Here is a 72,089-nt window from a genome sequence, read left to right on the forward strand (position 1 = left end):
TAAGGCCTGGGTCTGTAAGGCCAAGAACCAGAGAAGCCAGGAGAGACCTTCAAAAAGGGGCTAGCTGCAGAGAAGACAGGCAGAGAGTTAAAGAGGGGTCCAGGTGAGATCCACAACAACCAGCCAGGAAGGAGCTGGAACACCAGTGTCACAACACAGCTCCTAATAGTTTTATGAGTAACTGCTACTTTTGCAATGATCTAGATGCTGTGCTAAGCACATGATGTACATGAATCTCACCCAATTGCCCCAACAACCGTGACAAATAGCATTAAGAACTCTTGCCCAAGATTACCCAGTTGGTAAAGAAACAGCTCACTTGCCTCTTGAAGCAACAAACCCTCAGTGCCTCCCTGTGCCCCATTAAAGCTGATCCAGGGCTTGGGAAGATCTGACCCTGAAAGAGAAGAATAGAACTGTGGCTGGGGTGAGGATGGCATGGGTTAAGGACCAGATCACTCTGGTGGTCTTTTCCATTCCTTCTTAAGGATGATGGAAGAGACAAACAGACCTGACTCAAAGTACAGTTGGTTTTCATTATTCACAGTAATAATGTTCCCTAAAGTCACCACCAACAGTGAATCAGTGAATACTGAACCACTGTTCCTAGCAGAAGTGCAGCGTTAGGTTCCTGCAAGCCTCTGATCACATTTACATCAATCAATCAATATACAACCTTGTTTACATGGGTTTCCGTAGAACAATACATATCTATTATTCATATCTATTATTGATTCATAATGTTAAATTCACAGCCAACAGCACTATAATTCATGCCTGAATGAAGCTTATGTAATACATGTATTTTCTCCATAAGACATGTCACAAAACCTTCTGCTTAGGGACACCAGAGAGGTCTTCAGCACGACGTTTGGGTGGTGCATTTTAAACAGCAAAATAACCAGTAAAAGCCCAAAAAATGGGAAAATGTGGCACGAAGATCACAGAAAAGATGCTTATTTACAGAATGAGCTGGAATAAAGAGGCAGAGTCACCTTCTTTGGCCTCAGCTGGGCATGTGTCCTTCGGGCAACTCAATATTTTCAAAGTTCTGTGCCTGTCTGAGAATGACCATGAAAGAGCTGCAGGATTTGAGGGTTACAAATAAAGTTTATGGAGTAAGGAAATCCACAAGATCAAAATTCCTGAATGGCAAGGAGTGACTGTAGCTTCTTCATTAGCTGTATAGCCTCTGATGAGACGAACACCCAAGTCTGTTCCCTCACCTGTAAAATGAGGATAATACCAGCCTGTTCTCAGGGTTGCAGTGGCTGTAATGGTGACACTGCAAAAAACCAGGCAGTGGTAGTTTTATGAAATGGGCTCAGACAGCATTCCTTTCCTTCTCTCTTTACCCAGGCACATGCATTACTTAACTATCTCAAGTCAGGAATGGTGGGCCATTCCTGTAATCCCAATGCTTTGGGAGGTCGAGGTGGGAGGTTCCCTTGAGGGCAGGAATTTGAGACCAGCCTGGACAATGTAGCAAGACCCCATCTCTACAAAAAATTTTAAAAATAGCCATGCTTGGTGGCATGCACCTGGGAAGGCTGAAGTGGGAGGATCCTTTGAGTCCAGGAGTTTAAGGCTGCAGTGTGCTATTATTGTGCCATTGCACTCCAGCCAGGGGTACAGAGAAATACCTTGTCTCTATAAACAATAATAATAATAAATTATCTCAAATCCCAACAACTCTTAAGGAGCCTCTGCAAGGCTAAGTGAGTGCTCAAAGTCCCACAACTAATTTCCAAAAAAATTAGGAAAAAGGACTGGGCATGGTGGCTCATGCCTGTAATCCCAGCACTTTGGGAGGCTGAGGTGGGCAGATCACAAGGTCAGGAGTTCGAGACCATCCTGGCCAACATGGTGAAACCCCATCTCTACAAAAAATACAAAAATTAGCTGGACATGATGGTGCTTGCCTGTAGTCCTGGCTACTTGGGAGGTTGAGGCAGGAGAATATCTTGATCCTCCTGGGAGGCAGAGGTTGCAGTGAGCTGAGATCACGCCACTGCACTCCAGCCTGGGTGACTGAGTGAGATTCCGTCTCAAAAAAAAAAAAATTAGGAAAAATAACCCATTTTAATTCCTGTCAACCCACTGCTAAAATAACTGCTATATGCATAGACTTGGCTGTTCATATTCTTTTTCTTTTCTTTTTTTTCCCTCAATTCCTCTTCTCTCAGCCCAGGGAGACTGGCTTCATGAAGGAAGCAAAGGAGACGATTAGTCTAGACCTGGCCAACACCGTCACACGGCGAGCCTGCCTGTGGCAAGTTCATGAGTCAAGCACAGGCATTGAATCTCACCATGTCAGAGCGTCCACGGCATCTTCATCTTTCAGCTTCTCCCAGGCCATTCACTCACCACATAGACAAATATCTGCATTTTTTACAGATAAAATGAATGCAGGAGGAGCTATTTCCAAAGACGGATGACTGTCCTTTTTCCTTCAGCAAAGTTTAAAAGGTAAAAATTATCATATTATGGGCACGGTGGTCATGGAGAGAAAATGAGGCCACTGCTCAACAGGGGGAATTGCTCTCCTTGCACGGGAATGTTTTAGCATTAAATTAACTCTCCGATCTCCCGCCTGCTAATAAGAAAGCCTTCACCTCCTGGTTTGGCAGAGGATCTGAAATTTGCATTTAGATGGAGCTGTTGTAAAGATGGCCAGGCACAGGAGCCTCCCTCCCTTATTTACAATAGCAGCTGTGTGATAAAATTATTATCACATAAGTGGTTGTTTTGCTGGTTTTAATAGGGCTGGAAGCAGAATGGAAAAGGCTGTCATGTGAATTAGTCAGTGAAAGGAAAGGATCATTTCTCCGCATGGTGAGAGAGCTCTGTGGCCTCCTTGACAACAGTGAGGTATGCTATCTCCCTCCGGTCCCCCAGAGCAAGACAAGCAGGAGAGCTGGATGCTGGCAGAAAAGGCAGTGGTGGAGCCTGCTGTTGCTTTCCGGATTTCATGTTACAGTTTGCAGATCATTGGAAGTAGACAGAACATGAGTTATTGCTCCCATTTTTCAGATGAGGAAACTGAGACCTGTGAGGGGAGAGTACAGTGGTTCTCCCTTGGCCATGCCTAGAAAATGGCCAGAATTTGGATGAAACGCTAAACCCAATATAATACACTGTTATCTACAGCCAACGTCTACCCTTATCCTTACCCTCCATTTACCGTTGCAAATGCATGTTGAGTACTTAGGATAAAAAAAAAATTAACAGTGAAGCGGCAAACGAAAGAGCTAACATTGATTCCGATTTCTGCAACCAACTATGTGACCTTAGGTTTGTCCCTCTTCCTGTTTTTTCCTTTAGCCTCACAGCTTTTACCCATGAAAGTTAAGGATTTGGACAAATGTATTGAGAAGAAAAGCTTGCCTCTCTTGTCTGAGCATTCCAGCTCATTTTAACATCGCATATGTGCCTCTTGTGTGAGCTGTCTGAGCAAATGTGCTGCAGCTGTTGCAGGTGTCAAGAAAATTAGTCTGTTTCCAGCGCTAGCTCAGTGATTTTCAGACTTTAGCTACCTTCACAACCACCTGGAGGGCTTGTTAAAACAGAGTTTGCGGGGCCCCATCCCCCGAGATTCTGATTCAGTAAGTTCACGGTGTGGCCCAAGAATTTGCATTTTTAGTATGTGCTCAGGCGACACTGCTGCTATCAGTCCAGAGATGACACTTGGAGAACCACTTCCCTAAAGATAAGAAAACTCATCCAATGCAAGACTCTGACCCCTCCTTTTTTGTGCCATAACTAGAGCTTTGTCCTTTCCCACTTTTTTTTTTTTTTATTTGTTTAGAGACTAGGTCTCGCTCTGTAACCCAAAGTGGAGTGCAGTGGCGTGATCACGGCTCACTGCAGCCTGGACCTCCTAAGCTCAAGCGATCCTTCCTCCTCAGCCTCCCAAGTAGTTGGTACTACAGGTGTGCACCATCACTCCTGGCTCCTTTTCCTTCTGTGTGTGTGTTTTGTGTGTTTGTGTGTGTGTGTGTGTGTGTGTGTGTGTGTGTGTACATGGAGTCTCACTATGTTGCCCAGCCTGGTCTGGAACTCCTTCTGGCTTCAAGTGATCTTCCCATCTCAGCCTTCCAAAGCACTGGATCTGGCCCCTTTCCCAACTGTGTCTGCCCACCTGCGATGACATCAAATGGTACAAGCCCAACAAATGAGGTATCTCTCCATCCAAGTGCTTTCATTGACTGGGGAAACAATAACCACCATAATTGACCAAACTAACCTCCGACCAAGAGGGTGTGATCTTGAAATAAGCCAATGGAAAAAATCCCTATTTTGCAGGAGCTATAAAACCAAGTCACACAAGGTCTTTGGATGGTTAGTCCAGTGATATGCATTGGTTGTATGTCCTGTAATCAACAGACGTGTAACTTCCCCTTAACTAGGGATAGATACAAAGGTAGACAGAGAGATAGACATCAACTAAAGGAATCTAGAAGAGGTGCACCCAAGGAGACCCAGAAAGCCAGATAAGGGAGGCCCTGCCTTCACCACATACTATGTTGTCCCTGTAGGCCTAGAAGGTGGCCATCATAGTTGCTTTCTGTCTCATTTCTTGCAGACTGGGATCCATCTGCTCATCCCAGACTGTGAGGGGGTTATTGGAAAGCAAATTCCATGTACCTGTGGCTGGGCCCCAGGAACTTCCAACAGGTTAAGATAATAAAATTGTCTCCAAGGCTTCTTACAGGAATTAAAATTCCTGTGACCGAGTGTTGCAGCATTTAAGGCAGGTTATCCATCATGTCGCAGATGACAAAGTTATCATCAGTAAAAGTTAGTTGCTTGACAAAAAAAGCCAGAAAACATGGTTGGCTTAAGGAGACTGTAGTTCCAACCATGAACCCCAGAAAAAAACAAGGACAAGAGGAATGAGGTGTGTGGCCGCATCAGCTCTTTTATTTATTTTATTTTATTTTATTTTTTTGAAATGGAGTCTTGCTTTGTCGCCCAGGCTGGAGTACAGTGGCATGATCTCAGCTCACTGCAACCTCCATCTCCCAGGTTTAAGCAATTCTCTTGCCTCAGCCTCCTGAGTAGCTGGGACTACAAGCATGCACCACCATGCCCGGCTAATTGTTTTTTATATTTTTAGTAGAGAGGAGGTTTCACCATGTGGACCAGGCTGGTCTTGAACTCCTGCCTGTCAGCTCTTTTAGAAGCTAGTTTTTCCTAGCCAGGGACAGATGCTTATACCGGAGCAGTAAAGCCGGAAAAACTCGCTATCATCCACACTAAAAAACAGACAGAGAGAAAAGAAGACCAGAATGTTTGAAACAAATTCTCCCTAATCTGTATTCTTTGATCTGAGAGTGGTATGCACCCATTCTGTGAACACACACACACACACACACACACACAGAGGATCCTTCAACTCACTGTACATCTACCTCCATGCCCCGTTGCTGCCCAAAAACTCAGGAGGGCAAGAGTCCTCCTTATTGGTGAAAGAAGAAAGAGAAGCCGGGCGCGGTGGCTCAAGCCTGTAATCCCAGCACTTTGGGAGGCTGAGACGGGCGGATCACGAGGTCAGGAGATCGAGACCATCCTGGCTAACACGGTGAAACCCCGTCTCTACTAAAAATACAAAAAAAACACTAGCCGGGCGAGGTGGTGGGCGCCTGTAGTCCCAGCTACTCCGGAGGCTGAGGCAGGAGAATGGGAGGCGGAGCTTGCAGTAAGCTGAGATCCAGCGACTGCACTCCAGCCCGGGCGACAGAGCAAGACTCCGTCTCAACCAAAAAAAAAAAAAAAAGAAAGAAGAAAGAGAAAGAAGAATGGCAACTCATGGACCACGTGAGTGTCCCTGGGCGACCTTGCTTTACTTGTTGTTCTCTATATTCTTTTTTGTTTTTTTTTTTTTTTATTTATTGAGACAGGGTCTCACTCTGTCACCCAGGCTGGAGTCTAGTGGTAGACTGCAGAATCGAACTCCTGGGCTCAAGCGATCCTCCCTTCTCAGCCTCCTGAGGAGTAGCTGGGACCACAGATGAGTGCCACCACGCCCGACTAATTTTTAAAAATTTTTGTAGAGATAGAGTCTCACTATGTTGTCCAAGCTGGTCTTGAACTCCTTATCTGAAGTGATCCTCCTGTTTTGGCCCCTTGAGTTGCTGGGATCACAGGCATGAGCCATCAAACCCAGTCACAGGCAACGTATAATCCTTTCTGTCGATTTTTTTCTGGGTCCATTTGGCTACAGTGAAATTACGTTTCCAAGAATTCCCTTCCGTGCATAGTTCTGGGTTAGCATGGACCCAGGAGATATTCTACATGAGATTCAGAAGGTGGACCTAAAGCAGCAGCCATGTTTCTTATTTGCTTAGGTGATTGGCACTGGGTACCAGGCACAGTGTCTGCTCAGGTACACTGTCCCTCATCTCTGGCACACCCGGCTGGCATGGTGATGGAACTTGCCAGTCACATGGCTTGTGAATGATGAAACTGGAATCCTGATACAGCTTGGATCTGTGTCTCCACCAAATCACATGTCAAACTGTAATCCCCAGTGTTGGATATGGAGCCTGGTGGGAGGTGAAGGAATCATGGAGGTGAATTTCTGATGAATAGTTTTGCACCATATCCTTGGTACTGTTCTTGTGATAGTGAGTGAGTTGTCATGAGACCTGGTTGTTTAAAAGTGTGTGACACGTCCCCCCGCCTGCCCCTGCCACCACCTTCCTGCTTCTGTCATGTAAGATTCCTCACTCCTCCTTTTCCTTCTGCCATGATTGGAAGCTTCCTGAGGACTCCCCAGATGCAGAAGCCACTATGCTTTCTGTACAGCCTGCAGAACCATGAGCCAATTAAACCTCTTTTCTTTATAAATTACCCAGTTTCAGGTGTTTCTTTATAGCAATGTGAGACTAGACTAATACAAGTCTCAACCTTGGGATGCAACTAACCAGGAAGCCTGGTAATCCAAACTCAAATAGGGGCAGGGGTGGAAATGAACCATCCTTAACCTGAAAAGACAACTTTTCCTCTGTATTGTGTCTTTTTAAATAAAATAGACATTCAGAAAACATGTATGAGAACTTTAATTCATCATCGACTATGTATAAAGAATTGCTTCTCCTGGCCGGGTGCAGTGGCTCATGCCTATAATCCCAGCACTTTGGCAGGCCAAGGCAGGAAGATCGCTGCAGGCCAGGAGTTTGAGACCAGCCTTGGCAACATAGAGAGACACCATCTTTAAAAGAAAAAAAATTAGCCAGGTGTATGTCTGTTCTTGCATTGCTATAAAGAAATACCTGCGGCTGAGCAATTTATAAAGAAAAGAGGTTTAATTGGCTCACAATTCTGTAGGCTGTATAGGAAGCATAGTGGCTTCTGGGGAGACCTCAGGAAACTTTCAGTCATGACGGAAGGGGAGGGGGAAGCAGGCACGTCTTACACGGCTGGAGCAGGAGGAAGAGAAGAGAGGGGGAGGTGTTACACAGTTTTAAACAACCAGATTTCATGAGAATTCACTTACTATACAGTACCAAGGGGGGATGGTGATAAACTACTCATGAGAACTCTGCCCCTAGGATCCAATCACCTCCCACTAGGCCCCAAGTCCAACACTGGGGATTACAATTTGACATGAGATTTGGGCAGAGACACATATCCAAACCAAATTGCCAGCCATGGTGGCTCAGATCTGTATTCTCAGCGACTCCAGAGGCTGAGACAGGAGAGTTGCTTGAGCCCAGGAGTTCAAGACCAGTCAGAGTAACAAAGCAAGACCCTGTCTCTAAAAAAAATTTTAAAAATTAGTTAGGTGTGGTGGTGCGCACCTGTAGTCCCAGCCACTCAGCAGGCTGAGGTTGGAGGATCTCTTAATCCCAGGAGTTAGAGGCTACAGTGAGCTATGATTGCATCGCTGCATACTTCAGCCTCGGCAACAGAGTGAGACTCTGCCTCTCAAAAAGAAAAGAAAAATAAAAAAATAAGAATTGCTGCTCCTTCTCCTTCAGCTGAGTCTTTGGCATTCATTAAAACATCCAACCTCACCAGCACCCAGAAAACACAAGAGGTCAGCAGAGGTCCCTGGGCAAATGAGTGAAGCCAAATGCCTGGGTTCTGATGGAAGAAGCAAGGGTTGAAAGATTGCCACCTGCTTCTGTTGCTTCACTTCTAGTCCCTGCTGTGGGGTAATGACCCCTGAGAGAGAAGAGGGAAGGCTGGATAGAGTGCAGAGGGGGAAATGTAGATGAAAAGAAATCAGAAGGCTTTTTCTTTCATGTTTCAAGTACCAAATTATGCTTGACATTTGAATTTTCCCCAAGGCTCACTTCCATAAAATCATGCCAAATTACCCTGAAAGGGTTAGAGCTTCCCAGAGAGACTTCTGACTGTAATCAGACAGGTTTCCTTCATGGTTTCCTTCATGAATGTAGACATTCTGAAAGGGTCTGGGGGAGAAGAGGGCAGAAGGACCAGTGAGGGAAAGCTAGCGGAAGAACGGCAGGTGTGGAAGGTGCATTTCTGAGCGGAGACTCATCGTGAACCAGAGCATAGGAACGGCTCTTTCAATTGCAGACATCCCAATGAGCTAGAAGGCTATGGAGAGGCCGGGACATTCTGGCGCACAGGGACGTGTAATAATACTCATATTGGCTAACATTTATGGAGGTTTATTGCAAGCCGGGCGCTGTGCTGAGAACATTACTCATTTGAACTTCACAACAACCATAGAAAAGCAGGTGCTATTATTATTATCCTCGGTTTGCAGATGTGAAAGCTGAGACCAGGAAAGATGAAGTCATTTATCCAGGTCTTTTAAATGCCAAAGCCCAAGCTGCAGTCAACTATGGTGGTGCCTGAATGAACAGGTACAATGTCATTGCAATGGGAAGAGGAAAGCTAAGACATGATGCCAAAATATCACTGGATATTTTTATGAATTGTTTGATTGAATCAACCAAATCACCTAGTTCCTTTTTTTTTTTTTAAAAAAACAAACCCCTTTTTTTTTTTTTTTTTTTTTTTTAATTGTTTTGTGGGTCCTTTTTTTTTTTTTTTTTTTTTTTTTTTGAGCGGAATCTTGTTCTGTTGCTAGAGAGTAGTGGCAAAATCTCAGCTCACTGCAACCTCCACCTCCCAGGTTCAGGTGATTCTCCTGCCTCAGCCTCCTGAGTAGCTGGGACCACAGGCCTACACCACCATGCCCAGCTAATGTTTGTATTTTTAGTAGAGACAGGGTTTCACCATCTTGGCCAGGATGGTCTTGATCTCGTGGCCTTGTAATCCACCTGCCTCGGCCTCCCAAAGTGCTGGGATTACATACGTGAGCCACCACACCCGGTTCTGCTGGCATTTTTAAAAAATTTTTCAGCTTTTATTTTAGATTCAGGGGTACCTGTGCAGGTTTGTTACATTGGGTATATTGCATGATGCTGAGATTTGGGGCATGAATGATTCCATCACTCAGGTAGCGAGTATAGTACCAAATAGGTAGTTTTTCAGCCTTTTCCCCTCTTCCTCTCTCTCTCTCCTCTACTAGTCCCCAATGTCTATTGTTCCCATTTTTATGTCCATGTGTACCCAATGTTTAACTTCCTGCTTATAAGTGAGAACATGCAATATTTGATTTTCCACTTTGCATTAATTCACCTAGGATAATAGCTTTCAGCTTCATCCATCTTGCTGCAAAAGACATGATTTCGTCCTTTTTTATGGCTGTGTAGTATTCCATGGAAATCATCCAGTTTCAAGGGCCTCATCTAGACTAGCTTATATTCACTAGATAATCAGAAAACACTAATTTCACATGGCATTCACCTTCTGGACATGCCAATATCAATGCTTGATAGGAGTGGATGCCAAGTTGGAAAAGAATCTCCAAGACAAATATGAGTTCCCTGTTGCAAGAAGCCTTGGCCTTTCCAAAAAGATCCCATCACTTCCTCAAAAAATCAAAAGTAGAACTACTATAGGATCCAACGATATTTCTTCTGGGTATGCATATGAAGGAAAAGAAGTTAGTATCTCAAAGAGATATCTGCACCTACCTGTTTATTGTTGCATTATTTACAATAGACAAGATATGGAAGTAACCTAAGTGTCCGTCAATGGATGAATGGATACAATCATGGTCTTAGATACACAATGGAATACCATTCATCCATGAGTGAAATCTGCCATTTGTGACATGATGAGTCTGGAGGGCATTATACGAAGTGAAATAAACCAGACACAAAAAGACAAATACTGCCTGATCACACTGATACGTGGAATGCAAAAAAGTCAAACTCACAGAAGCCAAGAAGTGGAATGGTGGTTGCCAGGGGCTAGGGTGTGGGGGAAAATGGGAAGATGTTGGTCAAAGAGTACAAACTTTCAGTTAAAAGATGAACAAGTTCTGAGGACCTAATATATAGCTTGGGTGGTGATGAATGTGTTCATTAATTTGATTGTAGTATTCATAACACAATTTATGCATATAAGAAATCATTGGCCAGGTGTGGTGGCTCATGCCTCTAATTCCAGCACTTTGGGAAGCCAAGGCGGGCAGATCACCTGGGGTTGAGAGTTCCAGACCAGCCTGACCAACATGGAGAAACCCCATCTCTACTAAAAATATAAAATTAGCAGGGCGTGGTGGCACGTGCCTGTAATTCCAGCTACTGGGGAGGTTGAGGCAGGAGAATTGCTTGAACCCAGGAGGTGGAGGTTGCAGTGAGCCAAGATCGCGCTGTTGCACTCCAGCCTGAGCAACAAGAGCGAAATTCTGTCTTTAAAAAATGAAAAGAAAATCATCACATTGTACATCTCGAATATATTCTGTAAGGGAAGATGGAAAGCTTCTCTCTCAGCCTTGGACGGTTCACTGAAAAATCAACTCACAATTAGGCAGACTAATAAGAAAAAAAAAGCATATAAATTTATTTAACCATGCGCGTGAGTCACAGGATGATAATCCAGTTTCCCAATGGGGCTCAAACACTTACAGAACTGAAACCACTTTTGAAAAATTATGACTGAGACAGTAAAAGACATCTAACCTAACCAACTCCATCTTGCCTCTAGCGTCCAAGCTGTCCTTGTTCACTCTTGGGTGTAGTCAGAACTAATTTTGAAAGGAACTTAGTTTACAGTTTAAAACGAAGACAATAACAGCCCTTTCCCAGAAACAAATCTCCTTCTTACCTGGGGACTAGACTGCCTTTGTAGGACTGAGAAATGAGCCACAAGATTAGAAATTATGGTTTAGGAGTCATGCAGCTGGAGGCTACAGGATTCTGACCCTTCATAAACTGCTCCTAAGATCGGCGCTTGAGATATTCTGCAGACCCTGGGTCTGATGGATCAGCTGGCACCACCCAGATCAATTAACTGGTTCATCTGAAGTTGCGGCCCTCGCCCAGGAACTGACTCAGCGCAAGAAGACAGCTTTGACTCCCTAAGATTTCATCGCTGACCAATCAGCACTCCCGGCTCACTGGCTTCCCCCAATCCACTAAACACTCCTTAAAAACTCTAATCCCCGGAGTTTTTGGGGAGACTGATTTAAGTAATAACAAAACTCTGGTCTCCCACACAGCCGGCTCTGCATGAATTACTCTTCCTCTGTTGCAATTCCTGTCTTTATTATTCGCCTCTGTCTAGGCAGCAGGCAAGGTGAACCCACTGGGCAGTTACAGAACCTCCGTTCAAAAGGGTTATTCTGTTGAGGGGCATTAAATGATTAATTAATCATTAAATATTATAACAGATGAGGAATATAGGTAATTCTGTTGAGCGGCATGAAATGATTACCAAGATAAAAATGAATGAGTATTTGGGAGAATGAATGGAAGTTGGGAAGAGAGATTGACTTGTAAATGGTTCTCTTTGGAAGCTGAATGAACCGGGGAGACAGGCATTATTTTGTAAAATGGTGAGGCCAGGTCTGGCTACATTCTTCCTTTCCTGTCCTGAAATGGATAATGAGATAGCAGAGAAGAGAAGGATAAAGCCATTGTTCTTCTTGGTGGGCCCATCTGATCTTTATGAAGATAAGGGAAAAGTCTTTTCCAAGTCCTGTGGATTTCGAAGGATTTTTCAAAATTTTCATTATACCAGAAAGCCATGTTTGGGGGTGAAATTCTCAATGCTCCTTCAATTCGATCCTTGCCAATTGGATATTTGAAAAGAAATTTTTTAAAGAGATTCTATCACAACAGGTCGTTGGGGGTCTCAGTCTCGGAAGCTGAGCCTGTTTCCTTGCAAACTCCTTGCTGACTTTGCCCATAGCTGTGATTCACACTCTTGTTCCTACCGTATTTTGTTTCTCTGCTCTCAAAACAGTGAACTTGCCTCCCCGTCCAGGGACACCACCTTAATTGAGGTCACCATCCTTCTCTCACCTGGATTATTTCTAAAACCCTCTAACAGTTTTTCACTCCAACTCTCGGCCTCTCCATGTTTCTGCCAGTGATCTTTCTACAAGCAAAGCTGATGGTGTCATTGCCTGCTTAAAGCCCTGCAGAACTTCCCATTCTTCCCAAGCCTGAGCCCAGGCTCCTCACCGGCTGGACAAAGACCTCCTGGCTTTGTTCATTCCGGGTATGTGTCTCCCCAAGCCTTGTGCTCCATCCACTGTGAATCATTCTCATTTCTACAAATGCACTGTAATTTCTTCAGCCACTGGACCTTGTGTATTCCATCCTCCTATCTTCTGCCAGATCAAAGTGCCGCGATGGGAGGAAACGAGTTCTAAGTGTAAAAAGCAACGTAGAGGTTGCTCTTCAAAGACTTTCCTCCCCATCTAACTAGGAATAACTAGTAACTTCTCTTAGCGAAATTTATTCGAAGACCTGTGCTAACATTCTTAAATATCTGCTAGCCATTATAAAGAAATCAATGTATTTTATATTCTTAGCTCTCACAATTTAGCCCTAAATATTTGCCCTGGCAGGCTTATACTGGTCCAAGTAAACATTAGGTCATATAGCCTGTTCCTCTTCCTTATTTGAAGGTGTTTTTACCTTTCTTAGCATTCCACAAGTTACTTCCTCTTTCCTTTGTTCTCCTCTGCCTTTGCCTGTTTTAAAAAGTTCTAAGTTGCTAGCCAATCAGGACAAATACAGAACGTGAGGTCCCATTCCAACCAATGGAAACTGGTAACAGCAGTAGGGTGGACGCGTCAGGTTATAAATGACTGTCTCCTTTGTTCGATGTCCTCACGTTGCAAAACTGCTGGTGAGTGTACCTTTTCTGCAGAAAGCAAAAATGGCCTTGCTGAGGAAATTCAATTTGGGTTCAAGTGCTATTTCTTTATGGCACCAAGGAGCAATCATTTCCAACATAAGCAAACTCATGTTCGTTCTCCAGCTCCCAAATCTGCATGTAGACACGAGACCAACTTATTTATTTATTTATTTATTTATTTATCTATCTGCAGATAGATAAACTATTGCAGAACCTAAGATTGGCCTTTTGAGATATCTTCTCAGATTTTTTGCATTTCTGACTATAGATGGCCCCACCTGGACCCACCAACCCCAACCACTCCTGTGTTCCCTCCAAGAAGTGACTCCATATGCAGGAGGACCATTTCCTACACCCCTATGATGACACCTCCAACCAATCAACAGCAAGCACCCATTGCCTAGTCACCCCCAACCTTTCCCCCAAACTACCTTGAAAAAACCATAGCCCGCAAATGCTCAGAAAGATGGATTTTAGTAATAACTCGATTTTTGACATGGAGTAGCTGGGCTTGTGTCAATAAACGCTTTCTTTCCTGCAATGCTATTGTCAGAGGCGTTTGAACCAGAGCAACTCCATCTTGAATAGAAGCTGGGTAACATGAGGCTGTGACCTACTGGGCTGCATTCCCAGACAACTAAGGCATTCTAGGTCACAGGATGAGACAGGAGGTCGGCACAAGATACAGGTCACAAAGACCTTGCTGATAAAACAGGTTGCAGTAAAGAAGCCAGCTAAAACCCACCGAAACCAAGATGGCCACAAGAGTAACCTCTGGTCGTTTTTGCTGCTACACTCCCATCAGAGTCATGACAGCTTACAAATGCCATGGCAACATCAGTAAGTTACCGCATATGGTCTAAAAGGGGGAGGCATGAATAATCCACCCCTTGCTTAGCATATTATCAAGAAATAACCATACAAATGGGCAACCAGCAGCCCTCAGGACTGCTCTGTCTATGGAGTAGCCATTCTTTTATTCCTTTGCTTTCCTAATAAACTTGCTTTCACTCTACAGACTTGCCCTGAATTCTTTCTTGCATGAGATCCAAGAACCCTCTCTTGGTGTCTGGATTGGTACCCCTTTGCTGTAGCATTTTGGCTCAGGGATCACACAGCCTCTTCCTAAACCCCATCTTCAAAAGCACCAGCTTAAAAAAAAATGAAAGCAAGATGTGTTTTCTTACATCTAATTTCCTAAAACCTAAATGGCGAGTCAGGAAACAGTGAGGATCTTAAGACGTCCTCGACTGTTGGACCTGGAAAGAAGCCCAGAGAGGATTGACGAGGCGGGTGTGAGGCCCTTCCTGGGAAGTGAGAAGCACCCACTTGCCAGCTTCTCTCTGGAGCTCCAGCTTCTCCTCAGGTGGCAGGCAGCTCAGAACTCACTCTCCATCTGTGTGTGTCCAGAGCTTTCCTGGGTCTCGTCATGGGTCTCTGACTTTGCCAACTCATAGTGACATAGTGGCACATAGGCCCGGGGCACCAACCCTGGTGAAATGCATCCAGATGTTCAGGGGAAGCATGTCTTAGCTTCAAGGAAACACAGAGAGTTCTTTATGCTCATGCTTGAAATGTTCACACAATTAAAATGTTTGTGAAGAGATACATGCAGCTTGCATTGAAACATTAGAGATGGCTTTACCCTGGTTCTTTTCTTTTTTCTTTTTTAAATTTACATATATTTTTTATTTTTTCTAGAGATCTGGTCTCCCTACATTGCCCAGGCTGGTCTCAAACTGCTGGGCTCAAGGGATCCTCCTGCCTTAGCCTCCCAAAGTGCTAGGATTACAGGCGTGAGCCACCACACCTGGTCCTACCCTGGTTCTTTTCTTTTCTTTCTTTATTTTTATTTTTAATTTGAGACAGAGTCTTGCTCTGTCACTCAGGCTAGAGTGCAGTGTTGTAATCATAGCTCACTGCAGCCTTAGACTACTGGGCTCAAAGGATCCTCCTGCCTTGGCCTCCCAAAGTGCTAGGATTACAGGTATGAGCCACTGCACCTGCCCCCCCCACCCCAGTCCTTTTTAATTCTTTTCTTTTCTTTTCTTTTCTTTTCTTTTCCCTTCTTTCTTTTTTTTTTTTTTTTTTTTTTTTTTTTTTTTTTTTTTTTTTTGAGATGGGGTCTTGCTCTGTTGCCTAGGATGGAGTGCAGTGCTGTGATCATAGCTCACTGCACCCTCAAACTCCTGGGCTCAAGATATCCTCCCTCTTCAGCTTCCCAAATAGAAGGACTAAAGACAGCCATCACCATGCTGGGCTAATTTTTATTTTTTGTAGAGATGTGTTGGTTATGTTGCCCATGATGGTCTCAAACTCCTGGTCTCAAGCCATCCTCCCTCCTTGACTTCCTAAAGTGCTGGTTTTATAGATGTGAGCCACCATGCCCAGCCATGGCTCTTCATTAAAAAAAAAGAAAAGAAGCCATGCAGATATGCCTCTCAGATCTCTTTCCAAGAATGAATTTGGGCCAGGCACAGTGGCTCACACTTGTAATCCCAGCACTTTGGGAGGCCGAGGCAGGCAGATCACGAGGCCAAGAGATGGAGACCATCCTGGCCAGCATGGCGAAACCCCGTCTGTACTAAAAATACAGAAATTAGCTGGGAGTGGTGGTTCATGCCTGTAATCCCAGCTACTCAGGAGACTGAGGCAGGAGAATCACTTGAACCCAGGAGGCGGAGATTGTAGTGAGCCAAGATCACACCACTGCACTCCAGCCTGGCCACGGAGTGAGACTCTGTCTCCAAAATAAAAAGAAAGAATGAATGATTTTGCCATTTAGCTACAAAGAGTGTAGTTAGACATTCTGGCTGCAGCAGTTGAGCTGAGGCCACAGTCTTCCCATACAGTGCCCAGTCAGTGACTGAGCTTGGAAAGGGCACCAGAGCTTGGCCATTCCCACACAACATGGGACACCTCTCTGGGATGTCTCTCTGCCCTAGAGGTCCCCATTCAGCATGCTTAGATTTTCTCATAGTACCACCACTATCTCAGACTCTTGCTACTCCATCCCCCTTCCTTCCCCTTCTCCTTTCACAGGTACCAGGCTTGTACAATGATCTCAGGGCATTCCCCGTCCTGACAAAAACTTTTCTTGGTCAAACCTCAGTTAGGCCTTTGAATCTTCTGCTAGGCCTGTCTCTGCACTTTCTTACACAATCCAGTTTTAGCAAGAACCCTGCTAAGTCAGTTTAGCAAGAACCCCCCTGACGTAGTTTGCATATTTGTCCCCTCCAAATCTCATGTTGAAATGTGATACCCAGTATTGAAGGTGAGGCCTAATGGGAGGTGTTTTCGTCATGGGGGTTGGATCCCTGATGAATGTCTTGGTGCTGTCCCAGCAGTAATGAGGGAGTTCTCACTCTGCCAGTTCCTGTGAGTTCTGTTTGTTAAAAAGAACCTGGCACCTCCTCTCCTCTCTCTTCCTTTCTCTCTCACCATGTACTGCTAGGGTTGGCTCTCCTTCACCTTCTGCCATGAGTTGAAGATTCCTGAGGCCTCACCAAAAGCAGATGCTGGCTCCATGCTTCTTGTACACTCTTCGATAAGCTATGATGATTGCACCACTGCATTCCAGCCTGGGAAACTCCAGCCTGCAGAACTGTGAGCCAAATAAACCTCTTTTCTTTATAAATTATCCAGCCTCAATATTTCTTTGTAGCAACACAAACAGACTAAGACACCTTCCATCCTTGATATCTGATAATCCTTGATATGTGACCAGGTTTCTTATCCTTCACCATCCCTCAGGTGTGTCTGATCCTCCTGTCCTGTCTTCAGCAAAACTCCTGTTAGATCAGTTTAGCCAAAACTCCCCTTACCCCTGATGTCTTCTCTTAGTGAGTTTCCATCTACTAACTCACACCTTGCTCCATGGCTGTAAATGTCCACCTGCCCCTACTGGATTTGGAGTTGAGCCCAGTCCCTCTCTTCCATTGCAAGTCCCTGTTGTGGTGGTCTTCATTGCAGGGGACACCATGGTGCCAATTGTTCAGAGTTGAATGATAGCCAGGAAACAGGTGAATGTCCAGCCCTATTGCAATGGTCCTAAATAAAGTCTTTCTTATTGTGCTTTAACAAGTAACATGGAATAATTTTTCTTTAACAACCCATACCATAATGGTCTGAAGACTTCACTGCCTCCTTCTCCTACTCCTATTCACCTTTCACATCACAGGTAAAGCCGTTGCATTTCTTTGTTTGATTTTGTCTGTTTGTTTGTTCGTTTGTTTGAGACAGAGTCTCGCTCTTGTCACCCAGGCTAGAGTGCAGTGGTGTGATCTCAGCTCACTGCAAGCTCCGCCTCCCAGGTTCACGCCATTCTCCTGCCTCAGTCTCCCAAGTAGCTGGGATTACAGAGGTGTGCCATCACCTCTGGCTAATTTTTGTATTTTTAGTAGAGATAGGGTTTCTCCATGTTGGTCATTCTGGTCTCGAACTCCCGACCTTGGGTGATCCACCTGCCTCAGCATCCCAAAGTGCTGGGATTATAGGCATGAGCCACCATGCCTGACTCAGGCTCTTGCATTTCTAAATACATCTTGGCACCTGCTTCCCGGAGGACCTGAGCCAATACAGTATCATTCTACAGATTAGGATACTGAGATACAGAGAGACTAAAGAACAATAGCTTGCCATTCAAGATAATAAAGAACAGATAGGATTTATGTCTTGAGAGATGAATATCATGGTCTAACGCACAACAGCTCCCTCCTTGCTACAGGATGAATTCTTTAAGATTCTAGATAAAGATGGTGGATACTGAACCTGGTGTAGTTTGGGCTGAAGAGACATGAAAACCAGAAATATTCAGGCCAGTGCCAGAAATCCACAAGCAGGCAGAAGGCCCAGTCTGTCACCCTGGGATGACAGAGTCAGCACAGGTATTAGGAGATCACTGGGATTCATTAAGGATTGGGCAAGGAATGGTCTGAAAATTCTCATCTGTAGCAACAGTCTACAAATGAGAGGTAGGAAATAGCAAAATAAGAAAACAGTATTCTTCTAACTGGAAATACTGGCCAGAGTCTTTCTCATCTCAGGCTGCTTTTGAGAGGCATCCTGCCTGAGCCAGTTCCTACCCCATGACAAAACAAAGGCAAACCTGACAGATGGGACCTGAGAAAAGCCAATTTTCCTCTACCTTAATCCCTTCCAGTTAGAGCAGCAGGATTCAAAAGCACAATGTAGATTACCATTGCCGGGAAGACACTTCTTGGTCATTTTCCAAGTTGGAGGAATGCTCAGACAAGTGTATCATTTATAGGCTCCTGGACCGTGCAGAGCAGAAAACAGAGACTGGCTTTATTCTTTAAAGAATCTTCAATGTTTCCCAATGTTTCAGAGTATGGTATGCCCTTCTGATATGGTTTGGCTGTGTCCCCACCCAAATCTTATCTTGAATTGTAGCTCCCATAATTCCCACATGTTGTGGGAGGGACCCGGGGGAGGTAATTGAGTCATGGGGGCAGTTACTGCCACACAGTTATCAGTAGTGAATAAGTCTCATGAGATCTGATAGTTTTATAAGGGGTTTCCCCGTTTTGCTTGACTCTCTTTCTCCCTTGCCTGCTGCCATGTAAGATGTGCCTTTCACCTACCACCATGATGGTGAGGCCCCCCCAGCCACGTGGAACTGTGAGTCCATTAAACCTGTTTTTCTTAATAAATTACCCAGTTTCGGTTATGTCTTTATCAGCAGCGTGAAAATGGACTAATACACCTTTCTATCATCAAATGAATCCAAAAGACCTTCTCCCCAAAGTAGTAGCAATTATACTTTTCAATTTATTTTGGAGGAAGTGAATAACAACTGCTATAAAAGATACAATCAATGAGGCAATTCCTTAAAATAAAAATGTATGTTATTAATCTCAACATTTTCAAATATTAGAAAATTAATCATACATAGATGTACAAGATGTCTTACCTATTTGGTTCATAAGGCAGGCCTTTTCTAAATGTAATCTTTACACATGTGGTGTCAAGTCCAATCCTGAGAATCGCCATTTTACAGAAGGGTTCTGATATTCCCCAGCTTCCAAGTTCTTTTCACTCTGCCAGATTGGCACAATGTAATGTTTTTAACACCTTTCTGATCTCATGTGTAGAAAGAAATAGAATTTCTATTGCCTTAAATTATATTCTCTGAATTCCTTTTATTTTCTCTCTTCTTTCTTTCCTTCTTTTTTTTTTTTTTTTTTTTTTGAGACAGGGTTTTACTCTGTCACCTAGGCCGGAGTGCAGTGGCGTCATGGCTCACTGCAGCCTCAATCTCCTGGCCTCAAGGTATCCTCCTATCTTGGCCTCCTGGGTAGCTGGGAATACAGGTGCACATCAGCACACCCAGCTAATCTTTTTGTGTGTGTTTTGTAGAGACGGGGTCTTATTACATTGCCCAGGTGGTCTCAAACTCCTGGCCTCAATCAATCCTCCTAATTTGACCCCCCAAAGTGCCAGGATTGCAGAAGAAAGACACCATGCCTGATCAACATTGTCTAAAGTCTAAATCAGAAAGCGGTCAATTTCCAAAAAGGTAACAATTCCAAACCTCCCCATCAATCTCTCCTACTACCCAAGCTGTGCTGGCCGCCTGCTGCTAAGTGCCTTCCTCTGTCTGTGTTTCCACACAGCTCAGACTTCTGTGTAAGCCCCAGTGTGAGCTCCCAAAGGCTAGCAACAGTGACCTGTTTCGCTCCATACCCTTAGTGTCTAGCGCAGAATAAGAACTCAATAAATGCATCTCGACTGTGGAATAAATAAGTCTGAAGAATAAAGTCAAGAGAAACTTTCCATGGAAGGGGACAAACATACAGCGTTCCAAGGGGACACACATGTGGGGTAAATCTTAGACATTAATTAAAGAAACCAAGGCAGAAACTCCTGCATTTTGCTAAGACAGAAACCAGGAGACCAAGCAAAAGAATCCAGTACCGGCCAGGCGCTGTGGCTCATGCCTGTAACTCCAGCACTTTGGGAGGCCGAGATGGGAGGATCACCTGAGGTTGAGAGTTCAAGACCAGCCTGACCAACATGGAGAAACCCCATCTCTACTAAAAATACAAAATTAGCCGGGCGTGGTGGCACATGCCTAAAATCCCAGCTACTCAGGAAGCTGAGGCAGGAGAATCACTTGAACCTGGGAGGCGGAGGTTGCCGTCAGCCGAGATCACGCCATTGCGTGAGACAAGACTGAAATTCCGTCTCAAAAAAAAAAAAAAAAATTCCAGTCCCTGGCTCTGTGAATTGATCAAGTGACAGTAAGACAATGAGAACCCGATCTCACTGTGGTCAAAACCACAGTAGATTTTGTTCTGCATACAACAGCGGCACCAATTTTTAAAAAATGATTTCCAAACCCCCTGCAATACTGGGCTATGCCTACCAAATGCCAAGCAAATAAATAACAGAATAGAGGGGGAGAAACATCAAACAAATGGGTGTTTGAGCACCATAGAGAAAAAGTAATTAGATCCAGCCATATCCATCCGTGCATCGAGACACACCAACCTGTCCTGTGCTTTCATTCTGAGCAGAGGATGCTGATAAATTGCCAGGTTCTCAAGCTCTTTAAAGTCTGTTTTTAAACTCAAAGGTCTGACATTTTAAAACGTGACTGTTGTGGGTTTTACGCATCATGGCCTGGTGTGTTTGTCATGCACCAATTCCAGACACATCAGCAATCCCCCACAAAAGGTAAAAGTGGAAGGGATGGCTTTCTAGCCAAATGATTCCGCATTCATGTCCTCGCCTTTGGATTGGATATACTCTTTGCTGGAGGGTTTGGGGAAGGTGAAGCCACATGATCCCCTGTTTAGGAGGACACAGAGGCAGGGCTGCCACCTGGTCCCTGAAAAAACGTGGCCGCTGGGGTTCACTTCTCTTTACATTGTCCTCTTGTCCTCGTGGGAACTGAGTCCTAGGCGGGGGACTCTGGGCTCAGCAAGGCAGAAGCTACAGTTCTCTCAAGACTAGTTGTCATGAGGAAAGATGTTCACTTGTCAATGCCACAAAGAGATTTTCATGGGGATTACAATTGAAAGATTCCGTACAGTGTGGATCTGCTTCCCTTTAGCTGTAAAGCTTCCATGCCCACTCTAACTGACACGCAAATTCGAGTGACTGTAACTTTATAGAAATAGAGCAGCCAGTTACATTGATAATAAAAATAGCTGACATTTATTGGGCACTTACCAACTACTGAATTCCTTCCACGATCTCTCAGCTGCGTGCAGTCCAGAAAACAGAGCCCGTGTCAAGGAGTGCGATCATGGGAATTAAATAAGGGGAAACTAGATATAAAGATGTGGAAACAGGGAGATGAGCTGTCCCAGAGACGAGAGACAGCAAGAATATGCTGCTCCCTCCGACTTTTTCATTCAACCCCTCCAGCCACACTCAGAGTAACTCAGGCCAATGGTGATATTGCCAGCTATGATCTTTTTGCAGTTTGCTGTTCATTACCTTCGTAGTCCTGGCTGCCCCTTCTCTGTCTGGAGAAATTCCACTCATTTGGGTTCCCCATCTCCTGCTTTCTTACATTGACTTATTTTGTTTTCTATCTGTGCTACCAAAATTCCCAGAGAGGCAAAACTAAGTTAAAATTCAGCATGTGGTCTTCCCACCAGAATAGAAGCTCCTTGAAGGTAAGGGCCTTGAATAAGTTATCCCTGGTTCCTTGAAGGGTGCTGCTTTGTTCAAATCAGGTGCTCAATAAATACTACTTGAGTGAATTGATGAACTAACGGCTATGGTGTGTGACTTTACTGTTTATTTTAGATGTAGAAAAAACATTCCTCTGACATTTTTTAAGCTCCAAAGCAATGCATAATTACAGGCTAATAAAAATTTAAATGATTGCAATAATGTCATATTAAATAATTTGCTCTTCTTTGTGCCTTTCATCTATTTATTTTATCTTATTTTATCTTATCTTATTTTATTTTGAGGAGGAGTCTCACTCTGTCACCTAGACTAGAGTGCAGTGGCATGATCTCAGCTCACTGCAACCTCCGCCTCCGGGGTTCAAGCAATTCTACTGCCTCAGCCTCCTGAGTAACTGGGACTACAGATGCACACCGCCACACCCAGCTAATTTTTTGTCTTTTAGTAGAGACAGGATTTCACCATGTTGCCCAGGCTGGTCTCAAACTCCTGAGCTCAGGCAATCTGCCCACCTTGGCCTCCCAGAGTGCTAGGATTACAGGCGTAAGCCACGGCACCCGGCCTCTCTTTCTCTTTAGGGTGTGAGAAGATGCAGCTCAACAACTACTTAATATATCAAATTGCTCCTTGGTATTCTTTTTCTTACCTTTGCTAATATCCTGGTTATTCATCCACATAAATTTATTTGAAAATTCCAGAATTCATTGAAATAGGCTAACAGCAAATAACCAGATAATAATGGCTGTTAGTAGTCATTGAAAAGAAACTATATTTTGGGGGGCAATTTGAAACTACTATTTGGCTTTTTGGGTTGTTTTAAATTTTTTACTTTTTTAGAGAATGGTCTCACTATGTTGCCCAGGCTGGTCTCAAACTCCTGGGCTCAAGTGATCTTTCTGCCTCGGCTTCCCAAAGTGCTGGGATTACAGACATGAGCCACCATGCCCACAAAAGGAAGCCATTGTTAAGCCAGTTTTAGTTCAGATTTTGTTGGGTTTCCTTGTTGTTTGGGGAGGTGGTCTGTACATATGCATGACCTCTATAATTATTCTCAAATGCAATTACATTTCCAAAGGGAAATTCTTCTCTAGCCTCAGCATCTGGACCAGCAAGTTCATGGAACACTGGGTGAGAAGGTCAAGAACTGGTTTCCATCACACTGATGACTGTGCAGTGAACATATGTTCCAAAATGTTAATTGTAGCAGGATTAGAGCTAAGCGTTTTTGTGTTTGTCTAAATTTTCCACTTTGCATGTTGTACTATCTTGATTGCAGATTTGATCATAGATTATACTATAGATACAGTATCCTTTAGTGTATTATAGATACACTAAGTACATAGATTTGGTTACAGATTTTACTATACTATGGGTTATACTACGTATTTTGTAATTTAAAACATTCTTTGTAACCAGGTGCAATGACTCATGCCTGTAATCCCAGCACCTTGGGAGGCCAAGGTGGGAGGATTGCTTGAGACCAGGAGGTAGAGGCTGCAGTGAGTTATGATCATGCCACTGCACTCCAACCTGGGCAACAGAGTGAGACCCTGTCTCCAAAAACAGAAATTAAAATTAAAATTAAATAAAAAATTATTTGTCAAATGAAGAATTACACTTAAAACATCATTTTCTTTTGTCTGAAGCAAGCATTTTCCAAGTGTAGGTAAGAAAGACAAACCAGAGTCAAAACATAAACTAAATCCAGGACTGAATCTTAAACAAACACGCAGACCCCCAGAGACTGTGCATGTGCTCTGAGTAGGCCATATATTTGACTCTAAGGTTTCAGCAGCCAAGTGAAAAAAAGGATACCTGAGTAGTTCCACAGCTCCAACCATCAGACAGAAACAGACCAATTATCCCAGAGAGGTATAGTATTTCTTGACTCTGGGCCCAGACAGAAACTTATCTTATAAACTCTCAGAAGAAGGCAGATTCTGCTAGGAGCAAGTTGCATTGTTCAAATCGGCTGAGCTTACGGGCCAAGTTGCTCAGACATCATCTCACCATTGCGCCTCTTTTGGGTTTGCCAAACCAAGGCATAGCTGCTACGGGGGCCACCTTCTCCATCACTTGTACCCCACCCTGTTTTGCTGCTGTCTTTATGCTGACACTTGATCCTCCTCCTGGCTCTCTCCTGCCCAGTCCTCCCAGTTCCATCCAACATTTAGCTACTTTCCCAGCTCCACGTGGTAGATTTGGTTCTCTGAACTCAGTGGAGCCTTTTCTCATCATAGTAGCAGCTCTGAAAACAACCAGCCTTCAAACTGCTGCACCTGTTTATGGCCTTCATGCCGGTTCACCCCAGGCATGGCCCTGCTTCCTCCGCCCTCTTGGCTTTCTAACCAGTCACCCATGGGTGAAATCAGAGAGAGCAAACAGCTACTGCCCGGCATGAGCAGACGGCATCTAGACCAGTGCCCCTCACAGCTGTTGCCAGTCCACAATTGCTTGTTATTGGCCCTCAAAGCAAAGAGCAGAAACTGATGGCAAGCATGTCAAACTGTGATGGCATTGCCAGCACAGCCCAGTGCAGAAACACCAGACTTGTCTTACTGTGCAAGGTATTGACAATTTCAGGTATGGCTGACTCAAGGTGAGTCACGTGTGGGCTGAGCTACCTACCAGTAGTATCCAGGAGGACCACTTATCAGTGACTGATGGATTGGAGGTCCTTCTCCAAGTTGGCTTGGGAAACGCCACCTAGAGCCCTGCAATCACAGACAATCTCTTGTCTCACCATAATAGCTCTATTAATTATTAACTTCTCATTGCTCTCCAGGCATTGTGCTAGACAAATTGCCTATGTCCTCTCATGTCATTACACCAACTCTCAAAGATAAATGCTGTTGAAAACCCCATTTCATGATTAACACAATGGAGTCCCAGGGAAGTTCCGTAGGTTACCCTAGATCTTGCAGATGGCAATGTTGGTGAATCAGGTATTCAGACCCAAGAGTTTGCTTGAATCCAAAACTCATGCATTTACTGTTGTCCTTCACAGAGAGGCACAGCAGCATCTGCCGAATATATGGAATTGGCAGGAAACCCCAGAGCTGTTTTCTCCTAATGGGGAGGAATTGTGGGGTAGCTGTCGCCCCCACCTTCTCCACCTTAGCTCTTAACAGTTAGAGACTGTTATTCCTGATTTTAAAACAATTGTTCCCATGGCAACACCCTAGCAGTTTCTCTTGGCAACCACGGCTATCTTTCACAATTTTAACAAAGTTGGTTCAAATAGAAAATTGCATTTAAAAAGAATTGGCAGAGGCAAAACTGAAGTGACCAGTTAACCAGCGCTTAACTTTTCATACCTCTTAAGAAATTCATAGCAAAGTTTGAAAACAACTAGAAAGCAGTTCTGCCAACCTGTATGAGGCATGAAAAGGGAAAAGTCCAGGCTTGCAGAGTCCGGGAGAGTTTTGAATCTAAAATGCAATAGTATGGAAGCTTTAAAATGTGAATTGACAAAAGATTCACGAAAAGAGCATTTTTAAGGTAGGTTTGTTCGTTTGTTTGTTTGTTTGTTTTGAAACAAGAGTCTCTCTCTGTCGCCCAGGCTGGAGGGCAGTGGCGTGATCTTGGCTCGCTGCAACCTCTGCCTGCTTGGTTCAAGCCATTCTCCTGCCTCAGTCTCCCAAGTAGCTGGGATTACAGGGCACCTACCAACACGCCAGGCTAATTTTTTGTATTTTTAGTAGAGATGGGGTTTCATTGTGTTGGCCAGGCTGATCTCAAACTCCTGACCTCAGGTGCTCTACCCACCTAGGCCTCCCAAAGTGCTGGGATTACAGGTGTGAACCACCGTGCCCAGCCAATTGTGCTGGTTTTCTATTGTTGTTGTGACAAATTGTCACCAATTTAGTGGCTTAAAAAAATACCAGTTTATCATACAATTCTGTAGATCAAAAGTCTGCCTTGCAACTCACTAGGCTAAGATCAAGGTGTTGGCAGGGTGCAGTGATTTCTGGAAGCTCTCAGAAAGAGTCCTTTTTCTTGTCTTTTCAAGTTTCCAGAAGTAGCCAGCTTTCCTTACCTCATGGCCCCCTCCTCCCTCTTCAAAGCAAGCAATGTTTAGCTGAGTTCTCAAACTGCCACCTCTTTGATATCTCTTCTGATTCCCTCTTCTATTGTTAAGGATAATCTATTTTATTTTATTTTATTTATCTATTTATTTTTATTTATTTATTTTTCTTGAGATGGAGTCTCGCTCTGTTGCCCAGGCTGGAGTGCAGTGGCATGATCTTGGCTCACTGCAGGCTCTGCCTCCCAGGTTCACACCATTCTCCTGCCTCAGCCTCCTGAGTTGCTGGGACTACAGGCACCCGCCACCACGCCTGGCTAATTTTTTTGCATTTTTAGTAGAGACAGGGTTTCACCATGGTTAGCCAGGATGATCTCTATCTCCTGACCTCATGATCCACCTGCCTCCGCCTCCCAAAGTGCTGGGATTACAGGCTTGAGCCACCGCGCCCGGCCTAATCTCTCTATTTTAAAATCAGCTATTGGCAGTCTGAAGCCCATCTGCACTCTTAATTCATCTTGGCCACGTAACCTATCATAGTCCCAAGTTCCAGGAGATGTTAAGATGGGTTTTTTTGTTTGTTTTGTTTTGTTTTGTTTTAGATAGAGTCTTGCTTTGTCACCTAGGCTGCGGTGTAGTGGTGCGAACTCAGATCCCTGCAACCTCTGCCTCATGGGTTCAAGTGATTCTTCTGCCTCAGCCTCCCAAGTAGCTGGGACTACAGGCGCATGCCACCACGCCTGGCTAATTTTTGTACTTTTAGTAGAGATGGGGTTTTTCCTTGTTGGCCAGGCTGGCCTCGAACTCTTGACCTCAGGCAATCCGCCTGCCTTGACCTCCCAAAGTGCTGAGATTACAGGTGTGAGCCACCGTGCCCAGCCAATGTGCAATTACTTTTAATGGCAAAAAGCTTAATTCCTTTTGCACCAACCTAATAGAATATGTCTGTCTTGGTGGAGCTGTTATTCCCCTGACCACAGTAGATACAACAGCATAGGCAGATTTTTCCAGTGAGGAAGATAATAGTGAGGTTTCTCCTGTCATTCCTCCAGCTCGTGTCCAGGAGCATAGCATGTCATCACCCTGAGGTACCACGTCTATTTGGTGTCTTCCTTTTGCGTGTTCTGGCTATTGGCTAAAGTCCATCCTTATGAAGAAAAACAAACAAACATATGACCCGGAATCTTTTTCCCAATCTTTGTCCCAATTTAGTGCAGAGGAGGGTCTGTAGAATAAGGCTCAGCCACGTGAGGGATTGTTACAAGGAGATGGGGGCTTCTGATGTTAGGGAGACTGGCCTAGACAATCACATTCTTGTGGAAGAACAAGGATGAGGTTGTCTGCCAGTGTGGGATGAGCCTGGGTGGGTCACAATGGACTCAGAACTGCTGATGTTTAACTGAAGAAAAGGGAGACGGAGGCCAAACAAAACAAAGGGCGCTTTCTCCAAGAAGTGCCAACCTTCTCTATAACACTGCCCCAATTATTCCACAAAGACATTTATACAGAAGGACAGGAAACAAATCCCCACGGTAATCAATAAAAAGAAACCCAAAGCCATCACTTACCAGGGAAATGGCTTACAATGCTGGTTCCTTAAAGAATGAACAAGCACATCCTTGAATCCTGTGGCCAGCTATCTATGGGAACACCCTGGAGGGCATGATGAGAGAAAGAACCCTTATGAGCCTCACGCCCTAGCTGGAGAGGAGAGAAATGCATTCCCCAACAAAGTGAATTTACAATTGCAGACACACTCTGTCATAGGCCAAATAATTATGAGCTCCTTTCTTTTTCTTTTCTTTTCTTTTCTTTTCTTTTCTTTCTTTCTCTTTCTTTTTTTTTTTTTTTTTTTTTTTTTTTTTTGAGACAGAATCTCCTGCTGCCCAGGCTGGAATGCAGCAGCACCATCTCAGCTCACTGCAACCTCTGCCTCCTGGGTTCTGCCTCAAGCTATTCTGCCTCAGCCTCCTGAGTAGCTGGGATTATAGGCACCTGTCACCACACCCGGCTAATTTTTGTCTTTTTAGTAGAGACCGGTTTCACCATGTTGGCCAGGCTGGTCTTGAACTCCTGACCTCACGTGATCCACTCGCCTTGGCCTCCCAATTTTTTTTTGTTTGTTTTTCATTTTATTATATTTTTGAGACAGAGTTTGCTCTGTCACCCAGGCCAGAGTACAGTAACGTGATCACAGCTCACTGTAGCCTTGAACTCCTGGGCTCAAGCCATCTTCCTACCTTAGACTCCCTGATAGCTGGGACTACAGGCATGTACCATCAACCTGGGTTAATTTTAAATATTTTTGTTAGAGATGGAGATCTCACTGTGTTGCCCATGCTGGAGTGCAGTGGTGCAATCAGAGCTCACTGCAGGCTTAAACTCCTGGGCTCAAGCCATCTTCCTGCCTCAGCCTCCCAAGTAGCTGGGACCAGAGGCATGTGCCATCAAGTTCGGCTAATTTTTAAATATTTTTATTAGAAATGGCAATCTCACTATGTTGCCTATGCTGGAGTGCAATGGTATGATCATAGTTCACTGCAGCCTTGAACTCCTAGGCAGAAGCAATCCTGCCTCAGCCTCCCAGTGTGAAATGCTTTTTAAAAAGCTAGAGGAGTTTGGAAGAAGGCAGGGGTCCCTGTGGCCTGGGGAGAGAGGGAGAGAGGTCAGCAGAGACAGGTGAGAAAGCAGTAACGCATTGGGGATAGGCTTGGCACTCACCAGCTGGGTGACTCTGGACAAGTGACTTAACTTCTCGTACCTCAGTTTCCCTCTCTGTGGAAAGGCAAGGATGTTAGGACTCTTGGGTGATAGCTGTGAAGCAAGCCCTGTGCACAGTACCAGGAACATGTTAAGCATACTCCATGTCAGCTCTTAAGCTGCCGTTGTCACTCTGAGGACACTGAAGTCTTTGTGGAAAGAATGGCCTTGAAGCTAGAACTTAAAGGGTTGGCCAGGCAGGGATGAAAGCAAAGGTCACGACAAGGCATGAGACGCATTTCGGCACAAGAACAGCCCAGCTGGCATATGTGGAAGAGCCTCAGAGCTTCTGTTAAACAAGAAGGCTGGGGTCAGATTATACAGTGGTCCTAACGGCTGCCTAAAAATCCCCCAGAGAGTCTCCAAATGAATGGGATCAAAAGAGAGACCACAGGCCTTTTGCAGCTTGCAGGGATATCCTGGAATGTGCTGTTTTCTAGAAACAGGTCAGAGATCCTGGGTCCAAATCATGCCTTGATGACCCTCTGAGCCTATTTCCTCACTTTTAATAGAAGGGTGACAGTCACCTTCCTCCAAGAGGAGAAGTGAGGAGCAAATAAGGGAATGACTTTGAAGTGCTCAGCACAGTGTCTGGGTACAGTAAGTGCTCAAAAGGTATTGCTATTACTATTCCAAAGAATGCATCTCATCTTGCTAGTGGTTTTCCAAATATGTTTCTAGTGGTTTTAGCAGATAAACATTTTTTTCTTAAAGAAACCTCATATGGTAAAAGAAGCAGGTCTGGTGGACTTGAGGGTTCAAAGCCCAGAATCCTTTTTACTTAGGCCTCTTGCTCCTCTGCGTTAAAAGAAAAAACTTAGCCAAATTAAATGCAACAGAATTTAGTTGAGCAAAGAATGATTCAGGAATCAGGCAGCATCTCAAGCCAGAGTAGGCTAACAGAGGCTGCAATGCAGCCACGTGGTGGGAGATTTATGGACAGAAAAGGGAAAGTGATGTACAGAAAACGGAAGTGAGGTACAGAAACAGCTGGATTGGTTACAGCTTGGCATTTGCCTTATTTGAACACCATTTGAGCCATTGGCTGCATTTGATTGGTCAAAACTCATTGATTGGCACAAGAGGAAGTTACAGTCTGTTTACACCTCCATCTAGGTGATAGTTCACTATGTACAGAGAAACTTTTAGGCGAAGCTTAAAATATGTAAGGAGGCAGCTTTGGGCTAAACTTAACGTCTGTAAACCAAAAACAATATTCTAAACACCCCCTAGCTGACTGAACAGACCCCTTCTGGGCCAAAGGGACTGCAGAGAAACCTGAAAAACTGAATCCCCAGCTTCAGATTGGACACAATTCATTACACCCCCTCCCTTTGGAGTTTAGGTAAAACTGTCCAGCATTAACATTAAAATAGAGATCATAAGACTGACAAAATTGACTCTTTGTGGCAATAAGATACCAAATTCCAACTTGATTCTGGTATAGTATCACAGACCCTGAAGGAAATAAAACTATTTTACCCCAAAATATATTTCTTTGACATATTTTGAAATAGCCATGCAGAGTTGTCGTTGGTGGGGGAAATTTGCATTTGTAGAGAATCTCCATTAATGCAACCAGGTCTTTCCGGGGTCTAGGAGACATTAACTAAGATCCTGACACCTTTTTAAGTCAAAAAAATAGACATTTACCATCCATTCTCTCCAAAGCCTGCTACCTGGAGGCTTCATCTACATAACAAGAACCTTGATCTCCACAACCTCCCTTATCTTAATGCAAACATTTCTTTCTACCGACTTCAAGACTTCAGATAAATCGTAACTCATCAAACAATATCTTGGAATCTACCTATAACCTCAAGCCTCTGCTTAGATGTCCTGCCTTTCCAGGCCTGAACCAATGTAAATCTTCCGTGTATTGATTTATGTATTTTCCTGTAAACCTCTGTCTCCCTAAAATGTATAAAACAAAAGTGTAACCCAACTGCCTTGGGCACGCATTCTCAGGACCTTTTGAGACTGTTCCCTGGAGCCATGGTCACTCATATTGGCTCAGAATAAACCTCTTTAAATATTTCACGGAGTTTAGATTCTTCATCAACACCCTCAAGGAGCCTCCCTGGAGAAGGGTCTTTCAGTGGTCTTCCAACCTGGTCTAGTTCCTCCACTGTGGAGGCTCACAGAAGAAGATGACTTGGCTAGAGCCACATCTTGTGGCCTCTTCACCTGGGACTAAGTCTGGTTTCTGAACCACCAGTTCAACAAACAGCCACTTCACTAAGTCAGTTTGATGAAAATCACTGCACTTTACATTAGTCCACCAAATGCCAAGTCATCAAATGACTGATTTCTGAGTTTTCCAAATCATCAATAACTTGCTATTTAAACTCTTGATTAGGTTTGCCACAATTCATGTTGGACCCATGGGCAGAAATGTGGGGAGCCTGCACTCAATCCAGATACCTATAGTGACCCAATGGGTTCATTTCCCTGCTGCCCAGATAAAGCCAATTTGTCAAGATAGGAGAATTGCAACAGAGAAAGAGTTCAATTCATGCAGAGGGGGCTGAACAGGAGACTGGAGTTTTATTATTACTTAAATCAGTTGCCTTGAAAATTTGGAGACTAGGGTTTCTCAAAGATAGTTTGGTGGGCAGGGGACAAGTGAGTGGGGCATGCTGATTGGTTGGGCAGAGATGAAATCATAGGCAGTCAAAGCTGTCCTCTTGCACTGAATCGATTCCTGGGTGGGAGCCGCAGTACTGGTTGGTGAGTCCAAGTGGAGCCATCAGTCGCCAGAAATGCAAAAACCTGAAAAGTCATATCAAAAGGCCAATCTTAGTTTCTGCAATAGTGATGTTATCTGCAGGAATAATTGGGCAAGTTGTAATATCTTGTGATTTCTGGAGTAATGACTGGTAATCACCTAACTGTACTTACACCTTAGAGAATTGAGGCCCTTCTCATCCTCCTAACTTAGTGGCCTTTCATTAGTTTTACAATGGCAGTTTAGTTTGGGGAAAGGGCTATTTTATAAACTATAAACTAAATTTATCCCAAAGTTAGCTTGGCCCGTGCCCAGGAATGAGCAAAGATGGCCAACCTGTGAGACTAGAAGCAAGATGAAGTCAGCCATGTCGGATTTTGCTTACTGTCATAATTTTGCAAAGATGGTTTCATACCTTCACATCTTCAGCGTATCCCTTGGGTCTCCCTCTCACTGCCCCCAGTTCCCACCCATTCTACCATTAGTGTCCCCCTCCCCCAGTATCTTCCTCTACCCTCAAAGTGCTGGGTTCCTCATTCTATCCTCCACCTCTGTACTCTCCATTTACCCTGCCCTAGCCTATGATACTGTGATATAATCAAAAATAGATATTTGGTCTTTGTCTTTGGTTCTTGGCACAGATCTTCTAAAACCCCTAGGATTTTCTGAGTGATGAGGCTGGGAGGAGCATCTTTTGTTATTCTTAGCAAGCCCTTCAATCATACCTAAGTTTATGCTAATGAGGTGACTGCCAGATCATGGGAGCTGGTTGTCAGAGAAACCACCTATGTGGTTGGAAGATTGGAACTTTTAGCCCCACTCCCCGATATTCCCCCAAATCATCAATAACTTGCTATCAGAAGTGGAGAATGTCTGGAGATTCAATCACCAATGGCCAATAACTTCAGCAATCATGCCCACATAATGAAACTGTTACAGGACCACCAGGTTCCTATGCGCACTGCACAGTAACAGACCAATACACTGAGACAGAAGGGTTTGCAGCAGAGAAAGAGTTTAATGATCACAGGGAAGCCAAATGAGGAGATGGGAGGAACCCTCAAATCCATCTTCCCAAGGAGTTCTGGGCTGGGAATTTTGAGGGGACCATGGCAGGCAAGAGGCTGGAAAATTGGTGTCATTGACTGGTTGAGGAAAGGTGGATGAAATCATCAGGAAGTGGAAACTGCATTCTTTGGTGAGTCATTTCCTTGTGGGATCCTTCAGATTAGCTGATGTCAGTAGTTTCATTGGTATGCAGGATCTGAATGAATATCTCAGAGGGAAAATGCAGTGTTTCAGAATGCTTAAGTTGTTATCTATAGAGCTGTTAAGAGGAACTATAATCTTGTGACAGGGTCTGTGTGATTCTGGGGCAAGAGTCACCAAGCAACTATGAGGAAGTAGGTCAGAGAGCAAGGTGACCTAATGATGAATGCCAAAGGTGCTACAAACTTGGTTTATTTTCACTTGTACCCCTGTCTTCTTTCCTGATTAATGTTATAAAATGTATAAGAATGGTTTCAGAACTTCCATAAAAAACCCCAATGAACAGGATTCAGACAGCTTCTGGGCTGGTGAACTCGTTGTGGTAGTGGAGGGTAGTGTGCCCAGACAGGGAATCGAAGCTCTGCAGATCTTCCCCATACCTTCCTCTGTGCACCTCTGCATCTGCCTGTTTATTGGTATCCTTTATAATCAACCATTATATGTAAGTGAAGTGTTTTCCTAAGGTCCGTGAGCCTTTACAGCAAAGTATCGAAACTGAGGAGCAGACTGTAGGAGCCTCGGTTTGTAGCCAGGTAAGATTGGAGACCCATTACTTGCCATTGGCATCTGAAATAGGGGTAATCTTGTGGGACTGAGCCCTTAACCTATGGGATCTGCACTAACTAAAGGTAGTTAGTGTCAGAATTAAATTAACTATAGGATACCAGTTGGTGTCTGGAGAGTTGGAGGCTTAGTTGGTATGGGAGGGAAAATCTACACATTTGGTGTCAGATGTATGTCCAGAGGTCGGACGTGGTGGCTCACGCCTGTAATCCCAGGACTTTGGGAGGTCGAAACAGGTGGATCACCTGAGGCCAGGAGTTTGAGACCAGCCTGGCCAACATGATGAAACCCCATTTCTACTAAAAATACAAAAATTAGCCAGGCATGGTGGAGCACACCTGTAATCCCAGCTATTTGGGAAGCTGAGGCAGGAGAATCACTTGAACATGGGAGGTGCAGGTGGCAGGAAGCCAAGATCATGCCACTAAACTATAGCCTGGGCAACAGCGTGAGATTCTATCTCAAAAAAAATTAAAAAAGAAAAGAAAAGAAAAAAGAAAAGAAAAAAAGAAAAGGAAAAGAAGAAACATATGCAAAGAAAAAGTTTTCTTTGGAAGCATTGTCTCTGCTTACTCTCTGCTTTCTGCTCTTTACTGGCTTCCTTACTGGATCAGCAGCCAGGTTGTGTTCTCAGCTGACTGTTTTCTCTGTCTTCCTCCATCAGAGGGTCCTCTCTCTGATCCTGGCTCACTAAGCTCCAGCCATGGGGAGGTAGGATGAAGGCAAGATGAATAGTTCTTAAAAGCTTATTCTGAAGGCAAAATGAATGCTGATCACCTAAAATGTCACTGAAATTTTCTAAAGCGTTAGAAACAACAAAAAAAAAACTTTTGCCCAGTCATGGTGGCTCACACCTGTAATCCCAGCACTTTGGGAGGCTGAGGAGGGCAGATCACCTGAGGTTAGGAGTTCGAGACCAACATGGCCAACATGGTGAAACCCCGTTTCTACTAGAAAATACAAAAATTAGCTGGGCTAGGTGGCAGGTGCCTGTAGTCTGAGCTATTCAGGAGGCTGAAGCAGAGAATTGCTTGAACCAGGGAGGTGGAGGTTGCAGTGAACTAAGATCATACCACTGCACTCCAGCCTGGGTGGCAGAGCAAGACTCCGTCTCAAAAAAAAAAAAACAAAAAAACATTATCTAAGGACTGTGAGCCCCTTTAAATGATCAGGCCTAGAGCTGCATTTAAAATATAACAGCAATCACTGCCACATCATACTCCCCTTTGTGCTAAATAATTACTTCTTCAAGCCACTTGCTCTGTGGTCTCTGAACTAACTCATGCCTACTAAGCCGCACAGTGTCGTAAACTAGACACCACAAAACTTACCCTATAGTTCAACAATATATAGCTCATTAGGAATCAATGTTCTTTCTGTAAACCGATGAGAATTCCTGTTAAACAGCATTTGTAATCACCCCCTCTCCTGAATTGTCCTTTTATCTCTAAAGATTTGAATCTCTCTTTTGTTCACTGGAACACTCCTCCAGGCAAATTGGAAGTGTGTCCTGGGCTGCAGTCCCTAACGTTGGCCCAAATAAACTCACTATATTCATTTTCCATTAGCATTAGCATCTTCCTTCAGGTGGATATAATGTCAAAAAAAAAAAATCATTTTGGCCAGGCACAGTGGCTCACACCTGTAATCCCAGCACTTTGGGAGGCCGAGGTGGGCACATCACGAGGTCAGCAGATCGAGACCATCGTGGCTAACACGGTGAAACCACGTCTCTACTAAAAGTACAAAAAATTAGGTGGGCGTGGTGACGGTTGCCTGTAGTCCCAGCTACTCGGGAGGCTGAGGCAGGAGAATGGTGTGAACCCAGGAGGTGGAGCTTGCAGTGAGCCGAGATCGCGCCACTGCACTCCAGCCTGGGCGACAGAGTGAGGCTCTATCTCAAAACACACACACACACACACACACACACACACACACACACACACACATTTTATCCAACAGTTTAAAATAAATATTGCTTTTTGTAAATTTAATAAATACTTTACATTTATTTGGCAAATTGACCATGTAGTGACTCACCTGACAGCAAATTGGTTTATGGAAAACTGACCCAGAACTGGAACTCAGACCCTAGATTTCTAGTCCAACTTACTTTATTTGAAATATTTCTCAGTATTTCATTGTAAGCCAAGTATGCCTTTCATAGGATGGTTACATTTGGTTTCTCTTCTCTCTTTATNGCCGAGGTGGGCACATCACGAGGTCAGCAGATCGAGACCATCGTGGCTAACACGGTGAAACCACGTCTCTACTAAAAGTACAAAAAATTAGGTGGGCGTGGTGACGGTTGCCTGTAGTCCCAGCTACTCGGGAGGCTGAGGCAGGAGAATGGTGTGAACCCAGGAGGTGGAGCTTGCAGTGAGCCGAGATCGCGCCACTGCACTCCAGCCTGGGCGACAGAGTGAGGCTCTATCTCAAAACACACACACACACACACACACACACATTTTATCCAACAGTTTAAAATAAATATTGCTTTTTGTAAATTTAATAAATACTTTACATTTATTTGGCAAATTGACCATGCAGTGACTCACCTGACAGCAAATTGGTTTATGGAAAACTGACCCAGAACTGGAACTCAGACCCTAGATTTCTAGTCCAACTTACTTTATTTGAAATATTTCTCAGTATTTCATTGTAAGCCAAGTATGCCTTTCATAGGATGGTTACATTTGGTTTCTCTTCTCTCTTTATTTTTGGCAACTTTTTTTTCCAAAAATTTAAAAAAAAAAAATTTCACTCTCCCAATTTTTTGCAAATTTGCTTTCTTTTAAAATGCAGTGTATTTAAGATGTTAATGGCCTCATTTTAATTTGCATATATTCTTGTTAACGATGAAATCTACTTAATGTGAGTTGAAACTAAAAGCCTGTCAGGGTAATTCACAAACATTTAAAAACTCTGTAGCAATTCTAGGAGGATTCCCTGTGAATATTCTTAAGGACTTTCAATGGATATATTAAGTAGGCCTTGGTATTAACAGAAACAGCAAACAAATTAAAATTGGACTCTCGGTAACAATCGGGAGAAATGAATATTCACACACTTCAGCATGAAATTGAATCTAGTTGTCCTGGTGCCTCTTGCTCATTCAAGGAGAACATCTTTATTGAAGAACCATCATGTTAAGTGTCACTTAAGACTAGTATGGAGTCACCTGACTTCAGTACATTTCTTTCAGAAATGCACAAGAGGACAACATCTATCAAATTTAAAAGAATGCAGCAGGGCGTGGTGGCTCACTCCTGTAATCCCAGCACTTTGGGAGGCCAAAGCAGGCAGATCACCTGAGGTCAGGAGTTCTAAACTAGCCTGGCCAACACGGTGAAATGCCATCTCTACTAAAAATACAAAAAAATTAGCCAAGTGTGGAGGCGTGCACCTGTAATCCCAGCTACTTGGAGGATGAGGTAGGAGAATCGCTTGAACCCGGGAGGCGGAGGTTGCAGTGAGCCAAGATGGTACCACTGTACTCCAGCCTGGGCGACAGAGCAAGACTCTGTCTCAAAAAAATAAAATAATAAAATAAATAAAATAATACAACCCTCATTTGCCATTGACATTACTAGCAATCTCTATTTGAAGTGTGTAGCACATTTTCATGTGGGCAATGTAATTTACAGGAATATACATTTTATTGTAATTCCAGCACAGGAGACATCTCAAAATCCATTCTCAGGCCTTTGAGACTGTCCTGATGATCCATGAGTAATGTCTAAATGATCCCCCATTTCCACAGTGGATTACAACTTCAAGAACAGTGCCCATCGCTGTAAGGATAAATCCCTCTTCAGGTTTAATCTCTTTGAGAATTCAGTTTGTAGCAAAAGAAAAACACTTCCTTATGTATTTATACATTAAAAAAATAAGACTTAAAGTGGAGCTTTAATAAGTGATCCCATTTAATCTTAACAATCTTTGGCAGTAGGTATCATAATCTCCACTCAGAGATGAGGGACCTGAAAGCTCAGAGAGGAAAAGTGGTATTTCTAAGTCCACACAGCTAATGAAAAAGAGACAGGCATTACATTTGTCTCCAGGCTCTAAGACAATAATCAATAAGCTAAAGCAACAAACATGCATCACTCATCATATACAGAGACTCTTCCTGATTGGAATTTCTGTGGGGAAATGGGAGCTACACTGACTGGCATTGATTTGACACCTCATCTATTACCTGAATCATTTCAAATATTCCCTAATATATCGCCTTCCCTAAACCATCCTATTCACCCCTTGGTGCCACATCAATCTCTATGAAATGTTCATGTCACACCCCTGCCTAAAATCCTTTAAAAGAATCCCAGTCATCCTTAGGAATAAAGTCAGTTGTCCCAACAGGATGTCCAAAGCCATTTGAAATCTACCCCCAGCCTCACACCCTTCCTACTCCTAAACCCCCTAGCGTTCTGCCAGGTCTGGTTTCCTCTACCTCAGGTGGTCTTTCACCCAAGGCCAACTCAACAGTTCTCTCTGCAAAACACCCAAGGCCAACTCACAGCTCTCTCTGCAAAGAACCGAAAGCCAACTCACAACACCCAAGGCCAACTCACAGTTGTTTCTGCAAAGCACCCAAGTCCAACTCAAAACACCCAAGGCTAACTCACGGTTCTGTCCGTGAAGCTTTCCCCGATATCCCACTCATGGTCTCAGGCAGAATGTGTCCTCCCCTTCCTGAGTGACCATCTGTTATAGCATAGTCACATTGCTTTCTAACCAGGTCTGTTGTCCATCTCTCCAACAGCACCCTGAGCTTCCAGCTAAATAAATCAATAATTTAATTCATTTTTAGCATGTATGAGTATGCTGTCTTCCTACCAACCCATAACCCACTTGTTTCTTGGTATACTAGAACAGAGGTCAATAAACTACACTCAATGTGCCAAATCTGGCCTGATGCCTGTTTTTGTAAAGTATTTTGTGTTGGAACACAGCCATGCTTACCTGTTTACATATTGTCTACGGCTGTTTTACACCACAAGCCCAGAATTAGATAATTGCACAGAAACTACAGAGCCTGAAAAACTGAATGTATTTATGATGTAGATCTTTACAGAAAAAGTTTACCAATCCCTGTGATGGAAATAAGGTCAAGAATTAAAGTAAACATGTAGCACTCTTGAGTGGAGAAAAATAAAGACAAGATGGAGGTACTGGAGACTTGAGTTCTAATCTACATTCTGGGACAGGCTTACTCTTTTATATTGGATAAATCATTTCCCCTATCTGGATCTCAGTTTCCCCATCTGTAAGGTAAGAAAGTTAGATGAGACCAGCGGTTTTTAAACTTTGTTTTGTTTTGTTTTTAGCCCAGAACTTTTTCCCCAAAAGTAGACTATGGCAAGCTCTATGCGTAAAGCAGATAAAGAAAGAGCTATTCTGATAAGGGATGGATGGGAGGTGTATTAATCTGTTCTCAAGCTGCTAATAAAGACATACCCAAGACTGGGCAATTTATAAAGGAAAAAGGTTTAATGGACTCACAGTTCCACATGGCTGGGAGGCCTCCCAATCATGGCTGAAGGCGAATTAGGAGCAAAGTCACGTCTTACATGGCAGCAGGCAAAAGAGCTTGTGCAGGGGAATTCCCCTTTATAAAATTATCAGATCTCGTGAGACTTACTCACTATCATGAGAACAGCACAGGAAAAACCTGTCCCTATGATTCAATTACCTCCTGCTGGGTCCCTCGCATGACATGTGGGAACTATGGGAGCTACAATTCAAGATGAGATTTGGGTGGGGACACAGCCAAACCATATCAAGAGGCATGGGCTCTGCCCCACCATCTCTCACTCTTTTCCTTGCCTCACAGGGGATCTTGGAGGAGTCCTTTAGATTCCCTGACAGTTTCAAGTATAAAGGCCACTGATCTAATCCCTTTCTCTAGTTCCTTCCACAACATGGCCCACGTTTCTGTCTAAAGCACCATGTAAACTTCCAAGATTTAAAACCATCCAAAATCAAATCCATCTTTTAGAATGATTGATCTACCTGGAAAAAGTTAAATATTATCAGACATTTCCCCCATGTATTCACAGGAGAGCCTAAAGTATAGCAGAAGGTCGCTGGAATGAACTGGTGCTTTCTGTGATCTATCCTGGGCGTTTTAAAACACAAACACAGAGTGTCAGCTTCTGGGAGATGTACAACATGAGGGACTGTCACTCCAGTGATGGAGCGCTCCTGGGAACAGTGCTGCTTCAAAAAGCATCAGGCAAGCAATGACATTGTGAGTTATTTGTTGCCAGAGCAGGGAATATTTTGAGTGACTCAGGAGTCCATTGGGGCAGCATCAAAGAAGATTTGGGTACCCAGGTGGGAGACTTCCAAAAAAAGACAGCTGGTCAGAGGTCCTCAGCGTTTCGTACTCTGGGCCAGGAGTCATGGCCTTTGGACAGTCTTCCCTCTGACACCCTGTGGGCCTGTGACAAGTTCCCTGGGTTCTCTGGGGCCTGGTTTCCTTGTCTGTAAAATGATTAGGTTGTACTAGATAATGAATGAGCACTTACTGTGCGTCAGGCTCTGTGCCCAGAGGCTTTGCAGACAATAAGTCAGTTGATACTTACACACTCTACACACAGAGTCTCCATTTTATGAAAAATGTAGATGCTAAGTCTCAGAGACATTGAGTTACCCAGAATCACATGGGTAGTTAATGGGATGGCAAGGCTTTAAATTAGCTATAGAAAGAGGCTTTCAAAATGATTAAGGTATGGCTCTTTATTTTATTTTATTTTATTTTATTTTATCTTTTATTTTATTTTATTTTTTTTTTTTGAGACAGAGTCTTGCTCTGTCTCCCAGGCTGGAGTGCAGTGGCTGTGATCTCAGCTCACTGCAAGCTCCACCTCCTGGGTTCATACCATTCTCCTGCCTCAGCCTCCCAAGTAGCTAGGACTACAGGTGCCTGCCACCACACCTGGCTAAATTTTTTTTATTTTTAGTAGAGACGGGGTTTCACCGTATTAGCAAGGATGGTCTCGATCTCCTGACCTCATGATCTGCTCGCCTCAGCCTCCCAAAGTGAGGTATGGCTCTTAAGTCAAATAGCTTCTGTTTATATCTTGGTTCTGCCTCTGATAGGGTATGACACTAGTCAATTTGTTTCAATGCTTTAAGTTCAATTTCTTTATCTATAAAATGGGTATGATGGCACTGCCTCTACTTACTTCATAGAGTTGTTTGCAATCTATCCTCCTCACAGATGAGACAGTTTTCATAAAACACCTGGTAGATTCTGAGTCATAATTAAGGGTAACTATTATTGTCAACTGACTGAATCCAAAACCCATGTTATTAGCCACTCTGTAAAAACCAGGCTTTCCCCCGATCTTTACTCTGTTAGAATTCCTGTCAATGTCAATGATGACCTATATTAGACCAAAGCCAGTGGTTGCCTTTTTTTGCTTTTTGTTTGTTTGTTTGTTTTTTCTTTTTTTGTCTTCATTATATCCCTTAATCCGTCAGTAGCATTTAACAGTGCTAAGCACCTCTCCTTGAAATATTTTCATCTCTAGGCTTTGGGACACCACATTTTCCTGGTTTTTCTCCTATCTGCTCCTTTGCTAGGTTCTTCTCCTTCCCTAGACTCCTAAAAGTAGGCAATCCCAAGGTTCTATTCTCATGGCCTTCTCTTCCCCATCAATACTCTTTCCGTACATCATATGTTTTGCCTTACAACTTCCAATGAACTAACAACTCTCAAATTTCTTTCCCCACCTTGAACTTGCCTCTGAGCTTCAGATGTCCTAATGTGAAAACATGAACGACTCAAAGGTTTTTCCAATGTAACACATCCTGGGCAGAATGACTGGCTTCCTCTCTCTGCATATTGCTCTCTTCTTTCCAACCCTTGTCCATAAATAGCACCACCATTTACCCAGTTACTCAGGCCACAACCTAGGTGTCATCTCCTATTTCACACTCCATTTCAAATTCATCAATAAGTTATTTCTGCTCTGTACTTCCTTTTTTTTTTTTTAAGAGAGGGTTTCACTCTATTGCCCAGGCTGGAGTGCAATGGCGTGATCATAGCAGCCTTGAACTCCCAGGCTTAAGTGATACTCCTGAGTAGCTGGAACTACAGGTATGTGCCATCATGACTGCCTAATTATTTTATATTTTTACAGAAATAGGGTCTCGCCTTGTTGCCCAGGCTACTCTCAAATTTCTGGGCTCAAGCAATCCTCCTACCTAGGCCTCCCAAAGTGCTGGGATTTACAGGCATGAGCCATCACACTCAGCCTGTAAAATATATATTGACTCTAAAATGTGTATTGACTCTGACATTTTTCACCATGCTCACTGCTACAAGCCAAGTACAAGTCACTATCCCCTACTGCCTGGATGACTCTAGCAGTCTACTCCCAACCCAGCTGTGCCTACTTTTAAGTATTTAAATACAATTTTGTTTGTTTCCAAAAAGTATACTGGATTTTAACCTAAGTTTCTTTAAGGGCTCAAGAACTCTTGAGTCAATAGAGTTAAACTGCCACTTTCTTTTTCTTTTTTTTTTCTTTTTCTTTTCTTTTTTTTTTGAGATGGAATCACTCTCTGTTGCCCAGGCTAGAGTACGGTGATGTGATCTCAGTTCACCACAACCTCTGCCTCCTGGGTTCACATGATTCTCCTGCCTCAGCCTCCTGAATAGCTGGGACTATAGGCATGCACCACCATGCCTGGCTAATTTTTGTATTTTTAGTAGAGATGGGGTTTCACTATGTTGGCCAGGCTGGTCTTGAACCCCTGACCTCATGATCCATCCACCTCAGCCTCCCGAAGTGCTGGGATTACAGGCATGAGCCACTGTGCCTGGCCACTTTATTTTTCTATATTAAGAATGGAACAAGTCACGAATGAGGTGACTTTGTCACTTTTTTTTCAAACTAGAGGAGAATTTGAGTTCAGCTGCGATTCCATCTACCTCCTCCTCACTCTGCCTTAACTGCCTGACCTTAATGAACCAAGTTACATGTTGAGCTTTCCTAGATTTGTTGGCATTTGGCTGGTCCTAAATGATGCAGTCGTGATAGGCCATGATAGAGGCTGTGGCCCAGAAAAAAATATGAGTGAATTGTATTTAAGCAAAAAATAAGTCAAGACAAAGAAATGGACCCAAGTGGAAGCAGAGCCAACAAAACATCATGTCCAATGAGGTATGACAAACTCAATTCTTTTTTTTTTTTTCTGAGAGAGAGTCTTGCTCTGTCACCCAGACTGGAGTGCAATGGTGCAATCTCAACTTACTGTAACCTCTGCCTCCTGGGTTCAAGCAACTCTCAGGCCTCAGCCTATGGAATAGCTGGGACTACAGGTGCATGCCAGCACACCCGGCTAATTTTTATATATTTTAGTAGAGACAGGTTTCACTATGTTGGCCAGACTGGTCTTGAACTCCTGGCCTCAAGTGATTCACCTGCCTGGGCCTCCCAAAGTGCTGGTATTACAGGCATGAGCCACTGCTCCCAGCCAACAAACTCAATTCTAAACTAAGAGAATGTGAAGAACCAGGGGTCCTATTAGAAAGGCTGGGAGCATAATGATTCTGGACTTTCAGCAGCTAGTGATCCTCTGTGTTGATGCTCATTCAACAGGTATGTTTAGGATTTACTATGGTTCTTTTGAAATGAAACTGTGAATTTAAAATATCTGAGACAGGTCTCAACCAATTTAGAAAGTTTATTCTGCCAAAGTTAAGGACACATCCATGACACAGCCTCAGGAGCTCCTGATGACACATGCCCAAGGTGGTCTGGGTACAATTTGCTTGTATACATTTTAGGGAGACATGAGACATCAATAAATATGTGTAAGATATATATTTGTTCAGTGTGGTAAGGCAAGACAATTTGAATTGGGGGCTTCCCGGTTATAGGTAGATAAGAGACAAAAGGCTAAATTCTTCTGAGTCCTTGATCAGCCTTTCACTGAATACATACCATTTAATCTGACTCAGTGAATCTACATTTTTACATAAACAATAGGACAGAGGAAGCAATCAGATATGTGCTTGTCCCAGGTGAGCAGAGGGATGACTTTCTGTTCTGCTCCTGTGAAGATAAGCTATTAGTTTACATTGCCCGGATGAAATTCAACAGAACTCTTTTAGGGTAAAGATCTCACCCTAGAGGTAAGATTACATTTCGGGACCCCAAAGAATTTCCTTGTGGGCAAATTGTGAGGGAGGTATGTAGCTCTTCTATCCTTTTAGTTATCTTATTTAAGAATTAAAATGGGAGTCAGGTTTGCCTGATGTAGTTCCCACCTTTGACTTTTCTCTCATCTTAGTGATTTAGGGATCCTGAGATTTGTTTTCCTTTCAAAAAACCGTTTTCATCTCTAGTTGAAACAAGAGCATGTATATTGCAGAATCAGGCCGTATCAGGCTGAAAGAAGATAAGTATCAAACCACATCAAAGATCTCATTTTGAGGCCCAGATCTCTAGTCGATCTGTGAATTATTTTTTAATACATCTCATAAAAACATGGCCAAACCCATGCAATGACTGTTGCAAAAGCTAACAGGTTTAAATTTCTTTACTTTTGTCTGCAATTGCATCAATTCAGTTATATATCACTGATCACATTGGGATCCCCTACTCTATTTCTGAGATTAACAAAAATAAAAGGCAAATATTTACCTATGTTAAAGTATAATTTTCAAAAATGTTAAGTCACAATTCATGCAAATATAAAAGTAAACACTTGTCAATGATTTTCTTTTTCTAGTCACTAATTGCTGAGGGCACCAGTAAGATGTTACAACTGGTTCAAAGAGCATTCATGGAACCAGGTCTTTATAGGTAACTTAATAAAGAGCTGTTAGGATAAAACTTCTGGACTAGATACAAAACCCTTTAATGTCCAGTAGAGCAATAAACTGTAAACTTCAGATTTACATATTCCATCAGACAGAAATTATTTACATCTCTCCTGGACAAAACTCTATAAAAGTTATGTAACTTCACTAAACCTGAGAGATTTAATCAATTGTAAACAGTGAGTTATCAAGATAAAGCCCTCTAAAATGGAATGTGCCTGTGTTTCTGAAGGACAGTAAAAGAGTATGTCATCCCCCTTTTGCCTATTTCAAAATTTTGGATAATTCACCAGTTTCTTTACCACACTTCTGGAATTATAAATAATCAATCATAAAGTCTGGTATCAGTATGTTTGTCCTGATTATGTAGATATGTGTAAAAAGTGTTTATTAACCATGTATGTCTCATTATTTTTGCTCTGAAAATTGATAGTCCTATATAATATTGAGCAAGTTCTGTGCAGACATTTTCATAAAGAATCTTGGATTGGACTTTTGAAAGCCTGTATTATCTGCTCTTCTATCCTAAGGCTAGGAAACCAAGCACAAGACACTGTCCACCAGATTTTACCTGGTGGTATATGTACCTATATTTAAGAATGAATTCTCCTTTTCTTGGGGTCCCCCCAATTTGCAAAGGTCTCTGGCGTAGAAGGAGGTGAGCTTCTCTACCAACTGTGACACTGGAATGCTGCAAGCCAGATACCAAGCTAGTGTCCTTAGGAGGAATTTGTAGGCATTAGCTCCACATAAATGGTCAGTAATTGTATTAGTCAGGTTTCTCCAGAAAAACAGAACCAATAGAATAAATTATAAGGAATCGGCTCACATGATTAAAGAGGCTGAGAAAGCCCACCTTTTGCCATCTGCAAGCTGGAGACCAAGGAAAATGTGGTGTTCTAATTTAGTCTGAGCTCAAAGTCCTGAGAAGTAGGGAAGCTGATGATATAAATCCCAGCAGGCAGAAGAATATCAATGTCCAAGTTCAAGCAGGCAGGCAGGAGCATAAGGTGCAAATTCCTTCTTCCTCCACAGTTTTTTCTACTTAGGCCCTCAAAGGATTGCATGATGTCTACCCACAGTGGGAAGGAACATCCAGTTGAATGGAAGTACCTTCCCAGACACATCTAGAAATAATGTTTAATCTGGGCACTGCCTGGGACAGTCACGTTGACACAAAAAATTAACCTGTACAGTAATTTTCCTTAATAATGGGCTTGTCATACTTAGCTATCAAATGAGAAATCTTCTCAAACATGGCACTTCAGGTCTGGCCTTAATTGCACAATGGACTTGTCCAATTATATTTTGGTTAAAAAAAGAGGACAGATTCTTACGAACCTGTGAAAAACTATATTGAAATAAAAAATGAGACAGTAAAGTTATTTATTTCTGAATTCTGGAGGATCTGGAGAGAATCAGGTACCATTAAAAGTTTTACTACAGTTTAAAAGCAGAAGTTACTATATTGAGGGTTACAGAAGAAGAAAGGGAGAAGACCTCTCACATTTTATATGTCCATGAGAATATAGAGCATTAAAAAAGATTAACAATATTCCAAATGATATAGTTTGGATATTTGTCTCCTTCAAATCTGATGTTGCAATTTGGTTCCCGGTGTTGAAGGTGGTGCCTGATGGGTGGTGCTTGGGTCCTGGGGGTAATTCTCTCATGAATGGGTTGGTTCCATCCTCAAGGTAATGAGAGAGTTCTCACTCTATTAGCTCCCTCAAGAGTTGATTGTTGAAAAGAGCTTGGCACCTCTTAGAGCCCCTCTCTCTCTTGCTTCCTTCCTCTCACCATGTGGTGCCAGCTCTCTTCTGTCTCCTGCCTTCATTGGATACTTCCTGGAGTCCTCACCAGAAGCACATGCTGGCACCATGCTTCTTGTATAGCCTGCAGAACTGTGGGTCAAATAAACTTCTTTTCTTTATAAACTATCCAGCCTCAGAAATCTCTTTATTGCAACACAAATGGACTAATTGACTAATACATCTCTTTATTGCAATACAAACGGACACCAACAAATAACCAGAATTAACTTTCCCTCACCTTCTCCCAGGTGAGCAGAGGGATGGCTTTCTGTTCTGCTCCTGTGAAGATAAGCTATTAGTTTACATTGCCAGGATGAAATTCAGCAGAACTGTTTTAGGGTAAAGATCTTACCCTAAAGGTAAGATTACCCTTGAGGGCCCCAAGGAATTTCCTTGTGGGCAAATTGTGAGGGAGGTATGTAGCTAATCAATTAATCAATTCAGCCCTACGTAATTAATTCTCATTCTGCTGGGTTTGGGGAGCCATCTGATTTCGTGATGTAGACTAAAAAGAATTACTGAAATGCCGACTGTCTACTGATGCAAATTGAAAGTTGTTTAAGCTCTGTCAGCTCAGAAGCCAGTACCCAAGAGTTTATTCTTAGACATAGCAATAGTTTAGAGTAGTTGGTGCTGATGGGATTATAGGAACCATTACCCTAAAATATGCCACTTTGGCATACCGAGTATTGTACGCTGAAGGAAAGATCACTCTGACCTTCTCTTTTTCTGACCTTCTCCCCTGAGGCCATAAAAGTAATTCTCTGACCTACCTCCCCTGAAAGTAAGCCATAAGAACTTTATTCCTGAGGAGTTTTACTCTTTACTCAGGAAGGATGGGATGTCATAAAGTGACACAGAAAAGAATCTGAACAAACAGGCCTTGCTAAGTTCCCTTCCCCCTGCCACCAAGTTTACTACCATTAAATCATACCCCTTTTTGTCTAATCATGCTTCTCCACAGTTATATGCTTCTTTCATCATCCTTAACATAAAAAATACAGTTTCCACTGGGTCTATAGGTCTTTATTTCTGAAGGCTCCCGGGTCATGTAAGACATAGGAAATACATTTGTTATGCTTTTCTCTTACTAATCTGTCTTTTGTTACAGAGTGTCAGCCGTGAACGCTGAGATTGGTGAGAAAAAGACATTACTTTTCCTACCCTTCAGTGCCATCCTTTTCCAAGAGGATCTGAGGCTGACCTTCCTGTTGTAGATGAATTCTAGCCTGTGGGACCTTCGGGCTAACATCAGAAGAAACCGGAAACTTATTTTATTATGAAACTGAATGTCTGTGGTTCATTTGTAAAATAATCAACAATATCAGAAAGAAGAAGAAAATTTTATATTGCAGTAGAGTGCAAGACTACTTCATCAGAGTTTGATCACTGTTCTCCCTGAGGGTAAGAACCCATTATACTAACCTGTGGATAGCATGGTAATGACCAGTCTCCAGAGGCATTTCTGGAACATGTACAATTTCTGAAATATTTAAATTAATAACATTTCAACTATAGAAGCCTAACCTAGGGAAAGCTGAACATCTCTTTTGCTTTGACAATTTTTTCCCGTGAAGCTATTATAATAATGCTGAGTTAATTTAGAGATATGAAGAAAAATGAAAGAAAAAACTAGTTGTTTCTGGCGTATGTGTTTTTATAAGGTGAAACAGCAATCTTTATGATAATCAGGGGACCCCTTGAAAATCTAAAATACTGTTTTAGGTGTATGAAATATTCTGAAAAGTTGTTTTATTTTCTTAATTTAGGATCCAAATTTGGGCAAAATCAAAAGAGTTATCAAAGCCGGTTTGGTCACTTGATTAACAGAGAATCAGGAAGGCCTCAGGAAAACTAATGGTTGTGTAGTTCATTAAAGTAACAATAAAATATTATAAAATGTTTTAAAGGCAACATGACTGTAAGAAATCAGCTTGTTTACAGTGAAGATCTTTTGCTCTTTGTTGTTATTTTTAAATAATCAAAGATATGACAAAGTCAACACAAAGACCAGAAAATTATTTTAGTGAGACACAGACCCTACTATGTAGGCGAGAAGAACTGTAAACACAATTTATCATTTTAACAGAGAGAAAGCCAAATACAAGCAATTCGAGTTTTGAGTTTAAAAAACTGTTAGCAAAAAAGGTTTCATGAGTTTTTTCTTTCTTTTTTTACATAATCTTGTGAAAAAGTCCATCAAATTCAGTAAACTTTGCCAAAATGTTAACACATTTTGTATCTTCTTTTCAGACTCTGGTGTTATGAACCCAAACGAATAAATTTCATTTCCTTCAAATCCTCTGTATCCTGTTGTACATACTTACTAAGCCCTTGTATTCTGGAACAAATACATTTCAGGACAAATCAACTCTACTTTTCTTGAAAAACAAAATCTAATCCCATCATCTCGCATATGTTCTTGTATTTCTTTATCACTATAGCTCCTCATATAGCTTTGAAAACCAATATTATTTTATTGAGGTATAATTTACATATAGTTAAATTCACCCTTTTTTAGTGGACAGTCCTGGAGTTTTGGTACATGCATTCAATCAGATAACCACCACCACAACGAAGGCATAAAACATTCTTTAGGCTACAACTTCAAAATCCCCTAATTCAGCGGTCCCCAACCTTTTTGGCACCAGGAACCAGTTTGTGGAAGACAATTTTTCCACCAACCAGGAGTTGGGGGATGGTTTTGGGATGATTCAAGCACATTCCATTTCTTGTGCACTTTAGTTCTATTATTATTACATTGTAATATGCAAAGAAATAATTATACAACTCACCATCATGTAGAATCAGTAGGACCCCTGAGCTTGTTTTCCTGCAAATAGACCATCCCATCTGGAGATGATGGGAGACAGTGACAGATCATCAGACATTAGATTCTCATAAGAAGTGTGCAACCTAGATCCCTCGCATGCGCAGTTCACAGTAGGGTTCATGGTTCTAAGAGAATCTAATGCCACTGCTGATCTGACAAGAGGCAGAGCTCAGGCAGTAATGTGAGTGATGGGGTACGGCTGTAAATACAGATGAACCTTCACTCTCGCCTGCTGTTCACCTCCTGCTGTGCAGCCAGCCCAGTTCCTAACATGCCACAGACCAACACCAGTCCATAGCCTCAGGTTTGGGGACCCCTCCCCTAATTGCCTTTTTTCAATCACCTCTTTACCCCACTCCCAGGCCTTGCAACCGCTGATCTGTTTTCTACCCCATATTGGTCTGTTCTTGTGTTACTATAAAGAAATGCCTGAGACTGGGTAATTTATAAAGAAAGGGGGTGTTATTTGGCTCACAGTTCTGAAGGCTGCAGGCTGTACAGAAAGCATGGTGCTGGCATTTGGAAGCTACAATTATGGCAGAAGGGAAGGGGAACTGGTGTATCACTTGGTGAGGGCAGGAGCAAGAGAGAGAGGAGAAGTGCCACACACTTTTAAACAACCAGATCTCACCAGAACTCACTCACTATCATGAGGACAGCACCAAGGCATCCATGAGGGATGAGGGATCCACCCCCATGACCAAAACACCTCTCACCAGGTCCCACCTCCAACAATGCAGATTACATTTCATCATAAGATTTGGAGGGAACACACATCCAAACTATATCATTCTGCCCCTGGCCCCTCACATCTCATGTTCTTCTTTCATTTTAAAATGCAATTATCCCTTCTCAATAGTTCCCCAAAGTCTTAACTTGTTCCAGCCCCAACTCAAAAGTCACCAGTCCCAAGTCCAAGGTCTCATAATCAGAGACTTAAGGCAAGTTTCTTCTCCTTGTGAGTCTGTATTTACTCTTAAGTTATAATGAGTTATTTATGCCTAAGACACAAATAGTAGTGCAGGCATTGAGTAAAACATTGCCATTCCAAAAGAAAGAAACTGGCCAAAAAGAAAGGGACAATAAGCATGCAAGTCTGAAACCCAGCAGGGCAGTCGTTCAATCTTAAAGGTCCAAAATAATCTCCTTTGACTCCATGTCTTGCATCCAGGGCAGTGGTGCAAGGAGTGGGCTCCCAAGACCTTGGACAGCTCTGCGCCTGTGGCTTTGAAGAGTATAGCCCCTGTGGCTGCTGTCATGAGTTGAAGCTGAGTGCCTGCAGCTTTTCCAGTTGTAAGGTGCAAGCTGCTGCTGGGTCTACGATTCTGGGGTCTGGAGGGCAGCAGGTCCCTTCCCGCAGCTCCACTAGGCAATGCCCCAGTGAGGATTCTATATGGGGCTCCAACACCACATTTTCCCTTGGCACTACCAGAGCAGAGGTTCTCTGCAAAGACTCCGCCTCTGCAGCAGGCTTCTGCTTCAACACCTAGGCTTTTCCATAAACACTCTGAAATCTAGGTAGATGCTGCCAAGCCTCCTTCGCTCTTGCATTCTCTGAGCCCAAAGGCTTAATACCATGTGGAAGCCACCAAGGCTTATGGCTTATGTCCTCTGGAGCAGCAGCCTGAGTTGTACCTGGGGACATTTGAGCCACAGCTGTACCTGGAGCAGCTGAGATGTGGGAGCAATGGCCTGAGGCTGAGCAGGGCAGCAGCATCCCAGACCTGGCCCCTCAAACAGACTGGCCTGGCTGTCTGTTTCTCAGCTGCATCCCTGAGGCCTGGCCCCTCCAACACTTCTGAAATGCCTATGGGGCCTTTTTCCCATTGGAAATTAGCATTTGGCTCCTTTATAGTCATGCGAGTCTCTCTAGCAAGTGGTTGCTCCACAGCCTGTTTGGATTCTTTCTCTACCGCATGGCCAACCTGCAACTTTTTCAACCTTTGATGTTCTGCTTCCCTTTTAAGTACAAGTTCCAACTTCAAATCATTTCTTTGTTCCCATATCTGATCACAGGCTGTTACAAGAAGTCAAGTCATCTGTTGCATGCTTTGATGCTTAGAAATTTCCTCTGCCAGGTACCTTTTAAGTCATGACCCTGAAATTCAAACTTCTACAGATCCCTAGGGTATGAACTCAATGCAGCCAAGTTCTTTGCTAGAGCATAATAGGGCTGACCTTTATTCCCGTTCCCAATACCTTCTTCATTTCCATCTCAGACCTCAGCAGCCTAGCCTTCACTGTACATATTTCTATTAGTATTTCGGTACCAACCATTTAACCAGTCTCTAAGAGGTTCAAAACGTTCCCTCATCTTCCTGTCTTCTTTTGAGCCTCCAAACTCTTCCAACCTATGCCTGTTTCCTAGTTTCAAAGCCACTTCCACATTTTTGGGCATCTTTATAGCAACACCCTGCTCCCAGTACCAACTTTTTGCTTGTTCATTTTTGCATTGCTATAAAGGAATACCTGAGGCTGGATAATTTATAAAGAAAAGAGGTTGAATTGCCTCATGGTTCTGCAGGCAGTGTAAGCATGGTGCTGGCCTCTGCTCAGCTTCTGGTAAGGCCTCAGGGAGCTTTTACTCATGGCAGAAGGCAAAACAGGAGCAGGCATGTCACATGGTGAGAGTGGGAACAAAAGAGAGTGAGGAGGTGCCATGCCCTTTAAAACAACCAGATCTCATGACAACTCACTTACCACCAGAGGATGGTGTAAAACCATTCATGAGGAATCCATCCCCTTGATCCAATCACCTTCCACCAGGCCCCACTTCCAACAGTGGGAATCACATTTCAAAGTGAGATTTGGAGAGGACAGATATCCAAACCATATTATGTCCCTCTAGTATTGACTATTCTAGAATGTCATCTAAAAAGAATTGTACAATATATAGCCTTTTGAGTCTGGCTCCCATCACTTGGTATCATGCATATGAGATTCTTTTGTCTAGTTGAGTGTCAATAGATGGTTCCTTTCTTTTGCCGAGTAGTATTCCATTGTATGGATGCACATGCTTTTTTATCAATTCGCACATTGAAGAACATTTGGATTGTTTCCATTTTTGAGCAATTATGAATGAAGACTCTGTAGACATTTCTGGATAGGCTTTTGTACAAATATATTTCCATTTCACTTGGGCATATCTAGAAATGAGGTTGCTGTGTCTTATAGTAAGTTACTGTTTTACCGCCAAACTATCTCCAGTGTGATCGTACTAGTTTGCATCATCACTAGCAACATATGAAGGTTCCAGAGGCTTCACATCCTCACAGGCACTTGGTATTGTTAGATATTTGTTAGTGGTGGTAGTGGTGGTGGTGGTGGTGGTGGTTTTTAGCTATTCCGGTAAGTATACAGTGATATCTTATTATGGTTTTAATTTATATTTCCTCAATGAATAATGTGATGAGCATATTTTCATATGCTTATTTGCATTCCTCCCCCTTTAATTTTAGAGGCAGGACCTTGCTCTATAACCCATGCCAGAGTGCAGTTGCACAATCATAGTTCACTATAATCTTGAGCTCCTAAGCTCAAGCAATTCTCCCACCTCAGTCTCCCAAAGTGCTGGAAATACAGGCTTGAGTCACCACACCTGGCCCTTGCACTCCGTATGCCTTCTTTAGTAAAATTTCCTCTCGAATCTTGTAACTGTTTTGTAATTGAGCTGTTTGTTTTCCTTTGTTGAGTTTCGGGAGTTCTTTATGTATTCTAGATGCGAGACCTTTATCTAATATGTGTTTTACAAGCATTTTTTTGCCAATCTGTGGCTTGTCTTTTCATTCTTTTAATAGTGTCTTTTGAAAGCAAGAGTCTTCAATTCTGATAAAGTATAATTTATCTTTTATTTCCTCTTCTAGGCATTGTGGTTTTAGTGTCGTATCTAAGAAATTATTGCCTCACTCAAGATGACAAAATTATTCCATGTTTTCTTCTAGAAGTTTTGTAGTTTGGTCTTTACATGTCGTTTTATAATCTATTTTTGTGTATGGTATAAGGTATGAATTACAATTCATTCTTTTGCATGTGGATATCCAACTGTTCTAGCATTTATTTGAAGTACTATAATTCATTATTGTCCTTGCATCTTTCTTCAAAATCAACCGGTCATATATGTCAGAGTCTACACCTGGACCTGGTATTCGGTTCCATTGATCTGCAGGTCTATTCTTTTGCCAATACCACACTATTTTGATTAGTGGAGACTTATAAGGTGTTGAAATTAGGTAGGGCAAGTTCTCCTACTTGGTTCCTTTTAAAAACTGTTTTAACTATTCTATATTTATTTCCTTTTTCTATATCAATTTTAGAATCAGTGTGACAATTTCTACAGAAATCCCACTGAGATTTGATTGGCATTCCATTGAATTTATAGATCAGCTTGGGAAGAATTAACATCTTGACATATTGAGTCCTCCAATCCATGAATATATCTCCATTTATTTAGAACTTATTTTACTGATCATTTTTGTGCAGTTGTCAGCATACAGATGTTACAAATAATTTAGTAGATTTATATCTAAATAGCTCATGGTTTTGATCCCATTATCAATTTGATCCCATTATCAATTTAAAGTTTTCATTTCCAAATGTTCATTGCATAAATATATGCAATACATACATACAACATGTGTATATATGCAATACATACAACATGTGTGTATATGCAATACATACATACAACATGTGTGTATACGCAATACATACATATAACATATGTGTATATGCAATACACACATATAACATGTGTGTATATGTGATACACATATAACGTGTGTACATGCAACACATACATATAACGTGTGTATACACATACATATAACGTGTGCGTATGCAACACATACATATAACATATATGTGTGTGCAACACATACATATAACATATATGTGTGTGCAACACATACATGTAACATATGTGTATATGCAATACATACATGTAACGTGTGTGTATGCAATACATACATATAACAGTTGATTTTTATACATTGACCTTATATATTCTGTTCTATCTTTCTTTTTTTAAGACATAGTCTTGCTCTGTTGCCCAGTCTGGAGTGCAGTAGCACAATCTTGGCTCACTGCAACCTCCCCATCCTGGATTCATTCAAGCGATTCTCCTGCCTCCGCCTCCCGAGTACCTGGGATTACAGGTGTGTGCCACCACACCTGGCTAATTTTTATATTTTTAGTAGAGACGGGGTTTCACCATATTGGCCAGGCTGGTCTCGAACTCCTGACCTTGTGATCCACCTGCCTCGGCCCCCCAAAGTGCTAGGATCATAGGCATGAGCCATCGTTCCCGGCCTGTATTCCATTATTTCTAAACTTACTTGTCAGTTCTAACACTCTCTTTGCATGTTCTTTGGGATCTTCTAGGTAGACACTCATGCCATCTGAGAGTAGGGATACATTTCTTTCTGATCTACATAGCTTTTGTTTCTTTTTGTTGCTTTTTTTCCTTACTGGGCTGACTAGGACATCCAGGATAATGTCAAATAGAAATGGCAGAACATCCACCCCAGAACTAGTCATAACTTTTAGCCAGAATAAATCACTTCTTTTTCACAAAGAAAACTGGAAGAAAATAGTTGAAAACCCACTGTCAAATACAAACATTTTAGTAGGCTACCAAAATTCATGAATACGCATAACAGAATTTCCTTTTTTAAAAATTTTATTTTACTTTAAGTTCTGGGATACACGTGCAGAATGTGCAGGTTTGTTACCTAGATATACATGTGCCATTGTGGCTTGCTGCACCTGTCAACCCATCATCTAGATTTTAAACCCCACATGCATTAGGTATTTGTCCTAATGCTCTCCGTCCCCTTGCCCCTTGCTCCCCAACAGGCCCTGGTGTGTGATGTTCCCCTCCCTGTGTCCATGTGTTCTCATTGTTCAGCTCCCACTTATGAGTGAGAACATGCAATGTTTGGTTTTCTGTTTCTGTTAGTTTGCTGAGAATGATGGTTTCCAGCTGCATTCATGTCCCTCCAAAGGACAGGAACTCATTCTTTTATGGCTGCATAGTATTCCACATTTTCTTTACCCCGTCTATCATTGATGGGCGTTTGGGTTGGTTCCAAGTCTTTGATATTATAAATAGTGCTGCATTAAACATGTGTGTGCCTGTGTCTTTATAGTAGAATGATTTATAATCTTTTGGGTATATACCCAGTAATGGGATTGCCGGGTCAAATGACACTTCTGGTTGTAGATCCTTGAGGACTCACCACACTGACTTCCACAATGGTTGAACTAATTTACACTCCCACCAACAGCATAAAAGCGTTCTGATTTCTCCACAGCTTCACCAGCATCTTATAACAGAATTTTCTGTAACACCACACTTCTTCTTACCTTCTAATGTAGTAAAATGAACAAGTTTCCTTAATAGTAACAAGTTCCCAAACGTATAGCCACTCCATAGCATAAAAAAAAATAAGTCAAGTATAGTGTTTTAATCAATGTTTCATTATTCATTCTTTTTCAGAAATTACCTGGGTTATCAATAATTATCAATTAATCAACTCAATTTAATATTAACTCAAGGATTCAAATTACCTGAGGATGTTGGAAATTACCTACTAACAAAGCTAACATACTACAAGGCCTACATACTGCTATAAAACATTTTCAGAATTATTCAATTTAGCTGAAATTTACATTTTCATAATCTCTAATGCTATGTAAGAATATTAGTTTATTTGAATGAATATGAAACCAATATGAAAAAGATGGGAATTTTATGAGCAATGAAACCAAAATCTTCACACTAATAAACTCAAATGGAAAGACATACAGCCGTTACTTAGGTTTTAAACCAAAATTATTGACCCAGTTTTTCCAAAGATTTACCTTAACTATGTGAACTTGAATTCTTATGTTAATGTTTCTAAGCTAATATTTTTAGTAAGAGGGTTTTTTTAAACCTTGCATTTTAAAGTGGTGGTTTCCTTATTTTCTGTAAATTTGAGAAATATGAGATTTATATAAGTATCAACTTCTGAAAACTCATCAGATCACTGCTCCTTTAAGATATTTAATAATACAATCTGGAGGTAATAAAACGTTTCATATTTGTACAATGAGATATCAAGGGGGTCTCTGAATTACAGGCACATAGCCCTCCAGACACAGAAAGCTCATAGCTTCAGTCTCAAGTTAAAATAATCCCAGAAACATTAAAAAAAAAAAAAATCACTGGTTTAGATCTCAAAGGGGTGTCCTTCTAGGGAACATAAAATTCGTAATTGATTCGTGCTGACAAATAGACAAACATACAAACAATAAAAAAAGACTATCAAACCAGAATCTCTGTCTCACCCAGCAGAGAACAGACCTGTTTTCCACCTATGGGAGATCACCAAATAGTTAGATCATAAAACCAAATCCCCAATTATTACTAACACTTATTAGATTAACAAACCAAGAACAAAACAAAAATACAAAATCTGTAGACGTGAGAAAAAAAGAATCTGGAGAAATAGAGAACTGGCAAAGTTAGAACTCTTATTACCACCTGGGATTCTCTCTTGGTGTGAGCTTAAGCTGCCCATAAAATGCATTTTCTTCTGTCACCCAGGCTGGAGTGCAGTGGCGCAATCTTGGCTCACTGCAACCTCTGCCTCCTGAGTTCAAGTGATTCTCCTGCCTCAGCCTCCTGAGTAGCTGGGATTACATGTATGTCCCACCATGCCCGGCTAATTTTTGTACCTTTTTTTTTAGTAGGGACTGGGTTTCCTCATGTTGGCCTGGCTGGTCTTGAACTCCTGACCTCAGGTGATCCGCCCACCTCGGCCTCCCAGAGTGCTGGGATTACGGGCAAGTGAGCCACCGAGCTGGCCAAAATGCATTTCTTAAGCAAAACAGTTTAATTGTCCTCTTCAGGTTAGTCCCCTTAGGCATCTCTGTAGAACAAACCACAAAAAGCACATTTCCAAAAAGATAAAATTTTGACTTTCATGTAAATATGAAATAAGCACATGTCAGAAGTTTTATTCAATTCATTTATTAATGAGGGAAACAGTCATACGTTAAGACTGGTTCAAAGAACATTTAAAAAGCTAGGTATTTAAAGACAATTTGTGGCTCACACCTATAATCCCAGCACTTTGGGAGGCTGAAGTGGGAAGAGCTCTTGAGGCCAGGAGTTAGAAATTAGCCTGGGCAACATAGTGAGACCCCATCTCTACAAAAACTAAAACATTAGCTGGGCATGGTGACCTATGCCTATAGTCCCAACTACTGGGGAGGCTCAAGTGGGATAATTTCTTGAACCCAGGAGGTCAAGGCTGCTGTGAGCCATGATCATGCCACTGCACACTAGCCTGGGCAATAGAGCGAGACCCTACCCCAAAACAAATAAATAACAAAGACAATTTACCAAAGAGATATTAGGATGTGATGTATGGATTAGATACAAAACCACTTAAAGTCCAACAGGGTAATAAACTGTAACCTTTGCGGTTATCAGTTCTATCAGAGACAAATTACTTTTATCTCTATTGGGCAAAACTCTTCAAGTTAACATGTCATCTCACATAATATGGACCTGTGACACATAGTAAGCAAACAACTGAATAAAATATATTCCCCTTGTTTCGGTGGGTCTGGGTCAGTTTATGACATTGAAAGGACATGCCACTCACCAATTTGTCTTATTTCCAAGTTCTAGATCATTTTTAAGTTTTTTTTGGGGTTTTGGTTTTTGGTTTTTGGTTCTTTTTGAGATGGTGTTTCACTCTTGTCACCCAGACTGGAGTGCTGTGGCACGATCTTGACTCACTGTAACCTCTGCCCTTCCCAGGTTCAAGTGATTCTCGTGCCTCAGCTTCCTGAGTAGCTGGGACTACAGGTGTGCATCACCACGCCCGGCTAATTTTTGTATTTTTGGTAGAGACGGGGTTTCAGCATGTTGGCAAGGCCAGTCTCGAGCTCCTAACCTCAAGCGATCCACCCACCTCGGCCTCCCAAAGTGCTCGGATTACAAGCGTGAGCCACAACACCTGGCCTTGGATCATTTTTCCTAACAATAAAAAAATAAATAAAGTCGTCCTACATGGGAGATAAAAGCTTCACGCCCTTGTGCCCTTGTGCCCTTGGAGAGCAGAAATAGTAAAATCAGTTGCTCTTGATGCATGAAAAGGCATTCCCCTCCTCGTGCTCAAGACTACAAAGCTATTTCAGGTCAGTGCCAAGACTAGTACCTCAGATTTCAACTCCCGCCATGCTACGGGCGTTCTTTGAAACACCATTTTCTATAAAAGGTCTGGGTTCTTTAAAGACAGTATCAAGGCAGTTCAAATTAATAAAATAGATATAGAGTGTTAACTAACACGCAGGCACCTGTTAGAGAAAACGGACACCTCTGGGGAAGTCAAAGGAGAGTACCACTTTCTGAGAGGGTGGATAGACATTCAACGTTTGACCTTCACAACCGTGAAATGCCCTGTGCAGCTCTCTCTCCCTGATCACCCCCTCCGGTGTCTCTTTTTGAAATGGCTCTTTCCACAGACACTGTGGACCCCTGCCTGAAGGAGTTCTCACCTGGCCAGGTCCCATCCTGTCTGGTGACTCAGGAAGGCCACCAGTGAGGGACAGACTTGGCTATGAAAACAAGACTTATGGATTGATTGACTCTTCATTTCTCCCCACTCCCACTCTGCAGCGTGGCCAGAGGGTTAGCTCTGCTACTTCTGCTTCTTATGGTCCCTCCCAATGACTTGGGGACTTTAATTTAAACTGCTCCCTGCTCAAAAACAAAATAAAGAAGGCCAGGTGTGGTGGCTCATACCTGTAATCCCAGCACTTTGGGAGGCAGAGGCGGGTGGACTGCTTGAGGTCAGGAGTTCAAGGACATCCAGACCAACATGGTGAAACCCTGTCTCTTACTAAAAATACAAAAATTAGTTAGGCATGATGGCAGGCACCTGTAATCCCAGCTACTCAGGAGGCTGAGGCAGGAGAATCACTTGAAGCCAGGAGGCAGAGGCTGCAGTGAGCTGAGATCACACAACTGCACTCCAGCCTGGGCAACAGAGACTACACCTCAGAAAATAATAATAATAAATAAAGAGCCAATTGCGATGACTCATGCCTTAATTCCAGCACTTTGGGAGGCCAAGGCAGGAGAATCACTGGAGCTCAGGAGTTCAAAACCAGCCTGGGCAACATAGCAAGACCTTGTCTGTACTAAAAATAAAAAATATTATATAAGTAAATAAAATAACAAAAAAAAAATAAAGGTGATCAAGAAGCTATGATACAACTCATTTGGGTTTCTACCTCCTAGGACAATATTTTGCAAACTGCTGGAATATATATTGTTTAACATTTATACAGAAAAATAAAGCATAGGTACATGGAATCATCGTACCACTTGGTGACTTCTTACAAGGTGAACATCCTTATAACCCCCACCCAGACCAAGAACTAGAACTTGGCCCAGCTAGTCCAGAAATCCACTTCCTTTCTCCAAAAGTTACCAGCTAAATCACAGTATAAGTGGAGCAGAGTCAAAAATATCAGCAGGCATCAAATGGAGCCAACAATGGTTGTAATCTGGCATTTTTCATCCATATTAACTTTTATGTTAATATGTGCCTGCGTGTGTATTTGTGCATATATTACTGAGTCACAATTTCTCACTGTTGGTCACAATCAAAAAAGTTTAATAGGCCGGGTGCGGTGGCTCATGCCTGTAATCCCAACACTTTGGGAGGCCAAGGCAGGTAGAACATGAGGTAAGGAGTTCAAGACCAGACTGGTCAACATGGCAAAACCCCATCTCTAACTGAAAATACAAAAATTAGCCAGGCATGGTGGCGTGCACCATAGTCCAAGCTACTTGGGGGTTGAGACAGGAGAATTGCTTGAACCTGGGAGGCAGAGGTTGCAGTGAGCTGAGATCACACCACTGCACTCTAGCCTGGGTGACAGAGTGACACTCCATCTTAAGAAAAAAAAAAAAAAAGTTGAATAGCCACTGCACCAAACTGAATTGTGGGGGAGGGGTAATGGGAGAAAACTCCATGATTTTGTTTGTTTCCTAAAAATGGGCAGACACAGGCTCAGTGTCCCATGTTTCCCACTTTGTAATGACTACAGCAGCTTCCCTTCTCACCTATCAGAACATTTTAGAAAACATAAAATATTTTTGAAGAAGATGAAATATCTGTCCATATTATGCAAAAAATGAATATGGAATATTATAAAGAAAGCAATTAATCCACACTTAAAACTAATTGCCTAACCCAGTGGGTCTTTAAATTATTCATTAGTGCTCTTTAAAAATAATTGCAGTTTATGAGGAAAACCCATTATGAATTTCTTTTAAGAACTAAAAGAAAGGGTTTCCATTTTATTATTTACCAACTGCTTATGGCTCTCGAAACCAGACCCATTTTTAGACCAGCTTAATATGCTCATTATCCTGCTGCTCCAGTCAAATCATCTTTAACATTAATCACATCAACATTTCATGAGGTTCCCTGTAATGGATTCTGAACTCACAGAGAGGACAAAGGTATTGTCCAAAAAGAACATAACCAGCTACTCAGGAAGTTGAGACAGGAGGATCACCCGAGCCTGGAAGGTCCAGGCTGCAGTGAACTGCAGTCATGTCACTGCACTCCAACCTGGAAAACACAGCAAGACTCTGTATCAAAAAAAAAAAAAAAAAAAAAAAGAGATGTATGTTGAAAAAGAAAAAAAAAATAAGACTTTCAGAGAACAAAGCAAGAACCCACTACCAAGATGTAAGAATTTCCTTGTTCCTCCATTTCCAACTGAGTAACCTGCGATTTCCTCATGAGTTTTGCTCAAATTAGTTAAGACTTCTGAATTCTCTTGCTGCTGTATTCATTTACTTCATGCCACCAGAAACCAAAACTGAAAAAAAGAAAATAAATAAAAGATACATGGACAAGTTCATGTGAAATAGGACAGAAGGGTTCACAACCAAATTTATCAGAACCAAAGCCTATGTGATTTTATTTTATTTTTTATTTGTTTATTTTTAGAATTGGGGTCTTGCTTTGTTGCCCAAGCTGGAGTGCAGGAACACAATCATACCTTACTGCAGCCTGGAACTCCTGGGCCCAAGTAGTCCTCCTACCTCAGCCTCCCAAATAGTGGGGACTATACGGGGGCACCACCATGCCTGGTAAATTTTTAAATACTTGTAGAGTGGGGGTCTTGCTGTGTTGTCCAGGTATAGTCTTCAACTCATGGGTTCAAGCAATTCTGCTGCCTTGGCCTTCCAAATTGCTGGGACTACAAGTATGCACCAATATGCTGGGCTAATGTAAAGCTAGTGTCGCGTTCTTTGTCTCTCTACCTTTTTTTTTCTTTTTCTGGAGACAGAGTCTCACTTTGTCATTTAGGCTGAAGTGCAGTAGCCTGATCTCAGCTCACTGCAACCTTCACATCCTGGGTTCAAGTGATTCTCCCGCCTCAGCCTCCCAAGTAGCTGGGACTACAGGCGTGTACCACCATGCCCTGCTAATTTTTGTATTTTTATTAGAGACAGGGTTTCACCATGTTGGCCAAGCGGGTCTCGAACTCCTGACCTCAAGGGATCCACCCGCCTTGGCCTCCCAAAGTAATGGGATTATAGGCATGAGCCACCACGCACAGCCACTTTATCTACTTCTTGGTTTCTTCGAAGAATACTCAGAATCGTAGCCGTGAAATGGTAGAACCTAAAAGGACTTCTGTCTAGTTTAGTGGTTTTCTAGTTTAGCGGTTTTCAAACTGTGTCCACAGGCACGCAGGAGCTCCCCAGTGTGACTGAATTGATGAGCTGGCAGGCTCGGAGTCCCCAGCTCCACCTCAATGGTATCCCCAAGTCTCCATCACCAGAGCCTACTTTGAACCTTTTTAAGATTTCATTTGGGCTTGGTGCAGTGGCTCACACCTGTAATCCTAGCTACTCCGGAGGCAGAGGCAGGAGAATCGCTTGAACCAGGGAGGCAGAGGTTGCAGTGAGCCGAGAATGTGCCACTGCACTCCAGCCTGGGTGACAGAGTGAGACTTTGTCTCAAATGAAAAAAAAAAAAAGATTTCATTTGAAAAAGGCATTCTTCCCCTAAAAACAAAATTCAAAATTTACTCTCATGATGTAGATAAGAACACCAAGACTTTACCCTCTAGCTCTAGGGTGGAACCTTATTAGCTAACACCAATAGACTGTATCCCCTACCCCTGACCACAGCAATTGGTTCTGTGATGGGGACCGCACTCAGGTGAGGCCAGGAAAGCAAACAGATGTTTGCTGAAACTACTGAGAAAAGTCATCTGTCTTCAGCTGACTCTGATCTTTCTTTTAAATCTTCCCCTTAACCCTCCCTCACAAATCTTTTCTAAAAATCTTTTCTAATTGATTGATCACAGATTTTTTTGCATCAGTTTTGTTTTTTTACATATAGCATCAAAGTATCATTTATGCTTTTTATTTAATTTTTTAATTTTTAAAATTTCTGTTTATTCATTTTTTGGGGGGTAAGGTGGGGGTAGGGGCAAGAGCTCACTCTGTCATCCAGGCTGGAGTGCAGTGAGTGGAATGATCTTAGCTCACTGCAGCCTCCAGCACCTGGGCTCAAGCAATCTCCCTGCCTCAGCCTCCCCAGTAGCTGGGACTACAGACATGTGCCACCATGCCTAGCTAATTCTTTCAATTTAATTTTTTGTAGAGATGGGGGTCTTGCTACATCTTCAGGTTAATATCAGACTCCTGCCCTCCAGCAATCCACCCATCTCTCCACCTCAGCTTCCCAAAGTGCTGGGATTACAGGCCTGAGTCATCCCACCTGGCCAAAATACTATTTGTCTTGAGGTGTTTTTGGCAGCTCTCCTCTCAAATTTTGCATCTCAGACAAGTGCCTCAATCCCCTAGGCTTAGTCCCTGCCCTGTGCGGATGTGGAGCCTACAGTTGCCACACCTTTTTTTTTTTCACTTTGAGTAGACACTTTGGAGTTGATATGGAGCCACCACATAGAGCTTTCAGAGGAAGTCGTCATTACATGAGACCAAGAGAAACCAGGTCCTAGTTATTTGAGCTACTGGATCAAGCCTTGCCTGAAGCTGCCATACCACTTGACGATTTACAAGAATCAGTGAATTCTCTTTACTCTGTAAGCCAACTTGAATTGTTTTATTTGATCTATAACCAAAATAATGCAAACTGACACAATGGCCAGGTACACGGGGTTAGCCCTTGAATGTAGTGTTGCTTTCAGCCTGTGGTCAATTAAAGAGAGCCAACATATTCTTGATGGCTATGGTCAACTTTCAACAGTTTTCACTGTAGAGTAAAATTTTATTCTATCATTTTTTTAGGGCCCTTTTATGCACCAGGCACTGTGATAAACACTCCATATATATTTTATGAAATATTGAACTCCCATCAAAAAATACATATATCAACTGGGCCAAGCACAGGGGCTCATGCCTGTAATCCTAACACTTTAGGAGGTGGAGGTGGGCTCATGGCTTGAGCTCAGGAGTTACAGACCAGCCTGGACACCATGGGGGAAACCCTGCCTCTACAAACAAACAAACAAACAAACAAACAAACAAAATTAACCAGGTGTGGTGGTGCACACCTGTGGTCCCAGCTACTTGGGAGGCTGAGGTGGGAGAATCACCTGAACCCAGGAGGTTGAGGCTGCAGTAAGCCACAATCACACTACTGCACTTCAGCCTGGGGATTGGAGTTACACCCTGTATCAAGAAAGAGAAAAAAAGATGTCAGCTAGTACTATCATTACCCACATTTTAGAGGAAGGAAATGAATGAAGAAAGAAAATAGCAGCATGTACAAGGTCACTTGAGCAGTTACAGAGCAGGAATTCACAGCCAAAATTGTCTGAACCAAAGCCTGTGTTCTTAATGACTCACACAATCTGCTCTCAAGATTTTAGCTATAGACCAGGTGCAGTGGGTCACACCTGTAATCCCAGCACTTTGGAAGGCCGAGGTGGGTGGATCACTTGAGGTCAGAAGTTCAAGACCAGCCTGGCCTACATGGTGAAACCCCATCTCTACTGAAAAAACAAAAATTAGCTGGGCATGGAGACATGCACCTGTAATCTCAGTTACTTGGGAGGCTGAGGCAGGAGAATCGCTTGAACCTGGGAGGCGGAGGAAGCAGTGAGCTGAGATCACGCCACTGCACTCCAGCCTGGGTGACAAAGTGAGACTCCATCTCAAAAGAAAAAAAAAAGACTGGGCGCAGTGGCTCACACCTGTAATCCCAGCACTTTGGGAGGCCGAGGTGGGTGGATCACGAGGTCAGGAGCTTGAGACCATCCTGGCTAACATGGTGAAACCCCGTCTGTACTCAAAATACAAAAAAATTGGCTGGGTGTGGTGGCGGGAGCCTGTAGTCCCAGCTACTTGGGAGGCCGAGGCAGGAGAATGGCGTGAACCCGGAAGGCAGAGCTTGCAGTGAGCCAAGATGGTGCCACCGCATTCTACCCTGGGCAACAGAGCAAGACTCCATTTCAGAAAAAAAAAAAAAAAAAAAAACAAATTAGCTATCAATAGAAGAGAATACCTGCTATATAATAGATGCTCAATAGGTATCTGAGGAATGAATGAATGAGTGAGTGAGTGAATGAATGAAGTCTATTAATTAATTGAAAGGTGAGGTGTTAGGCATTTTGATATGCATTCATTTCATCTGCATTGACCTCTCTCTATAAATAGGGTGTAAAAACGCAGCCTCTTTAGGTTAAGTTTCAGTTAATACAGGTGTTTCTATTAAAGGACATGGTTCTCAGGGGTGCGCATTACCAACATCGTTGAATATAAATTTTTGGAAAAAAAAAAAAAAAAACACAGATAGAATAATAGCTATCCATCTGAAAAAGTCCCGTGGTAAATCAGGTCTCCTGACTTCAAAGGGCTTGGGAAGGAATCAAACCAGGTCAAGGACTTGAAAATGTTTTGCAAAATAGAAGGCAATACACAACTGATTATTAGTATGCTTTTAGATTTATTGTCTTCATTCAAAGACTTACCATACAAAAAGCCTACACTGAATGCTAAATTTCTTTTACTCTAAGACCTGCAGCGATCACTTGATGAGTATGTCTGTAAGACAAAATCAATACGATGTTAAGCCATAAATTTATCTGACAAAGGTAAATATCACAGTACAGAGTTCTAGGTTTTTAGCATTCTTACCCAAAGCAATAAATAAACAGACTCCTCCCAAAGTAAAGATGGAAATATCATTATTCAGTCTCTTCATGTTAGATTTGCCCAGAAATTGAAATATTGTTAGCAAACACAGATTTAAATTTTGTGCTCCAATGAATTGGTAGATCTCTTAGTTTATTGTTTTGATTTCCCTACATTCTACCACAGGGAAATTATGCAGAATCTTAGAGTACATGAAAAGAATACTGATAATTATGGAATTTGCTGCTTAGCTTGAAGATAATTGCATGAAACTCTTCTGATCTGTTGGCATGGTGGCCCGTGTGTGGTTGTATCGCCACTGTTCTTAAGAGCTGTGATCTGACGCATGTTCTCAGTGTGTTTGCAACTCTGCAATGCCAAGCTAATTATTCAATTCAGCAAACAAAGTCAGCCCAGACAATTTAGCCTATGGGGCTGGTTGTTTAACAGATTTAAGTCATCCTATAGTCCAAGGCTGGGGGTCACAACACAGTCTGCTCCCAATCCCACTGGCAGGACCAAAGTGCCTGGAAAACTTCATCAAATGGAAACCCCAGGGGTCCACCCCAGATCTGTAGGATAAGGATAGGAATCAGGGCATCTTTGTTTAAATAAGCCCTTCAGGTGCCTCTCTTGCACAGCCAGGTGAAGAAAACACTTCTATGTTCATAACAGCACAGAATCCGGTAGGGACCAAGATAATTCAGTCCTTTGTTTTGTCTGCATGATGCTCTATGTAACTGCTTTCATTTTATATTTTGTTTATTTTTTACAAAACCCGTTGGACCCCCTGGCTGCTATAATGCCACAGAGCGACAGGCTCAGACGCTTTGCTTCAATCTGGAAAAACGAGCATGCTTAGGATCTGAGAGAATTGTATTTATCACAGAGTCTTAGAGTGTGTCTGTTTCAGGCAGCCCATCTGCATTCCCTGTAGTTTTTCCCCACGGAGGTTCAAAGTCATCTCTCTGTTAAAAATAATAACCCTTCAATTTTATGAAGACAGTAAATCTCTCAGTGAAAGGTTAAACACCTCTTTCCACCTGACCATCTAGACAAAAAAAAAACTAATGGAGGGCAATGGAAAGTATACAGGCTTTTAACTAAAAATAGAACTACCATTGATCCAGCAATCTCACTACTGGGTATCTACCTAGAGGAAAAGAAGTCATTATACAAAAAAAGATATTTGCACACGCATGTTTATAGCCGCACAATTCGCAGTTGCAAAAATGTGGAACCAGCCCAAATGCCCATCAATCAACAAGTGGATAAAGAAACTTTTATATATATATATGTATTATAATATGGATGTATTATAATGTATTATATGTATGTATAATAATATATGTGTATGTATGATATGTATGTATAAATGATGGAATACTACTCAGTCATAAAAAGGAATGAGTTAATAACATTCGCAGCAACTTGGATGGAATTGGAGACTATTATTCTAATGGAAATAACTCAGAAATGGAAAACCAAACATTGTATGTTCTCACTCATACATGGGAGCTAAGCTAGAGGATGCAAAGGCATAAGAATGATACAATGGACTTTGGGGACTTTGAAGGAAAGGGTAGGAAGGGGGTGAGGGATAAAAGACTACAAACTGGGTGCAGTGTATACTGTTCAGGTGATGAGTGCACCAAAATCTCACAAATCACCACCGAAGAACTTACTAATGTAACTAGAATACCACCTGTTTCCCAATAACCTACGGAAATAATTAAAAAAAAAAAAAAAAAAAAAAAGAACGTGCACTCTTTTAATCCTGCACTTACTAGCTGGTAGATTTTGAGCCCATGATGAAAATTAAATACGATAATCCACATAAAATATATGCACTAGATAAACAGTAGCTATTATGATCATCAGTATTACTAAGTGATGTTTTCTGAGACTCTGAACACTCTCCATGTGGTCTGATCTACCATTTTCTTACAACAAGTGTGAATATACCTTCAGATATGATTTGGCCAGAGAAGAGCTAAATAAACATATTATTTGGGGTTTTAAAATTTATTTTGTTTTATTTATTTTATTTTTGTTTAAGATTGCGGAGGTTGGCCGGGCGCGGTGGCTCATGCCTGTAACCCCAGCAGTTTGGGAGGCCAAGGCAGTCAAATCACAAGGTCAGGAGATCGAGACCATCCTGGCCAACATGGTGAAACCCCATCTCTACTAAAAATACAAAAAATTAGCCAGGTGTGGTGGCACATGCCTGTAATCCCAGCTAGGTGAGAGTCTGAGGCAGGAGAATCACTTGAACCTGGGAGGTGGAGGTTGCAGTGAGCCGAGATCATGTCGTTGCACTCCAGCCTGTTGACAGATCAAGACTCTATCTAAAAAAAAGAAAAAAAAATTGGGGAGGTCGTACTCCCAAAAGCACACTACTTTTCTCTAGCAAAGCAACACTGGAATATTGAGATTATTTCTAGACACCCCACTTTATGTATGTATGTATGTATGTATGTATGTGTTTATTTACTTATTTTTGAGAAAAGGTCTCACTCTGTGGCCCAGACTGGAGGACTGCAGTGGCACAATCAAGACTCCCTGCAGCCTTGACCTCCCAGGTTCAAGGGACCCTCCTGCCTCAGTCCCCAAGTAGCTGGAACTGCAGGTATCTATCACCACACCTGGCCAATTTTGTTTTGTTTTGTTTTTTTTGGTATCAATGGGTTTTTCTCCATGTTGCCCAGGCCGGTCTAGTACTCCTAGACTCAAGCGATTCACCTGGCCTCGGCCTCCCAAAGCGTTGGGATTACAGGCGTGAGCCACCATGCCTGGCCAATACCCTACTTGAAGAAGAATGCAAGGAACCTTGGAGAAAAGTGAGCAGGGAAGTTCTGAAAACCAATACAATATCATATGAAGAATTGTTTTAGAATCTGGTGTTCTCATGGTTCTTATGGCCGAGTGGAGTCGCTCATGCGTATAATCCCAGAATTTTGGGAGACTGAGGCAGAAGGATCATTTGAAGTCAGGAGTTGGAGACCAGCCTGGACTGTTTCTACAAAAAAGAAAAAAAAGAAAAGAAAGAAACTGGCATTCTCAGCTAGGAAAAGAAAAGTCATAGGCGAAGGTAAGACAGTGGTCTTCAGATATCTGAACAGCTGTTGCACTGATGTAGAATATGACTTATGGAGATGGCCTCAAGTAACGCAATTAGAACAAAGGCACTCAAGATGAACTATAAGGTCTCCCAGCACTAATGGTCTAAGGTGATTGGAGTCCAGGACTTTCCTGAACTGAGCACTCTGCTTCTACTCAGACTGACAAGAGATGTGTGTTAATTTTTAAACAGTCATAGTACAGTGCTGTTCTTTCTGAATATTGAAATGTGGCTCGGACTCTTGCTGGAAATGGGTAGCCTGCAAATTAGAGATGAACTGCTGTAATTCACGTGAGGAAAACAACCCCAAAGACGACGACATATGAGTAGCAGCAAGCCGGCTGCCTCAGTAAATTATTTAAAGGGGTCTAAAAAGCACCATTTTCAGGCATCAGACTCCACACAGTCTGCTGAGAGCTTTTACCCTGCATATCATGATTATCAGTAAGATGCAGGGGCAGTCCACACACAAATGGCCCCGGATGCTCAACAAACAGCTGGTACACAAACTGAAATCCAGTCCAGGGCAGAGCAGGGATTTTCCTTAATCCAAAAAGCAGACATGCCAGGCACAGTGGCTCACGCCGTAATCCCAGCAAGATGGGAGGCTGAGGCAGGAGGATCTCTGGAGGCTGGGAGTTCAAGACCGGACCAGGAGCCCAGGTTTGACTGGCTTTTTGGCCACCATTGCCTAATAGCACTCCTTTAGACATTTGGCTGCCTCAGGAGGAGGAGAAGCAGGTTGGAGTTTCAGTGTCACCTCTGGCACTTTTACCCAGACCAGCCTGGGCAACATAGTGAGACACCATCTTTACAAAAGAAAAGAAAAATACAAAAAGCAGACAACTGTTTAACTAACAGCAACTCAACTTTTTATTAAACTTGATTTTCGTGATGTGTGATGCAGTAGATGGGGAACCCTGAAATCTCTAAGCTTATTCCATAGATATAAAACAATTTGTGTTTTGCTTGGTACTAATGCCACTGCATTAAAACACAGCTTTTCTGAGAAAAGCAAAGTCTAACAAAATATTTTTTATCCTGTACTCCAAAAATAAACAACTGGGTTCATGTATTTACAAGGAATGTAAAAGAATTTACAAATAAATTTATGACTCTGTGACTGATTTTTTTTTTTCTTTTTTTTTTTGAGACGGAGTCTCACTCTGTCACCCAGGCTGTAGTGCAATGGCGCGATCTTGGCTCACTGCAACCAGTGCCTCCTGGGTTCAAGCAATTCTCCTGCCTCAATCACCCAAGTAGCTGGGATTAAAGGTGCACACCACCACGCCCAACTAATTTTTCTGTTTTTAGGAGAGATGGGGTTTTGCCATGTTGTCCAAGGGAGTCGGAAACTCCTGACCTTGAATGATTCTGCCCATCCCGGCCTCCTAAAGTGCTGGGATTACAGGCATGAGTCACTGCACCCGGCCTCATTTCATTTATTTTCTAATCGCAAACCATTTGCGGGAGTGCCATTTTTTGGAGGAAAATAGCAGGGCACAGAGGTGTTACACTCCTTGCCTGAATCATGCAATAAAAGTGGCAGAGGTGGCACTGAAACTCCAACCTGCTTCCCCTCCTCCTGAGGCAACCAAATATCTAAAGGAGTGCTATTAGGCAGTGGTGGCCAAAATGCCAATCAAACCTGGGCTAACCCAAGGCAACAGAATAAACTCAAGGAGGGTAGCGTGTTAAGAACCAGGCTGGACATGGTGGCCCACACCTGTAATCTCAATGCTTTGGGAGGCTGAGGCTGGAGGTTCACTTGAGGCCAGGAGTTTGAGACCAGCCTAGGCAACATAATGAGACCCAATCTCTACAAAAATAAAACGATTAGCCAGGTGTAGTATCACTCGTACCTGTAATTCCAACTACTTGGGAAACTGAAGTGGGAGGATCCCTTGAGGCCAGGTGTTGGAAACCGCATTGAGCTGTGATCGTGCCACTGCACTTCAGCCCGGGCAACAGAGTGAGACCTTGTCTCCATAGGAAAGAAAAAAAGAGCTACGATGAGATGGAATAGTGCCAATACTGAAAACACCAAAATTAAGGCGTAAGCTGTGATAAAGGCTGTTTGGAAAATCAGTGATGCTCCAGGTACTAATCAGAGCATTAATCTTGGCATTTGCAGAGTTAACCTTGGTTTCCCAATATCGTGCATAACCTGGAAGGTCCACAGCAAGGTCACCAAACACAGAGGGGTAGCCCCACAAGTCTGCACAATTCCTAGGAGCATGATTGACATAGACTGCAGTATGGGTGGTACCTTCCAGAGTCATATGGTGCGGTAGACCTGTAGGAGTGGTTGGCATACTAACAGATGCCATAGCTAGTGAACAGACTAGCTCACTTCCTAGCATCTGTATCTTGATGTGGACTTGTTGCTTTCTCTATTTAATCCAAATATACCATGGTCCTTGCAATGTGTGAGGTATCTCACATCTTTTTCTGCTTTTGAGATTGGATCTCGCTCCATTGCCCAGGCAAGAGTACAGTGCCGCAACCAGGGCTCACTGTGGCCTTGACCTCCTGGGCTCAAGCGATCTTCCCACCTCAGCCTCTCAGAGAGTACCTGGGACTACAGGCACACACCACCACGCCCAGTTAGTTTATTAAATTTTTTGTAGAGATGAGGTTTCCATATGTTGCCCAGGCTGGTCTCAAACTACTGAGCTCAAGCAATTCCCCGACTTCAACCTCCAAAGTACAGGCATGAGCCACCACGCTGGGCCCTCGTGTCTTTCCAGGGGAAAAAAAGACCCCATTTACAATTGCAAATATGAATAATAGGAATAAAAAGAAAGTGAAGTGTTAGATAAATCCAAGGGTAAAATATCAAATTTGGTAATTGCTTGAAGCCACCAAATACTCCATAAGGAATCAAGGGAGAGTAATTTCTGAAACTGTTCAATGAGTGTTTCAGCAAGAATTTATTTTAATTGCTTCATAAATTGCTTTAATCCTATATTTAGGGAATCATTAGGGGCCTGAAAGGGTCACTTAAAATTTTCACTTCTGCTTAACTAAATTTTATGGAGAAAATTACATGTTTTAATAGTATTCACAGAATTGTGGGCCTGCAAAGGTCTCAAGATTTGTCCTTCTAAAATAGCAAAGGTCTGTGACTCAGTATCATTTAATTTTCACAAGAGCCCCATGAAGGAAGTATAATTATTCTCACATTACAGATGAGACAGCTGACCCTCCAGGGGTTTGAATTATTTGCCAAGTAAGCAATTTGAAGCAAAGATCCTGCCTTCTTCCCCTTTCCATTCCTGGGGTCTGGCAGAGGACAGATATTCCAGATGTTACTTCAGGGCTTCTCAAAGTCTGCTCTCTGGCTGGGCATTGTGGTTCATGCCTAGAATTTCAGGTCTTTGGGAGGCTGAGGCAGGAGGATTGCTTGAGCCCAGGAGTTTGAGGCCAGCCTGGGCAATGTAGCCAGACAGAACTTATCTCTAAAAATATATATATATATTTTTTTAATTGCTGTCCCCTGACTAGCCACATCACCATTACCTGGGAACTTATTAGAAATGCAAATTCTCAGGCTCACTCCAGACCTCCTGATTCAGACATTCTGGGTACAAGAAGACGTATTTGGTTTTTTTTTTTTTTTTTCTTTTCCTCTTCTTTTTTTTTTTTTTTTTTTTTTCACCCAGGCTGGAGTGCAGTAGCACAATCTCTGCTCACTGCAACCTCAACCTGCCTCAGCCTCCCGAGTAGCTGGGACTACAGGTGCCCACCACCACACCTGGCTAATTTTTATATTTTCAGTAAAGACATGGTTTCACCATGTTGACCAGGCTGGGCTTGAACTCCTGACCTCAGATGATCTGCTCGCCTCCGTCTCCCAAAGTGCTGGGATTACAGGTGTGAGCTACTGTGCTCAGCCTTGTTTGTTTATTTGTTTGTTTGTTTGTTTGTTTTAAACAGAGTCTCACTCTGTTGCACAGCCTGAAGTGCAGTGGTGCAACCGTACCTCACTACAACCTCAAACTCCCAGGCTCAAGTGATTTCTCAGCCTCTCTGAGTAGCTGGGACTACAGGTGTGCACCACCA

Source organism: Rhinopithecus bieti, unplaced genomic scaffold, assembly GCF_001698545.2.
Source record: "Rhinopithecus bieti isolate Rb0 unplaced genomic scaffold, ASM169854v2 scaffold_23236, whole genome shotgun sequence".
NCBI lineage: Eukaryota > Metazoa > Chordata > Mammalia > Primates > Cercopithecidae > Rhinopithecus > Rhinopithecus bieti.